The 72,089-nt window shown below is 40.7% G+C and overlaps 1 protein-coding gene across 1 annotated transcript; it reads left to right on the forward strand.

The window, feature by feature from the left end:
* Positions 1-22,908: 22,908 nt before the first annotated feature.
* Positions 22,909-42,072, forward strand: SLC30A8 (solute carrier family 30 member 8). The gene is made up of 8 exons (XM_069006044.1): positions 22,909-22,988; positions 29,989-30,197; positions 34,061-34,207; positions 37,821-37,974; positions 38,493-38,682; positions 39,080-39,185; positions 40,759-40,893; positions 41,927-42,072. Exons 1-8 carry the CDS (start codon positions 22,909-22,911, stop codon positions 42,070-42,072), a joined length of 1,167 nt encoding a protein of 388 aa, XP_068862145.1.
* The last annotated feature ends 30,017 nt before the right edge of the window (positions 42,073-72,089 follow it).

Consider the following 72,089-nt stretch of genomic DNA (forward strand, 5'->3'; position numbering starts at 1 on the left):
TTGTTTTAGAGAAAGCATAGCAAAGAAAAAAAAAAAAAAGAGAAAGAGAAAGAGAGAGAAAAAAAAAAGCACCTTTCCATTAATTCTCCCACATTTTCTGCTCTCCTTCTTCCCTCTCTGAAGCAGGATTGATCCTCCCCTGCCCAGGATGCATAATGAGCTCAATGCTCCTGCATCTCCACTCAGCAAGTTCTTCCTGAAAAGACACAGCAGGTCAGTGTCCTTGTGCTGTTAATCCATTGAACTAACAACTGAAACATGGGAGGATTTTTAGCCAATTATAAATGAGCAAGTTCTTAATGATTAAAGTTACTCAAGCATGACTTTGTATTCCTTGCCTCAACCCTACTCCCTTTTAAATAGTGTCATCATCATATAAAGAAAAACCCTGATATTGAAATGTTCTTGTACTTACATACTTTGACAGAAAGTTAGCAAAAAATCTAATGATTACTGACTCTGTTATGTAGAAGTTGAATTGTTTTTAGAGCAACTTGGTACCTGATAAATGAACCTCACCTGAAATGAATCCAGTGCCTTGCCTTGTTATTTTCCAGCATGCTGTTACAAAGAAAGAGAAAATGAAATTCTTATCCTCAGAGGTGGATAAGCACAGCAAGGTCAAGAAGTTTACATTGCATTTCTCACCTAAAAAATATTATTGCTGTTCACTGAACTGCTCTAGACACCTTCTTACAGCAACTGGGTCAGCCCTGAGTGGGGGGTTGTTCCCCTCTGATGTTGGCATCCAAGTGTGATGTGACCTGAGTGATGCTCTCCTAACCCCTGAACATGGTACACTGACCAGAAGGACACACCATCAGTGGACTACTGTTTTACTATCGTCCTTTAGGCATTTCATGGATTTTTCAGTTCTCACAAAGCTTGAGCAGCTTCACAGCCATTTTAGCTATCATTTAAGCTCACGGTCTTATTTCATGGTGAATTAAATTTTAGGTTTTTCCAGCAGAAAGAAAGCAGCAATCGTATATGATTTCCTCACAGCTATTCCAGGCATGTAATAGCTGAAATGCACTTGAAAGAAGAGGTCTTGTTCAATGCCAGGAGTTTTAAGGTATCTTACCTAAGTTACAGGGTTAGTCTGTTTACTCCCCAGGTAATCAAGGGAAAGTGCATCCTGAGAGCAATTCGGAGCAGGAGCCTAAATTGGACTAAATTTTGGATGTCCATCCTTCTTATCCTTCTCTCCTACTGGTGGCTCAGTTTCCCAGACTAACTTTGACTTGAGATTCTTTCTGTCAACATTTACTTCTTACGTGTCACTAACTGCAGCTTTTTCTCACCACTGTCCATAACTATGGGCAGATGACAAGGCATATGATGTAAGAGAAAATTTTTTTGAGAGATCTGTGTTATTGTGAGTGAAAACATTATGAAAAGCAACCTAAGACAGATAAATCACTACAAACCAGCACCCCAGCTAAGGATACCCTCCTGTCATTGCTCAAGAGAGAGTGTGAGCACAAGTAGCACAGATTTTCTTATTTCTGGTTTCTAGCTGATGGGTCTGCAAGGATTTTCATTAAATCTTCCCACATCCTAAAGGAAATCTTGATGTTTCATTTGTGTTGCAGAAATAAAATTCAACACCAAGCATAAATATTTTATGCTGGATTTTACCTGTGGCGCATCGAAGTCCAGCCAAGCCAAGAAAAACAAAGCAGAACTGCAGGGAAGCATCTGCCATTTCCTCCTTTTCCTGATGTGTCCCATAAGCAAATCTGATAAGTAACTTCTGCAAAATGTTGTTTGAAATATGACATTTTAATGAAAAGCCATAGAAAGTGGTAGAAGTAATTCCTAATGCACAGATCTCTTTTGTTCTATTATGCATTGATGAGGGAATTTGCATGATCATTAGGGGATGACTGAAGTCTGGAATCTTTTTAATGAATATTACATTCCCATCTATTAATGGGAGGAATGACAGTGAATTTTTCTTTTAGAAAATTTCTGCCATCTGTGTAACTTTTACCTAGAGCACTACTAGGAACCAAGTCGAAGAAGGCATCTAAATAGTGCAAAGCAAGGAACTTCAGCAAAGTAAGACCTAACCAGCTTTCCATGTTGCTGGTCCCTTCTCTCTCTGGAATTTTGCTTTTTCTTTTCTTTATTGTCTTTCTTTCTCTTTTTTCTTTTTCATTTTGCAAATTGACCTATGTTCCATGAAGTTCAACTGACCTCTCCTCATGCTCTTTTTGTATGAAGTTTTGAAATATCACGAGACATACAAGCTTCTTTTATTATATTCAGTGAAATATATTTGACAGAAAAGTTGGCATTGATAAGTAGATATAAAAAAAATCCAGTAAGTTTTGCACTAGTTTTCTACTTCTTAGACTCTACATTTTTCCATTATCTACAGTTTAATTCAAGGAAAGTCAGATTGACTACTTGCCTAGTTTTCAAGAGTATGGATATTTATTCAACCAGAATTTCATGTATATGAAAAAAACACAGGGTTTTTTTCTTAACTGAATATATATTTTAAAGAGATAAAAAGACTTGATTGAGGGGTCTGAGCAACAAGTACTTAATCACGTAGTTAATCAGCTAGCATGTACTAACTAGAACTGTTTAGAAAATGTTTCCCTCCCCTTTAATTATTTTGAATCCTGAAATCAGTGTAATTGATTCTCAGAATGCTTCAAAAAACAACTCCAAACACAGGACATGTGATTTGCTAAAACTCATCATAATCAAATCTGATTAATCTCCATACTTCATTATTGTCTCTCCCTTTTCGTTGAGAAGCCATATACATCATGAGACCTTTTTGTAACAGACCACCATGAGAAATGCAATCATCATGCCAACAGGGCAACATTCGAGTAAAAGCTGAACCGCAAAGGCATCAAACAGCATATTTGTACTGAAAAGAGATAGAAAACATCCACATTTCCACAGAGAAAACTTTTTGTTTGGAAAGTCGGTTATCTGGAAAACAAATGGAATTGCTCTATTTTCAATTATTTTAGCTGGCAGTTTAATTAATTCTTCAATTTATTTTCAAACTTCAGCCCCCAGCCATTTGATATTGTTGTTAAGGAATGACCTGCTATTTCTGTTAAAATCATGCTGTTATCTGGTATCTTTCTCTTATAGACGCTTTTAACCACTCTGCAATATTCTTTGGCTTTCAAAAGCTAAGTAAGTTCACCTCCTTTGGTTTTCTCTCTTCAGGTCACAAATCCTTCCTTCATATTCCCTCTGAATTCTTTTTAACCTTCAGAATTCCTTATGGACTGTGTTCTATGAAAGTTTTTAAAAACTTGTCTTTCCCTTTCAAGCACACTCCTAACACTCTTTCTTCTAATGTCATTGTGGAGGTTCAAGAAGACAGGAATACATCTGACTACTTACTTAAAATGTCTCACCACCCCCTCATGTACCAGAAGTAACTCTGCTCCTAAGGTCTGATATCAAAACCACACCAAGCCTGTCTGTCCCTTGGACCTCTGAAAATATCTGAAGTTTCAAATCCTTGCTATTGAAAGGAGATCTAAGCAGGACCATGAAGCAGGTTCACCAGGTCCCCATCAGTAAGTACAATGGAAGGTGGACAGTGCTCATCAGACAACAAAAGAGCTCCACAGTGTGGGTGCATGAAGCTCACGTCAGTCATGCCATGGCCAAGAGACCTGTGAAGATTGCCTGAAAATGTGCTGCATACTCCCACAAAACATGTTTCTCATCTCTTTGGCTACTTTCCATCTTCTTGAGATGGAAGAGAAGGCAGTGAGCTTTGTGTGACCTTGCTTTTCGTGTTTCATGGAGCAATCATGACTCCTACTGGAGATTTGCTACTTACCAAACCCGGAGTGCTTTCAGCACAAATTGTGTAAATGCACATATTGGCTCACCATACATTAAGAAGAAACATGCTTGTGTGGGAGACTCTCGGAAGAGAGGTCACTCCTTCTGGGAATTTGTTCATACATGGAGACAGATGACTGCTGAGATTCTGGTTTCAATGCTCCTACCACAAAACCTCCTGGGAAGAAGAGGTACCTTTCCTTCAGCTGTTCTTTGTGCCCTTGTTGTGGGAGAGCTGGTTACCTTGACCTCCTCATTCAGGCCGTGGTTGCTCTTGGGAAACAAATGAATCAGCGAGTTAAGTAAAGGAAGTCGTTTCTGTTTTCTCCTTTCTTTTGCTGCTGAAGAAAGCTGAAGCCACCAGTATGATTTCTGACTTGAGGCAAGACAACCTCAACAACCCATGCCTGGAGAGCTGGTCAACTGCAACTGCACAGTTCTGGTGGAGGAAAGATCCTGGGTGAAGTCTGTAACCACAGCCAGGCTGAAACTTGGGCTCCACTGTCTTTGGGGATGTACCAAGATTTAAAACAGAGCTCAGGAGAAGAAATCAGTGTAAAGATGAAAAGATACTTAAAGCAGTAAGAACGGTTTGACAATTCAACAGATTCATTGCATTTCCTTGTCTGTCTGAGCCATGACCCAGCAGAGGCTAAGTACTGAATTGTACTGCCAAAATGTTTATTAATCAGAGTAATTGTCTATCTTGCCACTTCTAGGAATCCAAGACATGCCTTTCTTCTATTTCCATGGTAGTATTTTATGGAAACCAGTAAGGATAGAATAATTTAGGCTGAAGTACCTGAATCATAAGTAGCCATCAAAATCAATGAACTAATTTTCAGAGATGCTAATCATCTCTCAGTTCCTATGGAAAAAAAAGACGCCCATGGTTGTTTGTAATTTGAATAGACATTTTCTATTTTTATTCATTTTGCTCCAGTAAACCTTTATTCACTAAGAATATGTGGGTTGCTAGCTGTTAATTATTATGCTAACAGTATTCTGCTAAATGTGGTCTAAAAACCAGTTTTCCCAGTTACTGATTCATCTAATTTGAAAAAAAAAAGTATTAAGACTGTTTAAAATAACTGTGACATTGATATTTTATCTAATGCTCAGTTTAACAGAAGCAGTCAGTATCCTCTCTTTGTGTGAGCAGGTGAAACTGTATATTGCCACTCTAATTCTCCTGTTCTGTGACTGGATTTCTGTAGCCTCTTAACCTTAACAGCAGTGCTTTCCATGTGGAAAGATTTAGTATCCATAAAGGTCCTCCCCACAATGTGGTGCTACAGGACGAGTCCCTACCTCCCTCCGAGGAACATGTGATTCTTAAAGACTTCTTCAGTGATTAAAGGTAACTCAGATTCAAAAATCCTTTGCAGTGCAGGCATTTAGCTCAAGACTGAGACATCTAAATTAAGATGTCTAAATGTAAGATCTTGATTTAGGTGCCTAGCGCTTTTCAAGATGCCCTTGTGAATTTGTTGAGATGCTCATTTGACCTTCAGCTGCAATTCTAGAAGCAGATGGGTTTCCTGCAGGTCATGGCTGTATCTGCCAGCTGTGTGGACGTCCTAGGTCATCTGAAATGGCACCCAGCACCTATGTTTACTAATTGGATAGAACCCTAAATACTATTAGATTGAGGAACATAGAGAGAGTCAGTAGAGATATTCAGCTCTCACGAGGCTGGCAGCTGGATCTGCCTAATCTCCCCTGAGGGTACTGACTACTGCAGTGGTTTAGGCACCGAGCTCACATATAGACATTTACTTGCAAACACCTGATTTTAGGTGTCTTCATCCCAAGCAAGACCAGCCCATGACGTATCTGTTATAACAAAGCATGAATTCAGAAATGGAAGGCAGAACATGTTGAAAGGAGGAAACTGCAGTGTTTATGCCTTTGTGAGGGCTCAACAACTGATACAAATATCAGTGGGCACCAGTCCCCCTCCAAATGTTTCAGTGGATGCCATGTCTAGAACAAAGGGGACTACAAAAGGGCAACCTTCTCTTTTTACCTTCCACTGTTTGAGGTTAAACAGTGCCTCTTCTATGGAAGACTTATATCAGCAATCAGCTGTAGGCCAAATACAAGGACAGTTTTTTAATAATTATCCTGTTCTTTTATTAACACAATTGGCTTAAGCACCAACCACTGCATTAAAAATAATCTGAACTTGATTGTGCCCTTCTGTTTTAGTCAGGAGTATCTGCCATATGCTTGACAGAAAGGGACAATATTCAATGGTAGAATTTTTGAAATGCTTCCAAAATTAACCTTCCTGTTTCTTACACTATTAAAAACAATTCTCTCCTGCTACTCAATGCAATTTACAGGAGGTGCTTGGAAGAAAACAACCTTGAATTTTCTTATGACACTAACTTCAATCATGATAAATCTCAAGGTGAGAGTAAACAGGAAGATATAAGCCTCTTTTACAGCCATGTTTCTGAATAACATTATAGTCAGAGATGTTCTTTATAGTCTCTGCTGAAAAAAATGCACTGAATTTTATTGTCATCATCTCTCTGACATGCCACTACTGTCCTTGTTTAAATCAGCATTAAAATGTTAAATATAACTTGAAGAAAAAGCCTGTTATATGAGTTTGCATTTAATGAAATACAAAAGTAAAAAATAATTACCCAGAAATTAAAAATGAAACTTGGATTTCCTAAAATAAAAATTCTGCATTAAACGTATGTTGTGTGGGATGCGGAATTGCAGAAATTAATACAAATATGTGTAGAATGGAATAGTTTACAAAATTGACAAAAGTGCTAATTGTGCATGCCAAAACCCCACTTTCTGTCTTAACTACTCAGTGAGTTTAACTTTTTTAGTATCTACTTTTAGCACTGTTCTTTAGAAGCAGAGATAACTATTTAGAAACAGTTTTACAAGACAGTGTCATACCAATAACATGAAATATTACTTAATAGCTCCTTCCTAAGTATTAAAATGATGCAAACAGAAAATATATTCTTCCTTTTAAGAGCAGAAAATTGTGTTCTATCTGATTTGTCATCTTCTCATTTATTGAGATAATTATTAGAGGTTATTCTGTGGTTTGGAACAAAAATCCAGAAGTTCCCTGGTACATGTGTCCAGCCAAGCATTAATTAGTCTGAGTGCCTCAGATTCTTGCTTTACTTTCTGTATTCACTCTTCCTAAGATAGCCTAAGTGAGATTTTCTGTGATGATGTGCTGGACCCTCCAGAAGTCTGATTGAAGCTTTCCAAGGCACTATCCTGCAGTCAGGAGCTCTCACGCAGATTGTTGCACCAGCAGCAAGACTGTGGGCAAGTAGTGAGAAGCTCTGGAAATTTCTGTAGAGCTGCCACTGAGGAACTCACTTTTGTGAAAGGTAACAGCCTTCTAGAAATCCCAAGTTAGGGACCTGAATAGGAATGGCTTTAGGTACCACAGACCCAGTCCTTGCCTTATCTGATGGAAAATTCTGTGATGTTTGTTGATGGAGTTTTGCAATACAACTGGAGCCATGTGTGGCCATGAAAGTGCTTGTCCCATTTATAATGCTGCCAGTAATACTGAATCCCAGCAGTGAACATCACAGGCATAGGGTAGCGTATATTTTTTGTGAAACATTTTTGTAGCACATTCAGTAGTGACATGCTTACTCATTATGAACAACAACACACTTAGGGAATGGACCTGTAATTCTAAGTATTTTGACCTCCACTGTCTCCATAAATATTCAGTAAATCTGTACTGAAGTAGAATCAAGAAAACTATGCCAGACCTTAGCTCTCACCAAGAAATCTTTCTCCTGATACTGCATTAAAGAGCCATATATAAATACCTCTAGGGCAGTAAGAGATGGAAAGCAACTGCTTACATCAATAAGTCATTAGCAGCAATTAGGACAGAGCAAAATTGGCATCTGGCTATTCCAGATGATGATAGAAGAGATGTATAATTGTAAAAACCATGAAAATGTAAAAGAGGTATTGGAAATCCATACTCAGTGAACTAACGCAGGCAGCCTGAGCACAAGCTGCAAGTCACTAGAATTTGACAAGCCTTTTTGAGCGACACTGTTCTGAAAGCAGAGAAAAGGCATATGAAGTGTGAAATAGTCTGTAACTTAAGAGTTGATAGACTGCCTGGTCATTTCCCAAGTTCCCTTATGAGGTCTAAATAATCAGCAGCAAAGTGAGTGCAAACACAGCCTGTTTTCTCTTGCACTGGAGTTACTGCACTCTTGTGAGCAGCATTTTGTTAGTAAGAGTAAAATTTGGTGTACAATGAGAAAGTAAGGCACAGACGAAACGCCACTTGACTAAGTACAGCAAAGCAAGTGACAGAGTGGTGTTGATACAGGTCACAGGTGCAAGCAGGTGGGAGCTTCAGGAGATGGGACAGGTACCCAGCATACTTCAGTTCAAATAAACAATGCCATTCGCTACACTGCATTTGGGTACCCTCCTACGAGGAATCATTTGCAATAATTCAGGCTGATTTAGACACCCAGCCATGAGTGTGTGGATTTCCTGCATGTATCCCTTGTGCATAAGGTGGCCAAAATCCTCCTTAAATCTGGAAATTTGGTTGCTATTCATGGAGTATTTATTTCCCCTTTGCTAGCTGTGGAAAACAACATGGCTTTTTCCAGCTGTATAAATATCAACGCGGGTATTTTTGCACTTAAAAAAATCTAGCAGCTTTACATGTGCAGAAAATTTGCTATGTTTTTATATCTGGCATTCAAAATACTCTGAAAATCCACAGAGGTGACTGCTAATGAATATGGCTTTAAGAAGTCTAACATTTCAGTCTCTTTGTTTGTTTAGTACCTAGTCTTTCTGCTGTGACTACCCCTGATGGGTTGCAAGGCACATGCCTGTGCAGCTGGAGGTGCCTTCAGGTGCTTTCCTGCAGGTCATTAACCCTTTTTCTGCCCACCCCTATTGGAACTACCAGCATCTATAAGTCACATATGGCAACGATAGCGCTACACACAGAGATTTTTTATTTATAACATCATGTGAGGCATAAAGCACTGTCAGTTCAATGTACAGATCAAACAATGGTGTGACAAAAGAGGAATGTGCTTCAGCTCAAGCAGCCTATGCCCCTATGGTCTAATTTGAAGGCCACTGAAATAGCTGGAATGAGATAGTCATTTCCTACGGGCTTTGGAGCTCTCTTTTGGTTGTTTCTGTGAAGTCCTGAGTGTGAAGCAGAGTGGTATTTGTGGGGTTCTTTGTGTTTATGATTATAAATATAATCCTTCATTCAGATGCTGTGATGCTGAAAGCTGTAGAAATCCCCTAGGCTCATATAAAGAGTAAGGCTGTTTGGTAAAAAGGAGATTCTTTTCCCCTTAAAATACTGCAAAAAATGTGTTATTTCCATTTATTTAAAAGCAGCTTTCCAGCAGCCAATGGATGTTGATGGAGTATCCACTGAAGTATAGCAATTTCCTGATTCCAAATTGGTTTTTCTCCTGCAATGCTATCAGGTTGTTTTTATCTCAAAATATTTTCCTGAGAAGACCAGTGACATTTTTTGGCTTTTACAGCTAGAGAAACTCAAATCCTCAGAATTTCATCCCCATGAGCTATCCCTGGCCCTAACATATTTCAGTTCAAAAATTCTTAGTCATGCACCCTTGTGTCACTGCACTTCCCAGTGGATGAATATGAAATGAACTCCTTTAGGAATTAGCTCTTCTGAAGAGCTGTCACTGATGTTTCTGGAGACGTGATGTCACCAGCAGGTCAAAGGAGGGGATTCTCCTCTCCGCTCTGCTCTCGTGAGACCTGGCCTGGAGTGCTGCATCCAGCTCTGTGGTCCCCAACATAGGAAGGACATTGACCTGTTGAAGTGAGTGCAGGTGAGGGCCATGAAGATGATCAGGGGAATGGACCACCTCTCCTATGAGGACAGGCTGAGAGAACTGGGATTGTTCAGCCTGGAGAAGAGAAGGCTCTGGGAAGGTCTTATAGCATCTCCCAGTACCTAAAGGGTGCCAACAGGAGACATGTAGTGACAGGACAAGGGGAAATGGCTTCAAACAGAAAGAGGCAGGTTTAGATCAGGTATCAAGGAAGAAATTCTGTACTGTGAGGGTGGTGAGACACTGGCACAGGTTGTCCAGAGATGTTGTGGATGCTCCATCCCTGGCAGTGTTCAAGGCCAGGTTGAGATGTGGCTCTGAGCAACCTGGTCTGGTGGAAGGGGGGTTGGAACTAAATGATCTTCAAGTCTCCGTCCAACCCCAATTCTATAATTTATTTGATATCTGGCCTCAAACTATTAATATACTCACACGGTAGTAGAGGGGACTTGTATTCTGGTTTGTAAATGAAAAGTAAATTCCAGGAAAATTATACCCACTATTTAGCTTGCTGTCTAACTAGGAAAAAAAGAATGAAGAAATTAGCTGACTTATTTTATGTTCAAAGCAGAGCACTTGACCTTTGCTTATCTGAATTTTTCTAAGTGTGGATCTCTTTCCTTTTTTCAAAGCTTCCACTCTGTGTCTAGCTAAGAACTGGAGAATATGTTGATCACAGATCCAGAAACCTAGAATTACCTCCTCATAGTAGACATTTCTTTGTTTTCTTACATAATACCAAATTTCTTCTCTCCCTCATCTTGAAATATCTTTCCTCCTATTTTTTCCCCATCCAGATCTCCAAACTAGAGTGTGGCCTTTTATTTTGAAACTACTAATCATGATGTGGAACCATTTCATATGCAGGTAATTAAATTCATTTAACTTAGTTGCACAGATAATGCTAAGAGAAGTATCAAAGCTCTCACAGGGCTGGTAGAGTTGCAGAGCGGGAGTTGCAATGTTTTGAACTGAATTTTGTACCATCATTGTACTACCTACACTACATATGTAGGAGAAGTCATGGGGAAAGAACCTTCAAAGATGTAGTAAAGTGTACAGCTCCCCAGTTTGAGAAATGTGTACAAGCATTAAATATAAGTAGGGCTTTGTGCTTGTTGCTGACAGACATCATTGTTGGGCCAGGAAGTATGGTTTGCATACAGGAGATGAAAGCTCTTATCTACCAACCCCGAAACAGTAATTTGAACTAAACATCTCTATTACTTCCTGATGCAGGCAAGCCATTATTAATTTGATATCTCATCAGGCTTATGTGCTTCTAAATTTGTCCATCAAGTGAGGATTTTAACAAAGAGCTTCAGTTTTACAATGACAAGTAGTGAAAGCATAGAGAATGTGTTCTTCAGGGGAAAAGTAAAAGCACTGCCATGGGAATTAATGAGGTGATAATTGGTGCAGGGGATGCTTGGCAGACACAGGGCTCCACTCGAATTCAGTGTGTACTCTTTGCTCTATGACTATGTGTGGGGCAGAAGCCACAGAACTTTAGTCAAACATGTTTGAAATTCAAGTTGTCCTACAGATGTAAGTGTGGTGTAGCTGGGGATCAGGGATTGGCCTGGGTTTGCAACACTTCACCCTTAATTCCTGGTCCCAGATCTCTCTCAGCCAGCTGCTGCATGCATGAAACAAGGGATTGTTCCAAGAGAAGACCCTGCCTTGTAAGGAAGGGATTGCCTGAATTCCCAGCCCCTGCACAGCAGAGATGTTGGGCAAGAGCTGCAGGAGCCATCCAGAAGTGTCAGACTGGCCTGGTGATTCTTCATGGCAGCTTCTGCTGTGCCTGGATGGACTGACAGGCAATATTTATGTGTTAGATGTGTTGGTTAACCTGGCCGGGAACCCAGCCATCCAAATGACTCACCCAGGCAGTTTCTGTTACAGAACTGACCAGACTGTGCACAGGGAAGACACTTGTAAATAGTGGAAGTTGTGCAGATGCAGAAATGGGCACATAGCTCAGCGTTTGGTACACCTTCAAGATACAAATTTTGTGCATTATTTAATACTCTCAGTAGAAACAGACCATACATGTCCTGGAGTGGTCATGCAGGACCACTGCCCAAATGGATCATAAAGCATGAGCAGGAGTTTGAGGAGCCTCACCAAGTCCAGCTGAAGATGCTGCTGAAAGGACCCTCACAACAGAGACTCCCATCACCACCTGGACAGTAACCAACCATGCTGTTTGAGGGACTGGAGCACTACCCCATGGGAACAACCTCTCAAATCTATTTCGTTTCAACAAATACTCTGTGAGTGTCCATGCAACAGTGGCGCAATGCTCCTGGGGCACTGAGACAACTTGCATACAGCAGACCCCAACACACTCAACACAAAGAAAGAGAAACATGATTTCACCTCTATTTGAGCACCTGTCCTTTCTCATAGAAAGCAAAGATAGCCTCCATCTTACTCCTGATACTCCTGTTTTGGACTTCAGCTCTTGTGCTAGTGCATATTTCATTGTTTTACTGGAAGTGGGATCTGTAGCAAATATTTTCTGCCATCTTAGAGATATTATATGGTGATTAAACAGTCTCCTGACAGGGAGAATTGAATCAAATCTTATCATGGATAATTAAACATGGATCCTTCATATCTCAGGAGTCTATCTTTGTAACTTTGAGTAAGATCTCTTGCAATCTCCGCTGCCATCTTGCATGAGACTCCTCTTACTTACTAATGAGAGTCTGCTTAAGAGCTAGGAGCTCATGGCTCCACTTATAGGGTGCATTTTGAAGGAGAAATTCATATCTGTCTTAAACATTTCTCAAAACTTTTGGTGATGGAAGGTTTGTGCCCTTGGTTACTTGTTCCATTGATAAACTATTCCTCTAACTAGAGAGTTTCTTGCTCAGCTTTCTCTTTTGCTGCGAATTGTCCTAATCTGCTGCTTGTCCTTCTTGTTCTCTGCACACCCTCTGCAATATCACCTTTCTTCTGCCTTTGTACCAGTCTGCTAAGCTAAGTCAAGCCTATTATATGTCAGTCATGCTCTACAGAAAAGATTTTCAAAGTGCCACTTTTCTTAACATCAAGCAGAAGGTCTTTATCTCTGTAGATATGTAACATCTAAACCAGGACATGGCACTTCTTGTCAAGCTTCAGAAGTGCTGATGAGAGGAGAACTGCTGTCCATTTTCCAGGTTTGAAGGTGCCTTTCTGGCAACAGTATGACATCAGTCATTTAGATACGACTCCCTGTAGCCATCCTTTCTGCTTTGTTTCTGCCCAGTTATTTTTCCTTTTTTTAATTCTTTCCAAGTGTAGCACTTTTTGCTGTTGTCTATGCCACGCTCCATCTTCCCGACTTTAGATCACTTCTCCAATATAGTGTTTTAAATTCTAACCATCTCAAATGCTTTCAGTTCCCCTTTGTTCATTATTTTCACATTTGAGGACATCCATGCTTTTCTGTTATCCAGGTCATTAATGGGGGTAGGGCACAGTATACCCAATTGTGTAGGATACAGCCTGTGTGAGTTATTGAAAATTGAGTACAATCTTACATCAATTACTGCATTCACATTTATTGTGTTTGATTCCACTAAATTCATACTCATTTCAAGAACTTCATTAAAAAAAACACAGCTATACAGGCTAGACAGTAAAAAACAAAGTGTGGTTGTGAGGAACCGGATAGCCAAAGTACCCATTTAGTCAGATTTTCAGCAATAAAACATTAATCAAGCTTTTTCTAGAAATCTCACCAAATCCGTGGCAAAACCTCAAATTTCAGCAGTGCAAAATCTATCAGAAAATAGGGCTGACCTCTTCACACTTTACTAACAACACTTTATGCCTGAAAAGCTATTACTTGCTATCACTGCTACAGTTATATTTTGAACTCTCCAGAATGTTTTTTACTTTTCATCTATTTTCATAAGATGTACTACAAATGAGCATCTTTCTACCCATCAGTGTAACAGAAAGAACTGTTATCCATATATTTCTGTGAATAATTCAGGAAAACTTGGCTCAGTAAAATCTGGGACTCTGGCTACTCTTAAAGTTATTGCTGGCTCAGGTTACTAAATTTTTTAACTCCTTGATAAGTCATTTGAAACATAAGCTTTCCAGACTGTTTCAGTTTATTACTCTCTTTAAGTGAGCAGATCTAAATTAGAATCTCCTCAGATCAATAGCTCATTTTTATCACAGGACATTTGAACTGTACCATATAGATCAGATAAATCATCTTTCACTGCACTTGAAAGTTTTGAGCTGCAGATCTGTGGTGTAGAACTGCTGTAGATTGGGTGCTAGGAAAATGATATATTACAATTGTTTCTCCCTACCTATGGCTCTTCCTGAATAAGTACCATGTTCCAGCACAGTGATTATTTTAATTGCAGATGTTTCCTCAAATTGCATGATATATTTCTCTCTCTTAAAGCAGGTTGTTTACTTTTACATTACAACCAATATTTCCTCACTGGGTGCTGCTCAGATTATTTACACAATGAAAAACACTAAGTAATGTATTTGACTCCATGAGATCCAGACCTAAAGGAAAGTGGAAGTTGTAACCACAGCTGTGTCCTGGGCAGTGTACAAATCACAGGATGATGGAAAATTCATGCTGGAAGGGACCTCAGGAGCTCTCTACCCTATCCTCCTGCTCATATCCAGACTGAATTTATCTTTCTTTTTCTTTCATTTTATACTCATTATCTCTCATCCTCCCACCAGGCACTCAGCTGTGAAAAGTCTGGCTCCATCTCCTTGATGACCAACTTGTGGGCACCGGGAGCTACTTTTGGGAACACCCCAAGTTGTCTCTTCCCCAGGATGAACCAGTGCTGTTCCCTCAGCCTGTCCTCACATCCTCACAGGATGAGTGCTGCTATCCTGAGCATCTCGGTGGGCCTCAGCTGAACTCCCTTCTGTTCATTGATACCTTCCTTGTGACACTTTGACTTCCAAAGATGATCGTTCTTTGATTTTGATATTGCTGCCCTTTATGTATTAAGCCATTATATGTTGTCTGCTGATCAAGAACTGCCACAGCAAAAGTCATTACAGGGCTTTTGGAGGCAGATGACATGACATTGCATAGAAACACTTGAACTTTTTTTCTGAAATACTTTTTTTTCTAAAGCAAAACAATCCTTTTCATAGCAATTTTTCATTTGTTTTCTTTTACTTCTTTCAACAGAAAAAGTTCTTGAATGCATAGGAGATATTTTTTTCCTTCATTTTGCCTAATTCATGATATATAAAAATAAATAAAGGTTTCTTAGTCTAAAGTATAATTCTTTTGAAACAAATCAACTTCTTTGCAGACCCTGTAGATAAGGTGAAGAGCCCTGTGAGTTTCAGGGCAGAAGGAAGCCTGATATAAAGAGGGATCCTGCAGAGCCACACAAGCAGGAACATGTGCTCACCACCCAGCACGTTACTGGTGTGGAACTTCAGCCACCAAATCTCCACAATTAATCCATTCTCAAGGCCTTGACCTGAGTCTTTCCTTGTGGCAAATGTGAAGGGCAAAGTCTCAGAAAAATAACAGACACAAACTAATATTCCCCCATGATCTTGTGCACAGGTGTTAAAAATCAAGTCCTGAGGTGTTTTTCCAGGACATCATCTATTACCCTGGTCAAAACATGGTTCCAAGAAAGCATTTATACTCCTGTTAGAAAATAAGGATAAAGTCCAAAGTTTTCACTGTGCTATCATTGCTTCTGTTGGACTTGCAGCCGTACATTACAGCACCACCATAGCGACCACAGGTAGGCTTCCACATCTGTGAGTTCCACGCTAAATCAACTGCAAACTGTGTACACATGCACTTTAATTCATTAAGTTCATTGTGATCTGTCCTTCACCGCCATTATTCAGTATTTTCATTATTGCTATGAACAGAGGCATAGAGGATGTGTTTATTAATTTTTCAGATGACCCCAGTCTGGAAAGGGTTACCTGAAGGACGAAAAATAGGATTGGAATTCAGAATACTTTTGACAAATTGAATAAATTGTGAAAACAAACAAAAAAAAAAAAATAAAAGAAGATGCAAATAGATCCAGTGAAAAGTACTTATACACAGGTAGTGGGAATTGCCTACTCAAATATGCAATAGCCAAAGTGGGGTAAGCACCAGCATAAGAGGAGAAGATCTGGCTGGGGGGAGAGGGCACTTATTAAATCACAAGATGAAACAAGGTAAGTAACATTATACTGTTTTCAGAGAAGTATCCCCGGCCATGAGATATATAAGTAAGATTTTGTCTACGTGACACGTGGTGGAAATCTTTCTTCTTTCAGCACTGGCATGGCCCCAGCTGGAACATGTGCCCAGCTGTTGATGCTCAGAAGCAATGCAGCCTCTGGTGAGTGTCCAGGGGAGAATGGTCCAAAAGAACAGCCTGAAGGAACTGGAACTGTTTGCTAAAGGAAAAGAGAGAGGCACGACTGCGGGTCGTACCACATAAAGGGTAGCTGTAGAGAGGGAAGGAATTAATTCTCCATTATGAAATAATGGCTTAAATTACAGTGAGGTTTAAGTTAGGCATTTGGAAAAGCTTTCTAATAACAAAAGTAATTAAGCACAGAAATAGACTGCATGAGGAATATCCATCATTGGAGGCTTAAAGAGGAGGCTGTGTAAGCTGTATAGGAATAGGCAGCCCTGCCATGGGGCTGAAAAGGGGGAAGAGCTGTTCTGATTTGGGTGCTAGCATGAGGAGAAGATTTTCCAAATGCAAATCTCATGGCTGTAACACACTGCTGTCTGTATAGTGCTAGCACAAGATGACCTGGAACAATTACTTAATTTATTGATGTGCGCAAACCCCAACAGAAGGCCTGTTTTTACAGATGGCACCTCAAAATGTTAAAATACATGGAACAGGGCATAAAAAAAATTCCTCTGATTCAGTTCTTGGTATGAGGTCAGCCCAGATACTCTGCAGGAATTGGGGTCCAGCTGATGCTGCAATGTTCTAGTATTGATATGCCAGACAAAGCCTAGCAGGTGAGTACTACCAACCTTTGTAATAATCAGCATGCTCTTACTTAGATGCCTTCCTAACAGATTTTGCTTAGATCAAATTTTTATTGGTGTCTGAAAACCCCAGACAGTGGGGGACAGTGAAGAGAGGCTGGTGAAGAAGTTTGTTTCTGGTAGGAACACAAACTTCTATTTTACCGAATCAGCTCATATGTTGGTATCCTACAGATATCTATAAAAGCCAAATACTTTTAAAGAGAAAACTAGATCCAAATTTATCCACAGAGTTTTAATATTAGAAAAAAGCAAGAGCCAGAGTCTTTAAATATCATATTAAATGCAAACTTATCCGTATTCACCAGCTTGATGCTACCCCTAGTATCATCAGGTAGCTCAGGGACTTGATTACAGTCATCATGACAATGCTATAATAAAAGATTATGAATAGCTTGTTGCTGACTTGGGAGCAATCTGGAAATCTCATATCATAAAACCAGCATTCAGTCTCTTTAACTTTATTATATTAAAAAAGTTATAAAAACTCTCTGCGTAATTTTTACCGTGCTCCATACACAAGAGAGCCATTATTTAACTCTTCATTTAATTTCCAGATGCTTCATATGCACCATATAAAAGGCATCCAGAGAATCCGGGCAGGAAACAGACTTATGGTAGGCAGCTCAAAGGTATGCATGTGTGGAAAATCCCATTAAAATTATAGCTTATCTAGTGTGCTTTGCTTCCCAAAACTAGAAGAGTTTCAACTACTTCCTCAGGTTTAGCTTCAGGCTGCAAGGTTGATGTCCTTTCAACTTGTCTGGGCATCCAGGTGGGCACTACCTGGGGGTCACATATATGCTGCACCTCTGAGATGCCGGATCCTCTGAGATGCCCATGTGTTTTTTGCCTTGCAACACAGCCAGTTGTCCCATTTGGTTCCCTTACATCATGGTACATTGCTGCAGGCCATAATGCAGTGCAAGAGTGGCAGTCTTTGAAGTCCCAGCCCTGGACTTTTCAGTTTTTCTATACTGGACTTCTCAGTTTTTCTTTAGCAGAAAAGAGAGAGAAAATATGTGACTGCAAAGAAAATCTTACCCAGTAGCAATTTCCAGGAGACAGAGCAATGAGGGCTGCCTCCCACCAGGAATTTTCAGGCATGCCATCCCTGTGCTATGGAAGAGGTGTGGCTGAGGAGCCCTCACACTGCAGCTGGGCTGCCCTGGCCCTGGTGCCTGAGTGCATTGTACATATTCAGAAACTAGGAAGGGAGTAAGCAAAAAACCATCTCGCTTCTTCAAAGTTTCAGTGTTCTTGAACATTTGAATTGTGAGCCCTGGTTTCCTCCCTCACAGTGATACACATTATTGCAAAGAAAATTTTAGAAGTCATGGAAGAAAGAAGAAGTGCTTAAACAATGACCAGTATGGCCCAGGCAAGAAGGATGTGAGCACTGTTTCAACACCCACTGCAATTCGACAGGCTTGAGAAATCCTGGTTGCTGGGAAACAAAACACAAATTGTTCCTGCAAATGCTTTTACCAGGTCACTCTGTCCTTTTCCTAATTCAAACTTCAATTATAGAGATGATAAAATGAAAAATAAATATATATACAGTAGCTGAGAAAAACCAATTAGTTTTGCACCAGGTGAGAAATAATGTAGAACTCCTTGTGTTTTTAACAAACTGGCTCTCAGTATAAATTGTAATGTATCTTCATGACCCAAATATACTTAGGAAGAGCATGACAATGAAATGTATGTAGGAAGTGTAATGAAGGAACTAATGCAGTAAAGTTACTATATTTTATTAGTAGAAGAAAACAATTAAAATTATATCCAGGTAGTAACTTAGAAGCCAAATGTCATAGCTGTCTCTTTTGCTGCCAAAATATGTGTACTCTCTTCCTAACAGTCTCTTCCCCAAGGAAAAATAAATGTATCTAAGAAATACTTGTTAGCAATGCAATTACAGGCTTAATTCCCCAACCAACTTCAGACATCATAAAACCAAAAGCAAGCAGAAGCCAATTGCAATGGAAAAGAGACAGAAAACCACTAAGTGCTCAGAGAAAGATGATATCTTTTTATAACAAAAGCTGACACAGTCTTTGACAATAACATTTGAGATGACATTAGCATTAGTTTTTCAAATGCATTGTCTTTTTCTTTTAAGCTACAGCCTAGAATGAAAAACTTCTTCTAAGTTTAGACTGTGCTACTCCTGGACAGGACTTTTGGGACACTCAGACACCAAAGTAGCTTGCCAGACTCTCAGAAAAGCAAAGTAGCTTTGTATCAAAATAACATTTCTTGGCACTGTTTACTTGTGAAGGTCTGGTCCCTCCAAGGAACTTAATGACAACTGGGTTATTTGTACATTGTGGGTTCAACCATGAGACCTGAGACACTGGGAAGCTAATTGAGAGCACCTCTGAAATGTTGGGACTAAAAAAATGAGATCAAGATAAAAGTTTGAATAAATAAAATAAAAAGCACAAACAAATGCTAAACCTTGCTCTTTTTTTGCCCCCCACCATACTGATTAGACCCGTATTCATATCGCAGCTTGGAGAAAGAAAACCTTCAAGAGGCCTTGCATGGTCCATGGAAGTTTGTAGCTGTGCAAGGCTCATGTTTGTGGTGTCCTTCAGGATTCCCATGCTAGGATCTAGATTCATCCCTATCTCCTCATCGATTTACCAGTGTGCTCCCTGCCCAGCCTGCCACCCTGGGCTCTCTCCCCATCCGCGGCAAGGCCTTGAGGTCCTCCAGAGATACCTGTCTTGGGAGGGGCTGTCTCATACCCTTGGCTTCACCAGGCAAAACTTTGGACACTGTGGAAAGTCTGCTCACTTGAGGAGTAGATGTCCTGACCTGAGGCTCCAGGCTTTGTAGAAGGATTTCTACTTAATTTGGTAGCAGCATATACTTTTACTGTTGGAAGTAAAGGTGTACACCCCAGATTAGTACCATGTTCCTTCTAGATCCCCACTCCCAATGCAAGCTTGAATTTCTTTGACAAGGGCCTCAAAAGTCTTTTTCTCCCCAATGACATTGTGCAATTTAAAATACCCATCTAAAACATTGCAGGTGACTGTCAGTTACTGTCAAAAGTCTCCATTCTTTTGAAAAATTGGCAGCAAACCCAAGATAAAAATATTGATGTTTAAAAATTTAGTATTTTAAAATATTGAACATTAACATCCTTTTAATGATTTTTAAATTGGATCAGGGTAGATATTTTCCTTTTGACACTCACTTATAAAGGGTGTTTGCATTGATAGGTTCACAAGAAGAGGCAAGTGAGTTTTCTTTCAATTTGTCTTGCCTCCAGCCTTGGATCCCAAAATTGCAGATGGCTGGAAGGCACTGGAACTTCACTGGGTGAAAGAGCATATTCTCACTACAAATGTAAAACCTGTAATAACCAAGTCCCAGAAATCACAAATGCCTGGATCCCTAGGTTGCAGGTGATGCAGTGCAGAGCTACTAAAGCTGATGCCAGAGAAAGGTAGAGAGAAGAACTTTGCAGATGATCTTTAAGATGTCTCATGGCTCATGAAAATGATCTACTTCAGTGGCATTTTCAATTAATAGATGCACTGATTTTTCCTCTGTACATTTAAGCTATCAGTATCTACTCCCATAATGACAGGATGAGAGGGATTGGATTTTTTTCATATTTAAAGTGTAGCTGATTAAAGTTGAAATGGGATAAAGGATATGCTTTTTTACTAATGGAGATTTTGGATAATAATGACAAGGAGCTTTCAATTGCAAAAGCCAGTGTGATGCCTCACATGTCTGGATTGGAGGCAAATCTTGAGAAGTGTCCTTGACTAGGGTCATTAAAACTGGCATGATTGGATTTGTGGCATTTTTAATGTAGGCTCAGAAACAAACTGCATTATTATTGAAAGCCTGAGATGAATTTATTGAGATGGTATGAATAATTTTTCTGAAACAGAAATTCCACAGACAGCTGCTGTCTCTCTCTTAATGAGTTTCAGAGTCTGTATAAAGAGGAAACCCACATCTTTGTGGAAAGCTCAGAAGAGATTTCTTTCTATCCTGCCTCACAGCCTGTCTCCTGAGAAGCACAACCATCAGCACTGACAATAATAAACACAAAACAGAAGTCTAGATTAAATGCTGTGAATGATCTATGGCTTCGCTTTGCTGGTATGCACCTGAGGCTCAAGACCCTTTTGCAAAACGATGGAAACTCATCTATCTCACTAACACAAGTTACTTGCCTACAGTGATTTCAAAGAGAAACTGGCTTTATCTGTAATCTTCTAAGGTGGATTTTAAACCTTCCCTGAATTGAAGGTGCTTAGACCTGATACTTTGGCTTAGCACCCTAGAAAAGCTGAGATCCACTGTAAATCAGGTTCCAGGTCAGGCTTATTTTTCTGACATCATGAGTCTGCAACAGGATGTTGCTATTTGGTGATTTCTAAAGGAAAGATTTGTCGAGATGCTCACAGATACACTGCAATAATGGTGACATTTATGGGATGGGGAGCCAGCAGAATCTCTCACTGGGAATGAATTATAAGCCTGTGTCAGGTTCCAGGGTGCACCACTGGAAAGGCCACCTTCATTTTCCTCCGTTACTCCCTCCTGGCAGCAGAATAAAGCTGCTTCTCAATGGCATTTCTGGGGTGACAAGAAATGTGGTACTTCTGTTTTGTAAGATTTCTGCAAATGCCCTGGGTTCATACTATGCATCCTTGGACCTGAGTCTATTCGCAAAGCAGCCTTGCCAGACAACCACATTGTCAGGTCCAGTAAGTGGCATCAACTTTAAAAAACATTAAAGAGCAACCTTTTATAGTTCAGAAGAAGACAGGAAGCTCCCAGAATGAGTCATAAAGTTGATTGCTTCCACCTAATAAGGGTGTATAGGTGGCTATAAGAACCAGGGAAAAGGCTCTCAAGAAAAGGGCATTAGAGAGGCAAAGGTGACAGCACATCCTAGAAAAAAACATGCATTTCTGCTGTGGCTGTTCAGAAAAGTGCCTGAGACACAGTCAGCTCCTTGGCTCACAGGTTCCAGAGAAATGTTTGCACAGCTGACATGTGGGAGGCAACATGTGGATCTCTGATGGCATAAGCTCAATTATTTGCATTTATGTGTACAAATGTGCTACCTTTCCCCATGAATTTCAGACAGAGTATGTGTTCTGTGAGCTGAGGGAAGGAAGGGGTGATCCCATTTCATCGTATTCATATTAGAGCACCCATGGTAAAAAAGACTGCAGAACTAAGAGCAGCCCACAACATTTGCTCACTGCCTTGTTCTAATCTCTCCCATGAAAGCAGTGCACAGGTAGGGTTCTCAATCACAGTTTGCTTCTGCCAATAATATGGTAAAACAGACAGCACTGGTGCAATGCTTCCCATTAGTGCTGAAGCAAATGTCTGAGGTCAGGCTGTGAGAGGAGTGAGGCTGGAGGACTTCTCCTCCCCTCCAGGGACTGCAGCTGTCAATAGAACTAACAATCTGAATAAAGCAGAAATAACAACCTGCAGTCCTTCCTGCTGAAATGAAGATTTCAATAACCTGTGCTGCAAATGGCAATAATAAGCAGCCTCTTCTGTTTCGAACCATTAGGATAGAACATGCCAGGGTTAGAAATCAGTCCTTACTTAGAGTGATTGCTTAGATAAAAAGGATTGTGCAAAGCTGGAGTGAGGGAGGTTGACTTTCCTCCCAATCCAAGCAAGCAGAAAGGCAAACAGGGGACTGACTGTTTCCAGGCAAATCAGCCTGTTTTAATCGCCCTCCTTCTCTTTTTCAGTGCATTCACTCGAGCTCCTTTGTGCACATCGGTGTGTGCTCTCCTGTGCTGGACCCTGGGCCCGTGACTGGGACAGCACGCACTCCCCGTGTGACCAAAGAGCAGATTCAGCACCAAACATGGGTGGGCAAAAAGAAAAACTGGGAGGGAGGCCCGAAACCTCCAATCTGACACGCTCAGGGAGTTACTGGTTGGCATGGAGTGATGCCACTGGCACTAGGAAAGCAGCTTTCTTTCACAGTTTCTCTCAGGTTTATTGGGAAGATTATTAAAACATTTTAATTTAAAAATATTTGGCAGAGACTTCTGCATAAGTCAAGAGGACATTTCTGCCCATATTGCTTCAGACAGAGAAAAGAGAGTTTAAAGGGAAAAAACAAGCAAAACCCCATCGACTTTCCTCATGGCTGCTAAAAAGAGTCTTGAAAGAGCTTGTCTTGTGAGCGAGAGGGACACCAAGAAGTACTCCTTGGCCTTAGACAGGTAACACAACTCTTTGTTTCCTTCACTGCCATTTCTGTGTCAGAGCAATATGAGATCACTGATCTGCCAACCAGCTGCAGGAGTTGAAGTCTGAAGAGTTTCACCGTGCATACATTTTACTACTTTCAAAATGTTTTGTTCAGTTTTTTCCTTCCCAAACTTTCTTATTAGATATTTGAAACCTTTACTAGACAGCAGTGTGATGTGTCTGTGTCTGTGATGGATTGAACCAATCTACTGTTGAAGCAAGTGTCTCCTGCTATGTATTTTATAATCTTAGTAGATTTATTGTAGGATGCAAAACCTCATCGATTATGCTGCAATTTTAGGCTGAATTATAATTGTGCGATTGACACCATGTTTGACTCAAGGCTCCTTCATGCTTGAATGTCTAAATTATCCACTTGGTTTGAAAGAAAGATGATGCTTTATTCTTGTGGATAATCTATTGGACTTAGAGTTAATGTACCTCTTGTGTGCCAGAGGTCCTGTGAGTAAAAGCTTGCTAGAGTGGGGAAAGATCCTCTGAAAATATATGATATACTGTAGATTGGGTTAAAAAATGACTATAAATGTCTATCATGAAATAGTTTTGCAGTTTAACTTATTTTCATTCTTCGTCTTGACTCAGACTAGCAAGTATTTTTAAAAGAAAATAGCTGCTCAGTTACAGCTTAGCACCTCTTGACATTTCCATTATCTCATTGGTTTTCAGGTTATTTATTGCTTGGCTCTCTTAAAACATGTGGGACAGAAACTTGTTGTAAACACTGTCAGTTCAAATAGAAATCTGTCTCTTCATGTTCTTATACTGGGGTCAGTGCCATCGTATTTTAGTCAATTGAACGTCTGGGTTATTATTTAAGTATTATTACATGGCTCCATAAATATAGATGGCACTGTCCAAAATGACTTCTGTGGTAATATTTATATTTCAAAACGATCCCATATGATTCTGCCGTTCATTTTAGTTTTTGAAGACACTCAGTGCTTTTTGAAAGTTTGCAGTTTTGTGGGCACAGCTTCAGTACTTGAGGTCCTTTGGCCCCTTGCAGCCTCTGGACACAAAGGACAGCTCAGGGCAAACCCATTTTATGGTCCCCTGAGACAGGGAGAGTTGTTAGGCTGCCTTGTGAGGAAGCAATTTTTTCCCTGGATCACCAGTAATGGGGAATATCCCTGGTAAGATGAGAGGTAAGAAGCACACCAGGGGCAAGTATCCCTGGCAGTTGATCCTCCCATCTGAGAGCTGACTCATGTTCTGAAGGAGTCAAATTTTTTCTGATAATTATTTCTTAATTTAGGATTGAAATTAGTTGGGGTGAATTGCTGAAGCAATTGTGATTGTTGGGCTGATGCTGCAGCTACATGCAATAGCCCCTGAGCTGGAGGGCTCTGCAGTGGTGGTCCTGAGGTGGCTGAGTGATGGAGGTGGTAACACAGCTCTCCAAAATGAAGACGACTTGTCATCTAGCCATGTGACTTTTGTGCTGCATCTCCATTTTGCTTTTTCTGCCAGATGAAATTTGATTAACTGCACAATCTAATCACTCTATTCCAGAAATAACCAAAAATGGGGGCTGAGAGACAGAGTCTCCCTCCTGTTGGAAAGAGCTGGTAGCACAGGGGAAGCCCTCGCCCTGCTCCCCATTGCACCCAGCAGCTTGGGGTGCCAGCCCGGTGACCCAGGGTGCCAGCCCGGTGACCCAGGGTGCCAGCCCATGAGCCACAGCCAGCCCATCAGGGGATGCAGCCTTCTGGGCCTGGGGTCACAGAGCTGCTGCCTGCACAGCTACAGGTGTACTAAGCCAATAGTAGTAATAGGTTTATCTGTTGTAGATGTGGTCTCACAAATCTGTCTGTCCCAGGTGCAGGACTTTAGATTTGTTCTTGTGAAATTACAGATGGCTCCTGTTGAGCTCTTCCTCCAGACTCCTTATGGCAGCCTTGCCCTCCAATCCATCAGCTGCACCTCCAGGTTGGCATCATCTGCCAATGTAATCAGGGTGCATTGCACCTCCCCTCCAGAGGAAGGCATTACACAGCATGGGTCTCAGGAGAGGACACCACTTCCCGCCAGACTTGAGGAAGGCTATGAACCATTATGGCTGCAGGATCTGAAGCTGAGCACTCAGATCCTCCTGCTTCATGCAAAAGTGTTGTCTGTAAGTCATTTACCATCTATCTTTAAATTAGGTCTAAACTAGGTGTCTAAGATAGTTTTGTATGGTCTTTTCATAGTCAGTGGTGGTATTAAGAGAGAATTAAGTTCTTCTAATGATTAATCATTTGTATTCTATTTTGTCTCTGAGACAAGAGACAAGGCAGGGAAAAAACCCAATGGTGGCCAATGCTGAAAGCAGGAAAGTCATGTGGAAATGTTGGGGTTTGTCTTCATGCAAAAGTTTTTAACAGAGGGCATTAACATGACCTGTAGATATTCCTATCTATAGGCCTTAGACTCATAATTGGTTCCTGTGTGCCAGGCTCATACCAGCAGGTAAAAAGCTTGAAGTGAACCTGGGAGATTATTTCTTCAGGTGAAGAGTGATTTTCTATAGCAAGAACATAAGGAATATTTTCTTTTTCTCCCTTCCTGCAGGCAATATGAAAACTCTTATGAGATCAAAGAGTCGTCATCAAATAAAGGCTTTCCATCACTCCTTATCCTTTACAGAATCAATGCTCAGGAGGGTTATAGGTGTTTCTTGTGATTTCTGGACTGTTTTAGCTGAGGGCCCTGTGGTTATGTCTCCTTTGTACTGGCTTGCCAGCTGGTCCTAGTAGCACACAGTACTTTAGCAGACTCAGCAAACCTGATCCCATCGTCTTTGCCCTCCTGCAGGGGACATAAGGACCCTGCAGAAAGGACTGGGTCTGCCCAGTACTGGCCATATGCCGTCTCCAGTACGCCCACTTCAGCTTTGGCCACTTCCTCTGAGAAAGAAAATTAGAACCAAGGTAGTAAGTGATATGAAGTAGAAATTAAATAACTAGGGCATCAGCTCAGAAAATTGATGGTTCAGAGGTATAACAATGATACACAAAATCATGAATGATGTGAGGCAGGTAAACAGGGAATAGTCATTCATTATTTCTAACAGTATAAGAACTAATTAAAATAGCAGGCAGACATCTTCAGAGTGACAAAAGACACGTTGTTTTTACACACATCATAATTAAATTGTGGGACTCAATACTTTCAAGTCAGCTGGGTTTGTGGAATAAAGATGTGTAAAAGGGGGTTGAACAGGAGCTCTGGTTCAGAACTGGGGAGCAGTAACTCTCTGGGAATGTTCCTCTTTAGTACTTTGACATTATGTATTCCTTCATGCTTATGACAGAATTTGGATACTTGGCTCCATGCACCTCTGGTCTGTCTCCAGGCAGCTATTGTTATAGTGTTACGGAGAAGGAAAATTATTGACAATACTTTTACGCATATAGGGCCAGGCCCTCAAAATGAGGCCAAATAAAACAACTAAGGCATGAATTCCTATCTACTGGAAATCTAAATGTATTCAAATATATAGATATTTGCCTTTATTTTGTGCTCACAGTAAGGAAAATGAGAAACTGGACAGACAGGCGGTTAACAGGGTCTTAAATACCTTGGAAATATTCAAGATTGGTACATCAATTGAAATCGGAATGGTGCCAGCATAAGGGATGTGACTATGGCTTTGATGAATTTTTCTCTGAAGGCAGTTTCATTATCCTTTCAGGCACCAGAAAATTACTATTTTCCCTCATGAAGGAGATGATCTCCTGTGGAAAGTGCAGTGATTCCACATTTTCCTCTTTTGACTGGGGAACTCATAATGGTCTAGGAGGATAGCAATTATTCCCATAAGCCTGCAGATCAAGGCACCCAGCAGATCAAGTGAAAATAAACAGAAAGGAAGTTGTAATAAAAAGCTATTGCTAATGATTTGTGTGGAATCTGCAATATGTATTAATATTTTCTGCTTCCCCCTTCTGGGCATGACTCAGTTGGAGCCCTTAAGTGACATTCCCCTGACTATCTTTTTTACAAAGGAAAGAGAATTCAAACTGGAGAAAAGATTATGTTTTAATCTGTGACTTTGCAATATGCTGGCACAGAGATCTGATGCTCAAAGGCTGTATCTTGCTCTAAAACACTATGAAGGGATTTCTGGTCTAACACATCTGATCTTTGCACCTTAAGCTTTTGATTCACAGTTTTATAAAACTGCCTCTTAGATTCTTAGATTCTTTTAATTAGTGGCAGGCAGCTTTTGAAAGAGAAAAATAATGGTTACGTACAGGAGCTGGCAGGAGTTTTCCCAACTCATCAGGCCAGATGCTGTTCTGCAAGTTCAAAGGGAGCAGTGAATGCTTCCCACCTCTGGCAACTGGGGCACTTTTATTTAGGTACCCTTTAGACATAAAAATGTGACATTTGTGGGTTTATGCTGTCTCTGTTTGCTTTTGCATCTGTCCAGCAAGATCTGAGGGGCAGTGCTTTCCTGCCCCTCAGTGATGCCCCGAGGCTTTGTTAGTTGACAGAGAGACTGGAAGACAAAAAACAAAAGAGAGTGAAATCACAGAGTGACCTATTTTGCTAACAGCAAGGAAAGGACTTGGTGGCTCAGAATCTGCAGCAGTAATTTTGGCACTCCTGCCTGAGAGGCTGGTGAGCTGATCATGACTCATGTCATTAAGATGATTTTAATGTTCAATGCCAGCTGATGAAAATTGAGGTAAGGGGAAATTAATTTTACATGCAAACTATATAAAAGCATTGGAAGTTAACTCCAGAGAGAGATCATGAGAAAGAAAATCTTGCCTGCCTGGATCTCCAGGGGAGAGTGAGAGAACTACAGCATTTTATTCAGCCATCTGGAAGGAATTAATTTGTGGTACCTTCTGTGTCTAATTCATCAGGAAAATATTGTACAAAAATGACACAGTGCACATTAAGAACCTGATAAATGTAAAACTAAAGGACTGGAGAAGGACTGGCTGGTGGAGACCCCAGCTGCCAGATGGGCAGCCCATTCCCCAGACAGTCCAGCTCCCATTTATTTGTTGCTGTGAGGAAAATAAAGGAAAATGCTGACAAAATGACTAAGAAGACTCACTGTCTCCAAACATCATGCATTAAATCTGACCAGTTGGTCTTTCACACAAGCTCCTCACGTACAGGGGGAATCAGTCATCTCTGCTGAGCAAACAGAGACCACATGCTAACCTGGCTGGGAAAGAGGCTGACTCAGGGGAACACCGCACCCTTGGAACATCTCAATAATATTTACAGAACCAAATCCACATTGATTATCTACAGTTGCAGGGCTTGGCTGCCAAGGTGGGTCCTCTTTCTCCAATACCTCTGTGGTGTTGATGAACATAAAAGGCCAAGGCATTCACAGCTCTGCAGGTGCCTTTGCTTCTTGCCCATCAGTGTGGGGCATCTGGCAGGACTTCAGACATGCTGAGCAGCTGCAGCCCCCTCACGCTGCCCAAAAAAAGCAGCTGGAAAAAGCTTGTGATTTCAGTACAGTTTTTTTCTTGACATTGACTACTGCAGGTTGGCAGCCACCAGCTGATTTCTTTCCAGTGAGATTTTAGGCATCTTGACACTTCTATAAACAGTGCAGAAACACTACAGAAAGTCACCAGGACTCTTGTTACTTCCTGGAGCACAGGTTTCCTTCACTCAGCTGAAGAAACAATTCTTCCTGGTCCCAGAGAAAAGTCTGAAGTCAAAAGGGGGAAAAGCCACTGGGGCAGCTAAGCTCAGCCCCACATCCTGCCCCCAGGCTGATTTCAGACTTGCAAAAAAAGCGGTGGAGTTTGCTGTGTTCCTGGGTAGCCCCTGCACACACAGACCTCAAATAGCTGCAACATGTGGTTATATGGATGTTGTGTATGTGCATCTTGGCAGAATTCATCTTCTGGTGCCACAGTCTCAGTACAATGTGATTGCATCAGGAGTAGCTCTGGCAACAAGTGTTGTATTGGGAGACACAGAATGGTTTCAAGTTGAGTCTCCTGGGAGGAGGTTTAGAGGGGGGTATTTTTGCCATTTGGACTCCTTTTCTATTGAGAGATAATGAGAAGGGAACATCCTTGCTCACCAAACCACCTTGGAGGATTCTCTGAGTTGCTCTACTGAGAGCACCAGATGTCGTGGTCATCCAGGAGCTTCCACAGTTGCAGTGCAATGTGCTTGGCCCGGGAGTTCTCTACCCCCACCCTGTATTTCCTGTGCAGGAACCCTGAGAGGGACAACACTGAGGTTTTGTGGCAGAGCAGACTTGGCTGAGAAATCCCCTTGTGATGGAGCAATGCTCAAAGAGCCACTTCTGCTGGACTTCTCACCGTTCCACAAAATTAGTGGTGCAAAGGATTCAACATACTATGGAGAATTGATTTCTTTGATTTTTTAAATACCTTTGAGATTTTTTGGCTAGTATTGTCTATGCTCAGGCTCTGCTGGAATACTGGTAGATTTTGTACATATGTGGAAATTTGAGATAAAATAGTTCTGTGTGCAAAGAGATGAGAGAAATATCTTTAGCCGATTTTATTTAAGAAAAAGAAGTTTGGGGTGGTTTTTTGACTAGTCTTCCCGACAAAGCTGTTTGAAATAAAATCCTGATTTTTTTTAGTAGAATTTTCTCCATGTTATGCTGAATTTGGTAGCTATTTGCATGAGGTACAACTTTTTCAAAGTCATGTGGTGTGCATGAGACACACAGATTAAGAAAGCAACCCTGTGCTTCATAAACTGCTAAATGATGTAGGAGCGCCCAAAGAGCTGGGAAACACGGCCAGAGCACTCATTTCATGTGCAGCTCCGTCCCACAGAGCCTTGCTTGTGCGAACAAGCCTCTTCTATGACCTGCTCTGCTGTTCCCAATGCTGCTTTTATCCTTTGAAAGCATTAATTACATAGTTTCTGGTGCTGTAGGGCTAGACGCCTGAATAACCACGGTTTTTCTTTTCTAACCTTCTGTTTCTTTCTATCCCAAAGGATGAGCTGGCTTCAGAAGAATTCAAATGAAGAGAGGCAGCAGCAGGAAGCAGAAGTCGCAGTAGCTAATCCAGCGTATCACTGTCACAGCTACTCACAGGCCTATGAGAACAGAAAGAGGGAGCAGCATCAAGCCAGGAGGAAGCTCTGTGTAGCATCAGTAATTTGCACCTTCTTCATGATTGCTGAGATAACAGGGGAGTATGTGTGTTCAAAAAGAGCCCAGTTAGGTGCCCAGCACAGCCACATTCTTCCCTTCACTCAGACTACAGGGACCATGGTGACAGGAGTGAACCCACCTGGCATTAAATAACTCTCCTTTGTCCCTTAAAAGAATCGGGAGGGGGAAAGGGTTTAAGTGAAATTATAAAAATATTTTCATATATTCATTCAAGGATTGCATCTGGGTAGGAATACAAAGATCAGTTAATGATCTGAATTGTTCTTCCAGGTCTTAAGCTTGACTAGAAGTGACCAGCATGTCTTAGCATCATGTCACAAAAGGTTTCTAATAAATTGGGTTACATTCTTTTTAAAAGATTAAAAGATTTTACATATTTATCCAGGCGAATGAGACCTCAGCACTGATGGAGGCTGCTAGCAGCAGGATCTGAAAATAAATGCAAGAGTCTTTACAAAATCCAGGGAAATCCAGGGCCAGATTCGCCATCTGTTTTTCTACAGTTAAGTCAATGTATTTGTATCAGGGCACATTTATCTTTTAAATTGACCTGCTGGTGTGTCTCTGGATCAATGGAAGATTATTCCCCTACCTAATTAGCTTTCACTTCTGGACCCACCCTACAATATCCAGTATAGGTATTTGGCTTGCTCATAGAGCATCAGCTTTCATTTTGTCTCACTGATATGCTCTCTCCATGGATTCTGTGATATTTATATCCACCTGATAGTTCCTGGCTCTTTAATTTGCCCTTCTCTGCAGTGAGCTGAGGTAAGGGAAGACATGAGGAATCCCACAGTCTTTTGCCATATGTGTTCCAGCCGATGTAACAAAAATCAGCCAGGAAGGCCTCTGAAACCCATATTTTCCCAGCTCAGACATCTCTGGAGCCCCATGAAAATGAAACAGAAAGGCTTTGTCTTCCCCACAGGTGAGAAGTGGAGGAACTGACAGAGTTGCTACATTTCTGCATTCTCCCCTGGCTGCCAAACCCAGCAGGGACTTCTCCAACTCCTCCCTCCCACGTACTCCCTCTGCACGAAGCCCCGTTGTTTGTAGGTGACGTGCATTTTCCCCATGAAAACTGGTGCATGCTGCTAATCCCCATGCAGTAATTTCCAGTGCCAGAGTAATGCATTATTAACAAAACCATATAATCTGTAGGCTTACGTTTGGTGAATGCAGCTAAGCTGGAGGATAATTGGAAGGACAGATGATATGTTAACTAAATGTTTCGTTTTGCTTAATGAATCATGCAGCTTTTTTGCAGTGACAGCTTAAGTAACAGGCTTGAAGATCGCTTTGCTTCAGACCATTAAACTTTGACAAACCAGTTATTAACTGCAGTTACAGACAGCTCTCTGTGGAGATTTTTGTAATTATGAACCATACATTTAATTTTTTTAATCATTAGGCAAGACTGCTGTGCCTGATGATTGACCACTGAGTGACTGACAATTTCTACTGCTTGTGGTCTATAAAGCTATAAGCATCCATTGTAGGGAACGGTAAGTCTTAAAGGCCACTTGTTGGGAGTATTGATAAAAAGCTGTAAAAGCCTGTAACTATTACACACGTTTTGCTCCTGAAGATAAAGAATGTCTTCCCATCCCCTCCTTGCCCTCTAAGGGCAAACAGCTTCCGTGGGCATTATTATGCTAAACAGAAGAAACAAAGCTGCATCACTCTCAGAGAGGCTGAGAAGTTGTGCTTCTTTGAATGCCTAGATCTTTCCTGATATTTTTTCTCAAACCATCTGTGCTGGCCATTACTGGTTTCCCAAACAGGGCACTGCTGGTTGAGCCTGATACACCACCAACTCCCTTTGAAAGACAATTATCTTCTGTTCTTCTAAGGCAGATCCATCACAATTTGCATAGACTTGGAGATATCAGTCAGACCAATACCATCCTGTGTGGAGCCCAGATATGAAAGTGCTTTCCAATGGTTTTTGGTGGTTAAGGACCAAATGTGGATTTCAAAGTACTTCACTTCCACTTGGGCAGTAGAAAGACAAACCCTGCATGTGGCCTCATGTCAGAGCAGAATATAAAAACTTGATCAGTGAGACAAGTTGCTAAGTTAAGGAGACTGAGATCTCTGAAACTCACCCGAGGCATTAGTTATGCCATCAATACATAAAATAAAAATTTGCAAACATTTTTCAAAGACAGCAGGCTAGAAGCAAACTTTTGAGATGCTGTCCCACAGAACATGGCAATAGAGTATATAAAAGGGTTTTGCCCACAGCTTGTGATCAACATATTTGTTGGCTGAAAGATACCCGATGCCTGTCTTGTTAACGTCTGGGCACTGCCAGGCAAGCCTTCTTCCCCCTGCTATGCACAACTGCCTCCCTCTAGAGATACAGCTACTCTGCAAACAGTGAAAGTCTAAGAGATGTGCCATGACCAAAAAGTATCTGTGCATTTATACTTGAGCATGTGCTGGGGAATACTTATTCTGATGAATTTTTCATTTTACTGCAAGGAATGAGATGCCCCCAAATTCCACAGACATGCTTTCTCTCTTTTGGGAAGTAACTTTGGGCAAAATTCTGTGCTGAAAAAACTTATATTGTTAGGTATTCTAATCTAAAATATGCATAGAGGAGGAAATTAAATAGACAGTCCATCCTGCTGGCACGAAAATGCTCCAACTATAAGGAAACAAGAGATATATCTACATGTCCTTTTGGCAGTGGTATGCTGCCAAAGATTTGAATGAGGCATTTTATTGTTGCAGTATCCGCACTGTAACAAATATACATCGTGTTGCAGTATCTGCACTGTAACATTTTATGATGTTTTACAGGCTTCATTGATTCTCATATGGGTTGTGGTCAGGAGAAATTAGTGAGCTGAAATTAATTAAATGACTGAAGAATGAAAATGTATTGCCAAATGCAGAAACTAGGTGTTTTGGCTCTATTATTTCACATTTCTGATGAAAAGACTACCCTGTTGTAATGAGTTGGAAGGACAGTGTCCTGCCTGGGATCCTTGTCTTCTCCTGCAGCCACCAGCAGCTGGGGCAGTTTAAAGCAAACTTTTAGTTTATTTGGATTTGCCTTTAGCCCTGAGACATGGTTAGAAGAATTTGGCAAAATAATGATATTTAGCTTATTGAGTAAAAGAAACAAAGAATTAAAATAACCCAAAATGTTTTGAATTTGGTAGGTTTTTTTCTTCAGAATCCACATAAATCTAAACCCCCACAGAGTAAAATTATATTCAGCCACATTTTTTGAGCTCTGGCAGGAAAATTAAGTTGTGCATTACGGATTCAAAATGGTAGATTTGTGCTGAGAACAGAACATTTTTCTCTATGCCCTCACTAAAATGATTGATTGCTTATCACAGTTCTCCTACTGGGACCTTTCCATGTATTCCTGTTTTAGTGTTGCCTGTGACAAATAGAGTCAGGCAGCAGGAAGGACATTCATATTTTCCTGTAACAAATAGGAAATGAGTCCCATAAGCTAGGTCTCTGAACTGGTGTACATACATAAAAATATCCGTGTTCTGTGAAAAGATAGTGGGAGGATACTGGAAATGTGATTCCTAATATGGCTTTTCACAAAAAAAATCAGATATTAAAATAGTCAACAGTTCAATAGTAATATAACTACAGAACTAATGTATCACAACTCTTATTGTTCTTAGGTCTCTCTCTAACAAAGAAATCTGGCTTATGTATTTCCATTAGTTCATACCTTTCACTGCTTGAATGAGGTACAAAATGAAATTATCTTTGAAGATGTTTGGGTCTTGTGTATGATGACTGAAAATTGAGTGTTCCCTTTGATTCTCAGCAAAACAGGTCTTGAGTTTGATGTGGTTGGCTCAACCTTCTGACCAGAGCCATGATCTGGACGCGTGTTTCACACAGGTGGGCAGATCGCCGGGAGCCTGGCGGTGGTCACCGATGCAGCACACATCCTGGTGGACCTGACAAGCTTCATGATCAGCCTCTTCTCGCTGTGGCTCACCTCCAAACCTCCTACCAAACAGCTAACTTTTGGGTGGCATCGAGCAGGTAGGGAACATGTCACAGTATGAACATGTGGAATGGGAAAGGGAAGTTATCACAGCCAGGGGCTGGAGAACATGTTGATGTCCAACACAGGTCTGCAGGCATTGAGAGACAGTGCACTAATGCTCCCACAGGTCTCAAGACACAAAACCAAGAAAGACAGTGATTTTCAAAGAAGAGTCGTCTTAGTTAAAAGCATGTCTTTCAGTTCATTATTTACCATAGTTTTGGGCTGGTGCTAACTTTGGTTGAAATAACAGTAATTTCTTTCAGTGACTTGAGTGTGTGGAGGACTGAGCTCTCGATCTGTTATGAAACACAAGTTTCTATAAAAGCAACAATAACTATAAAAATGAGGGTTTGCTCCATTTCTAAAGCAAATGATTAAATTATTTTTAAAAGTCAGCAATGTTACGTTCATAGAAAAGTGAGATCCTTTAACATTTACCCTTTTCTAGGTTCTCTTCTTTCATATCTCTTTATCACTGTTGGTTTTTATCAGATGCAAACACAGGCAGGTTTCTTAAGTACTCTGTCCTCAACCTAAAACAATGATTTTACAGATGATACCTAATACCAAAAGCCTGACAATCAAACACAAGTGTTTTTATAAAAACAAGACACTAGCAAAATATTAACCATGAGAATCATTTTCTGGGAGTACGAATCTGTTCAAGATTTAGACACATAAATATCAATGCCCCCATGTACATGAGCACCTTTAAACATGGGGTCCAGGTCTCTGATACATTCAACAGAAACCTTGACTCCATTCAGCCTCCTAAACATGGAAGTCCAGTGTCACATCTCTAGGATGTTTGAAGCTTATGCATGGTAATGGCAGCTGTTGCACAAGACCCATAGCAGACTGCACAGGGTGCCAAGCACAAGACCAGGGCATGTCAAATGTGACCAGACACTCACAGTTAAGAAACCAGTATTTTTTCCCAGTCAGTCAATGGAGCAGGGAACTGTGTCAATCACCATTAATTTGATGTCCATTGTCCACAGGGCAAGCTTAGACACTTAGCTAATGCCTACAGGAAGACAATTTAGTTGTCTCTGTCTGAAAGTGAATCTCATGCTGGATGTCTCAGGGCTCAGTTTTGTTGCTTATATGTAAATGATTTGTGATGTTTGAAATCCAGTTGCCACTCTGGAACTCTATGGGTCAATTATACACCTTGTGTCAAGCCATACATGGAGGTGTCAGTGTATCTCAAATGACTCTAGACACCTGTGCACCTGAACCAAGGACTCAGAAGAGAAATGCTTCAAGGATGTTCAGGAGGACGGTCCAGAAAGAGCTTCTGACTCAGATGTCTGTAGGCCAAGGTTTGTTGAAGCTGCAGAAAGTACTGGGGAAGACATATGCCATACTCATCCTGTCTTTCTGTAGCTCCCTGAGTGTATTCTACCAGCTCTGCTGGAAACAGGCTGCTGGGTGAGTGGGAGGTTCAGTATGGCTCAAGCATGGCTGGCATTGTGTTGACAACACACAGCTGAATTTTGCAGCCTTAGTAAACTACTACTTAACATCAGTTGAGTCACCATTACTTTTTATGTTTATGACCTCTTAGCCTGGGGGGAAAAAAGTGAGACACCTCTCTTGCTAATGTTGGCAGGTTCAGCCACTTCATGTAACTTCATCCTCTGTCGGAACTAGATTATTTTTATTTTGTCATTGCAATGCAGAACTTCAAAACCAATCCTTTATTGCCTTTTTATCCTGGTAGCAAAGAGAGCCTTGCATCAAATGTTGGAAGCTATTTAATTGCATTCCATGATTGGTATCCTGTTTCTTGCTTAGTTTCCTGGCTATATTTTCAGTTTAATATGCAGGTGTGTACCTTAATAGAGTAGCCGAGGGCAGTCAGGTGGCAAAGTCACTATTCACTGACTACCAAGGTCTTGCAGGTGCAGCCCTCCATGTCACTGGAAGCTGTTTCTTCACTGCTTCCCTCAGACTGATAGATATTGTCACGAAAAGACTCTGTATGGCAGTGCTCAGGTTCAGCAGAAGCCATCTGAATGCCTCCTGCCCTCCATGCCAATAAGACTGAATAAGACTGATAGTGTAAGCCAAACTATTTCCAAGTACAAAAACTCTCTTGCGCCTTAATTTCCCTCAGCTGTGACTCAGAGATTCCCACACAATCCTACACTATTGTTTGCTGTGCTCTGTTAGTGTTAGTAGTTCTGAAAAAAAGTAACTGAGAACATCTCAAGTGAAGTATTTAGTGCTGCTGAACTGGTCTGTAAGCTTAACTAAACTTCTGCTAAGATACTCCATTGAAAACTAATATGTAAAGATGACTGCTAATATGTTCTATTGTGGAAGATATACATAAATCCACACAGGTGGGTACCTGTGTTCACAAGAGCTCTTGGCTGCTTTCATGTCAATGATAGCACAGCCATCAACACCTTCAGCTGGGCCAAGTTTGCAGGGTTTCAGCCTATAACTTGCAGAAAAAAATTGTATTATTTATGTTTACTTCTATCTACTTTTAAGCAAAACTAGATTCCCCTGTTGGTGCACTTTCATTTATTATTTGCCAGTTTTAGGCAAAACAGCTACTTGATAAGCATTTCCAGCCTGCAGAAGGAGTGATCCTCATAAAATTATGTTAAAAATCATAAGCTGTTTTAATGGATTGTCAGTGGAGGTCTGTGCAAATGCTTTCTGGTTGTCTACTGCCTTTCACTTTGCTGTGAGCTTGCATTTTCTTTGGTATTGTCTCGATTGTGCTCATTTACCCATTCAAGTCACATGGCAATTACTAGTCCCACATCCTATTAAAAGCATGCTGCACGTTCATATGCACTTCCCTGGACCTCTCCTATAACAGTGCAATAAAAGGTGGCCTTGGGGACTGGATTTATTTGAGCCCAACTCAAACCCAATAGAGACAAAATTAAATTTTGCTACCCCAGGGAAAAAATAACTTCTTTTGTTCTCATCACAGCTAGTGGCACAAAAATGATTTTGTGGCAGTGGCAGGATGAGTTCCAGGATAAGTTTTGCTGACAGGACCTCGCTGGAGGCTGACTGTCTTTCTGAAGTGTGAGGTGGTGAGAGGTGTGCAGAAACAGGGCAGGCTAATGGAGGGGGATTATGGCCGACAACGGGTTTGGGTGAGCTGTGCCTCTCTCCTTCCTTCAGACCTCTGCTCCTGTTGATGCCTGAAACCTAAGGCATCACTGTGATGAAGATAACCTTGTTGGGGGAGGAGGGCTGGTCTTTGTGGGTTTCACACCACACTGTCAGGGCCAGGCAAACTCCTTTTGCTCCTCCCAGAACTCCCCAAATGATCTTTTACATCTCTCCAGTTTCTTAGAATGTTGCATGAACTCAGCAATGGAAAGGGCCCAACAGTAGGAGCAGGTAGAACAGGGTTAGGCCACCACATGCATAAGGCTACCCTGGATAGCCACTGGATTTGCTATGAACAGAAAGGAGATGCCCATTCTTTGTGAGCATCAAGTCTGCCAGCATACAAGAAGCAGCTCTCCTGGCTATAAAGCTCACAAACCTGGAACCGTTATCATCAACCTCTTAAAATTTCTTGCATTCCTATTATGACTGTCAAAATCAGATTGTTTTAATTCCTAGAAATTCTGGGAGCCTTGATGTCTATGATAATTGTTTGGATGGTGACGGGTGTGCTGACATATTTGGCTTGCATGAGGCTGCTACACCTGGATTACGATATTGATGCTACAGTGATGCTCATTACCTCTGCTTGTGCCGTGCTCGCCAACATCCTGTAAGTTATTTTGTTCTCCTCTCATATGACATTTGAACCTTGAACCTGCTGCTGTAATTCAATAAAAAAACTACCAAGAGATAATGGCCTCAAAAATATTAAGTGTTTATAAGTTCCATGAGGGTATGGAAAATGGTCAAAATGAGAGGTCCTGCTTCTCACTGAAAGTTGCAGCTGCTCTCCTCCTTTCTGTTAGCTGCCACACTGGGAAGGCAAATTATGAGTGTACAAACCCCAGGAAAAGATTATTCTCCATCTCACTTTTTATTAGATGTCAGAATATTCAAGAACTCTATAAAAAATGAGGCCTCATTAATTACCCCATTCACAGTCTTTCTTGATTATGCAAACCACTGAAAACCTAGGAATTATCTGCTCAGCCACTCTGCATCTCTACTTAGTGTGTCAGATTTTACTGTTCAGCATTCAGAAGTGATAGGGATGATGATGTGTATGACCTCACTGCTTTCAAGGATGCAATATATCCACTGATATTTGCAACTTTACCTGTCTTGCAGACTAAGCCTGATCCTGCACCAGACTGGCCACAGGCACAGCCATGGGGCACAAGCCAGGGAATGTGTGTCAGCCCCCCTGGAAAAGCCAGCTCCGAGCAATGCCAGCCTGCGGGCAGCCTTTGTGCATGCCATTGGAGATCTATTCCAGAGTATTAGTGTGCTAATTAGTGCACTTATAATCTTCTTTAAGGTTGGTTTTATTAGTTCATGTGCCTTCCCTGCAATCAAGGATAAGTGCTATTTTCACAGCGTTGTGACACTAGGTACTATGTAAATATTTCCTCTGTCTTAATCATACACATTGTAATTGTGTCAAAGAGAATTATTCTTTTTCTTGGGAACTGAAATAACTGTTGAGAGTGTAACCCTTGCTTCTTCATGTTTCAACTGGATGCTTTGGTGTCTCTCTCTTTCTTCATCTGTAGCACCTTCATTCCCTGTACTGAGGCTCTCTAACTGGCAAAGGAGGCCAGCACTCATTCTGTACTAGATGAATGGAATATATTATTCTTTAATGTTAACTAATTAAAAATGACAATAACCACAAATAATTAAATTAACAAAGTGGTGTGTTCATCTTTTTCTAGCCACAGTACAGAATAGCTGACCCAATCTGCACATTTGTGTTTTCCATCTTTGTTTTGGCAACTACCGTCCCGATTTTAAGGGATATCTTGACTGTCTTAATGGAAGGTAAGACCTGATTCCAGAATCAATACACTTACATTATGATTTTTTTCTGTTTCTTTCTCCATAATGATTATATATGCTGAAAAAAAGTATAATAGCACATTTCTGAATCAGTTTCTGATATTCTCACGACTCTGATCGTACTTTAAACCTACTTTCAATTTTAATCAAAATTGTTTTCTACCATTACATTAGGTTTACACATATGACAGTTTCTGTAAAAATCAGTGTACTGGTGTTTTGCTAATGAGCTCTGAGTTTCTTTTGTTTGTCATGTGTGTAGCATTTCTTTCTATCACCCCTTTGGCATATGAGATGCCTACTCACATTGTTCATTGTGTATTTCCTTTACCCGTGTGAAATACATGTCTTTGCCAAGAAAAAGTGCTTTGACTGTGCCTTGAACTGTGTCTGTGAAATAGGCTGAGTGCAAGAAACAGAAGTTTACAGGATTTTCAGTTGCACCAGTCCAGAAAAATAAGCTATTGGAGCTTTCCAGTTGTGTTCAAGTGCATGGGAATAGACAATTCTCAGCACAGCAGCAGCAAGAAGAGCCAGGCTTAGCAATATTTAATCCTGTCAGATGTGGGCCTGAATATTTGTTTTGCAAGGCCAAATGACTTGAACAGTCACAGATGCATGTTTTTGCCTTCCTCACATTGAATAATATAATGCAAACTCTTTCTCAGCTATGAAGACATGAGGATTAAAGGGGAAAGTAGCTCTAACAGTGCAGGTTTTGAATGGCTACTCAGTGTGACTGCCTGAGTGGCTACTTCTTCTGTCTTTCACTTGCACCTACTGCTGTTTCAAGAAATAAAATATCCAATATTGTTACAATAGTCTCATTCTAGGGTTTTTTTGCCTTCAGTGATTGTGAGATAGAGATACTTCCATGTAGAAGTATACCTAGACAAGAGTGTAGCAACTAACTTATTTTGGTTGCCAAAATATCAGATCTCTTGATTACTGGAAAAAAAATCCAACTACCAGGAAGGGGGAGCAACCCTTGACACTCAGGAGTTTCTTTGTCAAAGCAGTGACTCCCAGCTTCTGTAAACAGTGCTGACATGCCAAAGTCATCAGTGCTCTGTTCCCCTCTGCAACAAGCCCACTGTCCTCCTGAGCAGCTCTCTGGGGATTTTCCTAAGTAGCATATTCTGCCCAGAATTTTCTGAAAAGGAATTGGAAGCTGGAGCTGCTGTTTCAGTTTACTGATCCAAGTGGATTATGATGAATATAGCTGTTCACATAGGCATAGAGATGCACTTATGAAAGATGTTGGTTAAAGGCCAGGACATGATCTGGCTAAATAGCTCACTACCATATGTAAACTGGACACCCAGATTGTTCCCTAAAACATGCTTGAGTCTCAACCTTCCATGGAGAAGCTTAAAACAAGGGATAGGATTCAATAGCACAGTGAACTCTGAAATAGATGGGCTTTCCAAAGCATCGAATACTTTTATACAAATGATACATCTAAGTGAATAAAGGTTCATGATTCATTTTCCTCTATGGATCATCATTCTTATCCCTTAAAAATATTGTTTTCCCATCAACTTCTCCTTTTCAGGAACATCAAAAGGATTTGCTTATGATGCCGTAAAAGCAAGAATTTTAGCGGTTGAGAAAGTGGAGTCCGTTCACAACCTTCATCTTTGGTCTCTGACAATGAATCAAACTGCTCTCTCTGCTCACATTGCCACAGGTTAGTAAATTTCTATAAGCAGGGAGTAACTATCCAGCTGCTGTCTAGTAAAGGTCAGTCTTTCTTGATTCAGATTAAACTGACTATATATCTGTTACTTGTCAAAAAAATTGTCATCATTTTGTTGGGAAAATAAAACCAACAATAATAACAAATAAAGCTCTCAGATCCTCCTCCCAGAAACCTTGTCTAAACAGCAGGGACCTCTCTTTAGCCCAAAACTTGAAAGATGCAGAGGCTGTGGGGCAAGGAAATAAATGGCAAGCTATTTTTAATAAATTTAAAGAATTAGACTCAAACTGGATTTTTCTCACAATTTTGTCAAACTTGAAAACTGTTGATCTCTACAAGAAAAACTTGCAGGGCAAATCTGCATTCCTGATGTATCTCCAGCAGTAAAACAATCTTTTAAAATAGATGGAGTTTAGAAGTAGCTCCAGTTCATCTTTTAAAATATTATTTTAAATTGTTGTTCTTATCCCAGTTGACAAACTGTCCACTACCCAGGTCAACTTTCTTACTTGTCTGTCTGCTTTTTATGTGTTAAGAAAAAAAAATGCCACCTGTGTTTGACCAAGGACAGGGCTAGAGGTGAAGTCCTCCATGGAGTCCCCATTTTCCAAAAACAGAGAGTCTATCAGCCACCCAAATCACTTGGCACTGCTGCTACTCCCTGACTGGATGAACTAATCTTTATTAAGTATTTCTGCTTTCCTCCAGTCTTCAGCCAAACTGAATTTCTATGGTGATTACTTTTAACTTAACTCTTGCCAAAATTGCATATTCCAACCACATTTAAATGAACAAATTTTGCTGACATGGAGGTTCCTGAAAGGAGGATAAAAAGGACAAGAAACACTTTTCAAACAAACTTCCTATTCCAAGTTTCTGTCTATCCTAGACATATACAATATCTATATCAGATATCAATGTCTATATTAGATATCAATGTCTATATTAGAAGTGTACAATACTTCTTTAAAGTATTATCAAAATGTATGTGTTTTGATTATTTTCTGCTTGCTATCTGTAGCAGACACAACAGACAGCCAGAAGATTTTGAGAGATATTACCCAAGTCTTGTTTGAGCACCACAGCTTCCACTCCATCACCATTCAGATTGAATCAGGACAGGATCAGAAACCAGACTGTGTCTTCTGCCAAGAGCCCAGGGATTAAAGGGAGCGGTGTGCTATGCCAAATAAATTTATCCCCTCTTACAGGTCAATGGAGACTATATGTTCTGGTTGAATGTAATTGATTAACAACAAATGGTAATTAACTGAAATAACAAGCCCTGCCATTGCAAGCAGAGCATGGGCCTTTCTTTGTTGGTATCATTTACCATGAGAGAACATGTATGAGATCCAGCCATCAACCAGATTGCCTGTCCCTCAGCAGTTTCTTTCAATTACAAGAGGAATATCTAAATTATTCTTGACTAGACCAGAAGATTGGCAGTAAAGCAACATTTAGAGTGCCTGTCTGTAATTACAGGTAACAAAAACCAATCAACCTTCAAATTACCAACAGACAAATTATCACAGGTATAATGAAATGTGAGTTTGGTGTTATTAAAGCTCAACACTCACTCAGGATGAAAGAGAAAATTTAAATTAACACAAGAGTTGAAGAAATCTGGGAAGGAAAGTGATGGTGGCATGTGCTTTCCCTGCCTTTTGGCAGACACTCTTCTTCCTGCCTATTAAGGGAAGTATCAGATATGTACCGTACTCTTCTGCATGGATCACAAGAGAATTCATTCTGTTCATATTTGGCAAATAGCTCTTTGTTTTAGCTAACCCTATTTATTTTTCAGCCAGCCTTCAGGCAAACTCTTTCTTGCCAGGCATGGGCAGTATTCTGTACTATTAAGACAACCCATAACTCGAATAGTGCTGCACCATGATGAGTTACGAGAGAAGATTTGAGGTGGATTTCTGTGTGTCCATATCACAAGGTACCACTGAGTCATGGCAATAAAACAGTCCAGGTGCTCTTAGAAAATGAAAAAATAATCAGGGCAAGGAAAGACTGGGACCCATTGTGAACATCCTGTCTGGTGTCGTACCTCAGAGTTCATGCCTGTGGGGTGTTACCTAGTGACACTACTTCCCTGAAGTTATATCAGGTAATTGGAAAAAGCCTTTGGCATATCACACAGCCATTCACTTTAAAGGGAAGTGACATGCTTCTCCTTCAGGTAACTAATTCCCATGTTTCCTAACAAGATCTGAGTCATGGTTTCCCCGAGTGTTCCCACAAAACCACTCCAAACCACATGCTTCTTGCTCACTCCCACATTCCCCCTCCACTTCCCCTGTGGTGGACTGGAGAGGAGAAGCAGAGGCACAAAAGGTAAAGATTATAGGTTGGGATAAGAACAATTTACTGGAAACAGCAATGAAATAAGAGAATGAACAGGAACAGCAGCAGTACCAATGACAGAGTGTACAAGAGACGAACGATTCACATGCGAGTGCTCACCCGTGGCAGTACCCCACTGTGCTGCCACACTACATGACCCCAAAGGGACCCTTTCCCCAACCCTGGGAAATGACATGAGGTGGTATAGAATAACCTCCAGGTCCTGGCCATGCCTCCTCCTGGCTACTGCAAAAATTAACTCTGTCCTGGCCAGAACTAGGACAATGTGTTAAATCTTCCTCTTTTACAAACCTGGCAATGCTTACAGCAGAACTGAGAACAAAGAGTCAGGTCTTGCTGCAATCCCTCTATTTTTGTCCAACCAACTGAATTAAACTCTCGCCTGTTAGCAAAAGCAGGGGTTGCACTTCAAAATGCATGCTCCATTGCTCCAAAGAACTTCAATTCCGCCCCTGGCTGTAACAGTGCTTACCATGCAGAACTAGGCGCAATGTTTTCCCACTTCACAATTCTCTCTCCAACAGCTTTGGGGCTCACTTTACTAACAGGTTTGTTAGAACAAAATAAATTATATGATACCAAGTGGTACTGAGTTTCCAGAAACAGTAATGGAAGGACCATTGTGTTATTAAGGTATAAATAGGCCTTGCTTTTTAGGGAATTCAGTTTTATTAGCAATAGGTTCACATTAGTTTTCTCCTTTATCATTCTAAGGAGATTAGAATTTTTTATTGGGGCTTTTGACTACAGATAATACATAATTATGTGATGATGGATTGATGTATTAAGCTGGCATTTGTTACCTGGTAGGGGGAACAAGAAATTATTCTGCTTAGTGGAAGATCTTAGTCAGGTAAACCTCCCACTGAAATCAGATGAGGTATTAAAACAAAACACCCGCTAGGAATTTCATGAGTATCTCATTATTTACCAGCTTGAAAGAGCTGAGGCCATAGCAGTGATATTCAGTACAGCGATAAAGACAATTCTTGCCCTTCACAGCTGAAACTCCAGAAGATAAGACACAAATAAATCAAAGCACAGTAAGAAATTCTAAATGAAGAAGTTAACTTGTATTTCAGCCAGTTTCTCTGCCGGTATAATTTAGCCTAGTTGCCTCCTACCAAAGGCAACTCAGCTGTGCTTGTCAGGCAACCTGAGTATTCTTTTCATTACTTAGAGAGGACAAGTTCATAGTGTGGCCATTATATGAAAGAAAATGTCTTTCCAAGTGTTTGGAACAAAATGAGGACGCAGACCTGAATATAATAGGGAATTCTGAAGAGTTTTATGGTCAAGGACAATGTAAAAGATAGTGCGTGGGTGACAGAAACATCCATATAGGACACAAATTCAGTTCTGACATTAAGGTTAAGGTAGGGAAAAAGACCAGAATTTTAAGAGCAAGAGTAGATTTTGGAAAGAATTTAAACAGGCGATATGGTCTACTAAGAAAGTTATGTTCAGTAGTAGAGCTGTGAAAAAGCTGGATGGAAGCAGCAGAAGAGGGACTGGAAAAAAGAAGATTCAGAAGTCAGCACCAGGACTGCTAAGGCTATCATGCAAATTAATTGAAAGTGGGAAAGTGTTTCATTATGTTTGGAAATTATCATTATTTGATAACTAGTTATCATTAGTTGTCATTATTATTTGAAAAGACGAGCAGTGAAATATAAAAATGTGAGGAGAGAAGGAGTTAATCCAAAATAATGATCGGCAATGAAAAGGAGAGAGGGGCAAGTTGTAAAAAAGTTTTAAGAAGGAGTTGAGGCAGCAGTTTCCATCCACAGTAATGTAACCTGGGTGAGTAGTAAAGGTCAGGGCAGGATCAGGGAGGCAGAGGAGAAGTCTGGGTTTGTTAGCAGCAGCAAATGTATTTCAAGCAAAAAGAATTTAACCACATATCTTTAGCGAAAGATAGAGACCTAAGGCAATTTACCCTTAACGTGACAGATTGAAGATTAATTTAGAGAAAACATTTACTTGTAGTTATAAATATTGCTATAAGGAGCTATGCATATGAATGTAAAATGTATGTTTGTTCTTCATTCCTGTCTAAGTCTGATCCTCAGGGATATTATCTTGGTACAAGGTTGTCTTCAGAGTACTGTCTGACTGGGGAGGATTTCTGCAGAAATGCTACTGCGATATGCAGAGGTCAGAGACAATTTCTAGACTTGTCTGCTTTTATTAACTTTACATCCTTTTGATTGTCAGAAGAATAACTACAATAAAACTGACCAAAAATTGCTATCTTTAAATTAGTCTTGGAACCACTGTGAAATGGAAAAGTATTTCTCATGTAAGTGGTCTGTTTTCCATGCCTGATTGTTTTTTGATAGAGTTCAGTTCATGTGGGCAAGTACAGACTTTACTGGATAGCCCATACTGAAATTCTGTGAACATGTATGTACTCATTTTCCTCTAAATTTTGAAGTAGATATTATGCAGCTTGTAAATTATGTATTTCTCTAGTCCCCTAAAAGCAGTGTCTCTTTTTCACTTTCCACAAGGATGAGGAGTTTGTAGAAACTCAAGACTTTTTGGAGTAGAAATCATGAAATAGGCAAATGCAAAGCTAAACTTTCCTCATTCAGCAAATTAATTGACAAAGAGCCTAAGTGCCAATAGTGTGCTGAGATGACCACCAAGCACTGACAGAAGTATTTATAATTATTCCAGCTGGGAACAGTTAAGACACAAATCTGTTATTAACACCAATAGAATAGTCTCTTACTGTAACTAAAGTCATAGACATAGTTCTGTGATCTCCTGAGATGCTATTAGGAGAACTGCATATGAAATCAAGGATTATATTTCCCACTTAGTGTGAGAAATCACAAAAGTAATTCATCATCTCCAGAGGAAGGCAAAGAGATATCCCTGCCCATGGCAGCCAATGGTGGGCTAAGGAACAAGAACTGTGCAGGTCTGCAATATGTCTCTTTCCATTGTCAAGAGGTTATATCAATTTTGTCTTGGAGCGTTTTCTCCTCTGCTTTAAAAGTTAGCATGCCCCAACACACATTCCCCAGTACCTTCACCCCAGCCACAGCAGATGTGTTCTCCTTCCTTTTTCATTCTTTTTTGGCTGTTGTTCCCTTCTTCTTTGCTCTTCTATTTTTCCCCATTTGTCTTTTTTCATCAATGCCTCTATTGCCCACCTATTCAAATTTCAATGCCAACATATACTTAGTGCATATCATTTCTGCTTGCAGCTCTTCCCATTCCTCTTCAACCTGTGGTTAGATAAAAGCTACTCAGAAAGAAACTGCGTTTTGCTCCGTGTTTGTTGAAAATGTGGCATAATGACCCATGTTTTTTCATAACAGGAACTTAATAAAAACAAAGACCAACAGCCATTCCAGACATCACATATTAACTCATGTCCAGCACTGCTATATATTTACTTTGTACTACAGTTATTTAGAACTTTCATAGCCAGAAAATTATCAGAACTGTCTCCAGCTTAAGGTACTCTTTCATGTTCTTGAGCTTTCTGATAATCTCTTTCAGCTAAGAAAAATAAAATCCTTTCTCACTTGAGTACACACAGTTTAAGCAAGAAAGAAATTACAGACTTCCAGTTGTTTAACTGCCTCCTTTGACTTCTCTCTGCTTGGACTTTGTGTCAGACAGTCAGTGTCTAGCAAAAGTGCACTGCAGCAAAGGAAGTTTTGGATAGCAGCCCGGTGAGAGCAGTGTCTGGAACGGAAGCACAACAGAGGGTTTTTAACATGGTTACTGGTGCACATTCAGAATTTTCCATCCCAGGTGTTATGTCGATGAGAGACATGTCTGCTTTTCACTACAGTCTCAGGGTTTGACTTTCGATTTTTGAAAAAAGGATGGAAAGAAGTGAATGAACGGAAGCTAGAAGGGATGTATTGTGAAATGTTCCTGGTGGCAGCAGAGACATTTTACCCTACAGCTTGCAGTCTAACAGCAGGGCTCTGTAGCTTTGCCTCCCAAACTGCACCGCCACATGCTCTGCCAGCTGTGCTGTCTCTCCTAACACACAGCACAGAAGCTGCCATGGCATACAATGAAAGGTGTCCTGCTGGGACACATGCCATGTGACTCCTTGCATGCTATAGCTACGAGCTTCTCACCTACAGGGGCTCCTCATGAATTGCAAGGGCAGAACCATCATCCAGGCTTTGGTGAAGCACTGACTTCTTTTTTCCTACTGTGTCATTATATTCTGTACTAATTTTTTTCTTGGAGACTGAAGCTTACTGGAACAGTTCATGTACCTTCTGTCTAAATAAGAAAGAGCAGGAATTCATTAATCATGGCACAACCTGCTAATCCACAAAGAGGCACAAGGCACTCTGGGCTAGCTCCCGGTCTAGGCAGTAGTTCTGATATCAAAATGCTTGGAAACAGTGTGCTTCCCAGCAGCAACCTGCAACCTGGGTCTTTAACTTTTGGCTCCTGCCCTGCTTTCTCATTTGCTGACAGGCAAGCGTTAGCAGTGCTTTGAAAGACATGCTGTGCTTTGAAGGATGTGGTGCACTTTGAAGGAGCAGCATAAACTGCTGATGAGCTTATAAGGACATTGCATCCAGCCCTTCTCTACCATACAGATGGTTTTTGCAAAAGCAGATCCTTTGTAGGATGGAAAAAAAAGTTATAAGGGTATAAATGGGAAACCCCATGGGCTGCAATGCTATCACAGTACCAAGCACCTGGGAAATGGCTGGGAATGAGCTGCAGAGATGTACTCTGCCTGCAAAGGGACACATTGTCCCTCAATATGCATGAGCAGCAGCAACAATTCCACAGGAGTACCGACTGGAGAAGAGTGTGAATGTGAAATGAAATTTAACAACTGCCTCTGCCCTTTCAACTACACTTAGAGAATTAAATGCAGAACCAGGGAGCATAAAAAATGTTCTCTTAAGAAGAATAGTTTCGAGTTTCTCTGAGTACTTTCTGCACTGTGAGTGTTTTCAAGAATTGATCAGGCACACTCATTTCTATGGTGTATTAGCAGAAAATAGCTGGTCATCCATTAGTCCCCTGCTGAGTTTCAATTGCAAAGATATGACTGAAAGCTGGTATTAACTGTGACAGAGAGGCTTAAGAGCCATATAGACTTCAATATTGTACAAAAGACGTGAGTCAATAAGGCTTTTCAATAGTAGTTTAATGTCATTAATTTGTATTCTCCTAGCGTGCAGAGTGTGTAGCAGGCGCAGCTCAGGTTTTTGTGGTCAGAGATGGGCTCTGCTCTACCAGGGCTGGAGAGACCAGGGACAGGGCAGGGAACATGATGAGGGAAATCTGAGTGATTTTTGTGAGGTCATATCCAGGGTCTGTGGTGGAAGCTGTTATACAAACCAGCTTTCTCTGAGCATGCTGCCCAGGAACAGACACATAACAGATACATAAGTCAGCACTTACCTGTATGGACTGGGTTGCATTAGACAGCTACATACTTTAATATTATGGGAAAGAAGAAAGGAAAGTCAGAGAGGACTTAACATCCTTAACAAAAAAAGGGATACCAAACACAAGACACAAGGAGGAAAAAAACCAACAAACCAAAAGCTTCTTTTAAAGGTGCCAAGGAAGGTGTATTGGAACACATCACATCATATTACTTTGTATTTTATTTTTTAGCAATGTGTTCACCTAAGCAGGCTGACTTTGAGGACAACCAAGGATGTGCCTTTTTGCCCTGGGAGAGTCTGCAGATTTACAGGAGGAGAGATTTGCTCTCCATGAGCCCTATGTTACATCCCATCCATAATGTCCAAGAAAGGGAATGAGCCTGAATAGTGACAACACAGTCAAGGATACAGACAGCAATGAGCACAGTACTTTTCTTCCTGCAAAAAATATAAAAACCATTTTATATTTATCATGGATATGTCCCATCCTTTCTCTACCAAAAAAAGCATTGAAGACCTACCCAGCCAGGCACATCACTGAGCCTGGGTTGAAAGCATGAGTCACTTTTTTTACTAGAAAAATTAAGTTTTATTTTTATGATCCACTAAATGGTGAGAGGAGACACCCTGTCATGGAACAATAAATTCAGGCTTAAATCCTGGGGCTGGAAAAAAAGATTTTATCTTTCCTTGTGTAATTCTTCAGACAAATTTAAGTTTCCAGAGAGTATTTTAAGCCTCAGCTAACACAGTGTTATTCCATTTGGTAGTTGCCTGCAGAATACTATATTTTGTTTCACCTTTTCACTTCTGTAATTCCAATTCTTTCATAAGAAATAAATGCCTATTAATCAGGCTTGGGTTATTGTAATGAAGGTAATGTCCTACTTTGGTTTAAAAACCTACATGAAAAAACCCCTGCGTGAAAAGGAAATATTGCCACCATTTTAGGGCAAGGACATGGAAGAAATTAGTCCTGCTTTGCAGGCACTGTCTATGCAAACCTGACACATGGGCAGGTCTCACTTTTCTAGCATTACTACATCCCTGAGGAGCTCATCTGTAGCTGCTCAGTAGTGGAGGGTCCTCTGAGTGTCTTAAGCATGAACTTCAAATCCCCAGGAGTGTTGTGTTTCCCTGTTGGTAGGTTATCTATTTCGGAAGTCCCAAGGCTGAGACAGCTTTCATTCTTCCTGGCCACCCACTCCTTCTGTGGTGACCCAGCTTGGACACCACTTGTGCATCAGCCATGGGAAGAATATTTTGGTGTCTTGGAAAGCCACTGCTGGGACCTGGTAAAGATTTATTCTTAAGCAGCTGTCATTTATGGCCAACCCCAGGGATCAAATACATTCTGTATAGACACTGCACCACACCTTGTTTACAGCTTTCCCTTCTCTGAAACACTGACCTGGGTTAAGTGAGCAATGAAACACTAAAAAAAAAAAAAAGAAAAAAAAAAAGAAAAAAAAGTGGATTATTAACTACTAAAAACCAGCAAAGCAATAGGAACCTTCTTGGATTATTTTTCAATGTATGTAACAAAACATTATTGAGAGGAAAGAATATAATCAATGCAGAGTAGCATTATAGCTAGCTGTGCAGCAATTTAATGCGAGAAATGGATTAAGGTGACAGGAAAAGTCAATGCAGTCTTAAATTAAAGGCGAGGAAAGTCAATGAAAAGTCAAAGCTGGTTAGGAGTCCATCAGGTAAGAGAGGCTAAAGCTCTGGTAAGTACAAAGTGCCTCAGAAACCTTACCTTATCACTGTAGCTCTGTGTTTTTCGTGTTTGTTCAACAGAGTAACTGGGTGTTTGTTTGTTCTCAGTTTGAACCATTAAACGATTTGAATTCATTGAGCTATTTCAAAGAAGATTTGCAAAAGTGAAGAAGTCTGGGTTTTTATCTTCTTTGTTTAAGGAATAAAAATGTATTATATTCACAAACCAAACTCACTGGAGAATAAACAGGATTATAATGTTTCTAGTACCAAAGGAGACAGCTTTGGTTAAATAAGGTATGGATAATTTTTACTTGCAGTTTTAGCTCAAATTGTAGCTTTGTTTTGTTATATGAAAACAAATTATAAGGAAAAAAATTTGCATTCCAGCAACACCTCTGCCTTTAATTCTCTGGGGTTTAGAAACCCTTTGATAAACTGAGAAATCCCAACCTAGTATTTATCTTATTTCTTAAACAAAAACCCACCCCCTCCCCCAAACAAACACCACCCCACACCCCCCTGAAAAAAAGGCTGTGTCTCTAAATTTTGTTGTAATACTAAAAATCATGGATATTCAACAATGGTTGCTGTCAAAAGGCTCTGCTCGTAAGTCCTTGATTTCTCATACTCCTACTGGAATATAAAGCTGACCAGAAAAACCTCAAAATATCATGGCTCATGTGTTATGATTTATATGCTAATATCTTGCTTAGCTGTTGAGATTTCAATATTTTTTAAGGCTTTGACCAGTTCACAGCAGGAACTAGCACTGCTAGTAACATGGAGAAAACATACTGATGAGGAGCATTGGATTCTAGGTCTTTGGTTGCTCAAAGTCGTGTTTTTGTAGCTTCATTTTTGATGATGCTGAAGTTTCAAGTTATGTGTCAAGCTACCTGCTAGTGTTCAGTCAGAAGCAGCCTGGAAAATCTTGTCTTGCAATTGCCATTACCTGAGATGTCAGGCAGAGCTTTCTCTTGCCTTTAGCGTCTCCCAGGTGTGCAACAGAACTTGAAGGAACTTCCATCACTTGCACCCACTGATGCCAGAAGACAGGCTGTTGTTTCAGTGCAGTCTTTGCTCCATTGACGCTTAACACTTGCCCCACTTACTAGCTATAGTAGTCACCAATTATTTGTTCTCTACTTTAAAAAAGCTGCTTTACCTAGACATAATCTGTAGCATAAATGCATGTGAATCTGGCCTTTAAACCAGGACCAACAGGTTATATTTCAAAACACAGCACTTTGTGACATGAAATAACAGTAAATCCACACTGAAGTATGCACCATGTCTTTCCCCCCTTTGCAGGTGACCAAACTTTCTGACAAGTAACAGAGATTGAAATCTCTGCCATCACAGAATACAGATAATGAAACAAAGCAGTTAGCATATTGGGGCTAGAAATTTGGGGGCTGCCAGTGTTCAACTCCAGTTTGCAAACAATTCCTTTGTAGTACTTTGAAAACAAACCAGTGGGAGGCACCAAGTCAGAATAACAATTTAATAGGGAAATTGAAAAAAAAAAAAAAAGGCAGAAAACACTGGTTCAAACTGACAGAGTCAGGATACAACCTGACACCCTGTTAGTCAGGGTGGCAGTAGCAGTCCAATAAGATGGTGGCTGCAGTCCTCCTGAAGTGGTGGATGTGGTTCTGTTGAAGCAGTGATCCTGTAGAAAGGGGCTGCTCTTCCTCAGAAGGTCCAGTGGTGGCTATGTAGCTCCTGTCCTCTGGGAATCCAGTGGAAAGGTTGTTTCTGGTGTTCAGAATCTCAGATTATATCCAGGATGGAATTCTTGGTTCCTTCCTCTGGGTGGAGCATCTCACAATAGGGTAATGAGTATGAGGCCAGGCATTGATGGGCTCATTAACAGAGGATGGTCAGGAGGGAGTTATCTCTGAGTCATGTGGCAGGGCATTGATGGGCCATTAACAGAAAGATAGTCTGGGGGGAGGAGGCAAGGAAAATACTGCCCCACCTGGTTTCAACAGCTCATGAGGATGGTAGTAGAATACAGTGCAACCCAGGACATCCTTGTACCACAAAAGCAGGAGATAAAAAGAGTTATAACAGATGTAAAACTGTAGTCTTGTCAACTTTGCTGACTCCTCTGACTGGTGGGGTTGAAAGTGCAAAGGCTTTTAGGTTGAAAGGCTTTTATTCCAACAGCTAAACAGCACGATGCAGTCTAGCTCCCACAGAAACCTGGAGGGTCTGTTTGAGTAGTTCCCACAGAAACCTGGAGAAGAAGATTTGCAAAGAGAAGACTTCAAGTCTCAGTTTGCTTGCTATATGTTTTTCAATCATTCTGTTGATCATTAACAAGAGCACACACAAGAAAGGCAATGGGCAACCACAGGTCATAAGCACTGATTTATTTACTCACTTTTCTTGTAGTGGAATATGGAAGAGGTTCGAAGTCCATGTCAGTGGTCATGTTGCTCTCTAACAGAAAAATGTATCTTGCTATTTAGAAGTAAATATCTGCAGAAAGTCAGAAGTAGCAACAACCACCAGACTGGATTGATTCTGGTTATATAGAAGTATCTATTTAAAGTTACTATCCAAACCTTCTTCTTTTTACAGTGAAATCAAATCCAGACTTTTCTCTAAGTTTAGTCAGTTCATCAGCAGACTTATGGGGAATTTGGGCTTAGGAGACCACCCCAACTGACCTGTTTCTGCATCTGAAAACACCATGAAATACAGCATGGCAGCCTCAATTACAATGCTCTCCTACATAGACCTGACATTTGGATGGGAAGTGTGTTTCACTCAGTCATACATGGCCCATTCACAGCTAACACAAGTGGCCTCTTGATGTTCAGGGCACCTTTGGGCTGGGGATGGCTGTGGGCAATAAATTTCATGGCAGATACATGACATTAAGCCTGTCCTTGGCTTAAGTTTTCTGACTGCTCCAAAGGCAGAAAGAGTAGACAGGGACTTGAGAGCATTTTCAGTGAGCTTCAGACTCACTGCTGCTTCATAGCCTCTTGCATGGGCATTTGTTTTTGCCATTTCCAGCCTAGACAGCAGAACTTGGGGAACAGGGGAAAGTTTCAATGTGTCTCTGTGGCAATGGTATCACTGACACCAAGCTGCAACATCAGTGAGGGCTTTTGTCTTGCTCTCGCTAGTCTTTCAAAAAGTGCACATTAACTCTTCTCGTGAGGGTGTCCAGAAGATTTGGCTTTGAGAAAAGTAAGTAGGGCTAGAAAGCTGATTGCTGAAGTATTTAGAAATTTTAGTTGCTTAAGGGAAGAAACAGAAACTAATGAGGAAGGACATTCCAATCTTAATGCGATGTTGCTGCACCAAACACAGGTTTGCAGAGATTTTAAAGTTCATGGGGTGTGGAAGAGTCATGCTTATACTTCTGCTAATATCGTTCATATTTAACCTTGCCCTCATAATCAACCTAAATTAAATGAGTTTTCAGTCCACAAATCCATCACATACATATGCTGTTCTAATCTTACTCACACACCAAGGGAATTTGTTTCTCTAGCTAAATCCCTAACACAACATTATATAGATAACTTGACAGCTTATGTAACAAGCACAGTTTGGGTTGGTGAATGTGTATAGGGAATGTGGAGAAAAGGAAAAAAGAGAAGTAGGTTCATAAAGGACAGAAAAGTGTGCTGCGAATTATTCTACTATATAAATATTTCCTTGAGCTGCAAGCATGCCAGTGTGGAGTGAGATGAAGGACCAAGATTAATCTGAAAAACAGAGTAATGCTTAGTTCTTAGGGAAAATCAAGGTGAAATGCTCTCAGGTCTAATCTACTTCCATTTACCTCATTTGACTTTCTTTCCTCAGACTTCAGAAGAAGTAGGCTTCATCATAGTAGAGTTTTATATCTTTTTATTTTATTATAGTTATACCATATGGCCCTAATCACTTACTCTTGTCCTCCTAAGAGTCTGAACCATCAGTTGCAGCTGAAACATATAACATTTTACAAGATTTCCAAAGACCTTGTCCTTCCACTGGAATAAAAACCCTTAAGTGGCATAGTATGCAAAACGAACAAAGCTTTTATGCTCCAAATGTGAATTTAGCTGTCACCCATGGTGCTGTCATTCAGTCCCTTCTTTCTGCCTGAAGGTGGTCTGGTTATTGCTCAGGACTGTGAAGACCCAAGCAGGTCATGCTACTACCCACTGTAACAGAAGCTGGGAGCAAGGTGTACCACCTTCCCATTGGGTTTTCACTCTGCCGTCACTTCAGAAAGAGAGAATCTCCAAGTATGGAAGTCAAAAGCCTTTGAATCAGCCAGTGAAAACACCCTGTTTTCCTGACTCATAAACTCCCAGAATAATAAATCTAGTTGGAGGGGACTTGTGGAGGTCACCCCATTCAACATACAGTTCAATGCAGGCCTAATTAGAGTAGGCTGCTCATCTCCAGCTGAGTTTTAGATCTCTCTAAGGATAGATATTCCACTCCTCTCATGGCCACTTATTCCAGTATTTGATCACTGTCATGATAAAAGTTTTCCTTCTATCAAAGAGGAATTTCCCAAATTTTATATTGAGTCTGTTGCCCTCTGATCCTGTCTCTGCACACAGCTCTGAGAAGAGTCTGTGTCTTCTCTGCACCCTCCCATTAGCAGTTTCAGGTAGCAGTAAGATCTCCCTGAACTATCTCTTCTCCAGGCTGAAAAAAATCCAGTCCTCTGCCTTTTCTCCTAGTCATTTGCTTGAGCCCCTGACCATGTTGGTGTCCTGTTAACTGACTTGCTCCAGTCTGTAAATGCCTTTCTTGTACTGGGGAGTCAGAAATCATAATCACAAACAAGACTTTGATCAAAGGAATCAGCCGTAAAAGAATAACGAAATCTCAGTAGGAACTTTGGGAACCTGTATCAAAACTTTCCTTAGTCTTATATCAGGACATGCCTATCTTAGCACTAAGATCTTAACAGGTTAAGATGAGTCAGTCTGGAGTACAGAGTTACAAGAGTTACAAGAAGCACCAACCTTACCCATGAATTCTCATTGGAAGCTGAAATTGAGGCCTTCATATAAAGTTTAATATAAAGATGAATGCAATCTACATCAATTCACTGAAGTTGTTTCTCTAATCCTCTTACGTGCATCAGCCCTTCTCCCTCAGGGGACATAACACACACAAAGTGCTTCATTATCTTTATTCTTCCAAGCTTAACTGAAGCAAACTCTTCACAGATGAAGGCAGAGCCTTTTCCAGTCACAAATTTACTGAAAAGACTAGAGAAGACCTGGTGAAGTTGAGAAGGTTTTTGTAAGGCAAAGGCTGATTTTGAAGGGTACTTGTTCAGAAGAAGCTGTTTTGACTTTTCTCACTATTACTGTTAGCAATTTCATCAACATGCAGCTTACATGCAAGTAGCAAGGTCACTGTTTTATGTTACAGCTTCAGAATCATAGAATTGGTTGGAAAGGACTTTTAAGATCCTTGGGTCCAACCCTTAGCCTGTCACTGCCTGGTCCACCTCTAAACCTTGTTCCTAAGTGCTACATCTGCACATCTTTTATATACCATTATCTTTTTAGATTATTATTATATATTTATATATTATTTATATACCATTATCTTTTATATACCATTATCTTTTAAATACCTCCAGGGATGGTAATTGTTCCAATGCTTGATAAGCCTTTCCATGAAGAAATTTTTCCTAATATCCAATCTAAACCTTTCCAGGTGCAGCTTAAGGTAATTTCCTCCTTTCCTGTCCGTTGTTACCTGGCAGAAGAGCCTGACCCTGCTGGCTACAGCCTCCTTTCCAGGAGTTGTAGAGAGTGATAAGGAGGCTCCCCAGAGCCTCCTTTTTTCCAGGCTAAACACCCCCAGCTCCCTCAGCTGCTCCTCATCAAACTTGTACTCCAGACCCTTCACCACCTCCGTTGCCCTTCTCTGGACACGCTCCAGCCCCTCAATGGCCTTCTTGTAGTAAAGGGTCTAAAACTGAACCAAGGATTTGAGGTGTGGCCTCATCAGTGCTGAATACAGGGAAGAAACCACTGCCCTAGTCCTGCTGGCCACACTCTTTCTGATACAAGCCAGGACACGACCAGTCTTCTTGGCCACCTGGGCACACACTGTCTCATGCTCAGTCACTGTCGACCAGCACCCCCAGGTCCTTTTCCAAGGGCACCTTCCCGGCCACTGTTCCCCAGCCTGTAGGACTGCATGGGGTTGTTGGGGTACAAGTTCAGGACCCAGCACTAGGCCTTGTTGAACCTCATGCCATTGGCCTTGTCCCATTGATCCAGCCTGTCCCTTTGTAGACCTTCCCACTCTCTGGCAGATTTCAACACTCCACCAAACTTGGTGTTAGCTGCAAACTTTCTGAAGTGGCACTTCATGCCCTTGCTCATATCATTGATAAAGGTATGGAACAGAACTGGTCCCGGTACTGAGCCCTGGGAACATTCAGGACACAGCTGCCAACTGAATTTAACTCCATTCCCCACCACAGTCTGGGGCCAGCCATCCAGCCAGTTTTTTACCCAGAAAACTGTTCACCTGTCCAAGCCATGAGCAGCCAGTTTCTCCAAGATAATGTTGTGGGAAATGGTATCAAAGGCTTTACTGAAGTCCAGGTAAACACATCCACAGCTTTTCCCTGATTCACCAGGAGAGTCACCTTGTTATAGAAGGAGATCAGGCTAGACAAACAGGACCTGCCTTTCCAAACCCATGCTGACTGGGCCTGATCCTCTGGTTGTCCTACATGTGTTGTGTGATGGCACCCAAGACAATTTGCTCCACAACCTTTCCCAGCGTCAAGATCAGACAGCCTGTAGTTCCCTGGATCCTCCTTCTAACCCTTTTTGTCGATGGGTGTCGCATTTGCTAATTTCCAGTCAACTGTGACCTCCCCAGTTAGCCAGGACTGATGATAAATGATGGAGAGGGCTTTGCAAGCTCTTCTGCCACTTCCTTCAGTACCCTCAGGTGAATCCCATCCAGCCCCATGAACCTGTGTGTGTCTAAGTGGTGCAGCAGGTCACTGGCCATTTCACCTTGCATTATGGCATCTTCTGTCTTCCAGCTCAGGGGTCTGCTCACCTGGAGAACAACTGGTCTTAATGTTAAAGAAGGCATTAAATAACTAATGAAGCAAAGAAGGCATTAAATAACTCAGCCTTTTACTCATCCTTTGTCACCATGTTTCCCCTCACATAATAAAGGATAGAGATGATCCTTAGCCCTCCTTTTATTGCTTTTGAAACCCAAAAGAATGCAGGGATCACCTCTTTGAAAGTCTTGGCACAAGCTGGAGCTGACCAAACATCTGGTTCACCCTTGGTAAACTGTGCTTGTTAGTTCATATTTGGTTTTCACAACTGTTTCTTTTACACTGCATTCTGTAAATCTGGAGAGTTTCAACATGCCCTTTGTCCCCTTTGATGTAAAAAACCCTGTCTACAAAAATATTTTTTTTCTTTAATTTTCAAGAGCACTTTTAAAAACTTCCCCTGAGCCACTCTATACCACAGAAGCGCCCCAGGACAGCTGTAAGGTCTCTGTTTCCCTTTATGGAAAAAAAAAAAGGGATTTTTATTCTAATTAAAAAATTTAAGCCACCAGTAACAAACAGTTATCAATTATGGTTCCCATTTCAGGATGAAGTATTATTGACATGACCAAAAAGAATTGTACCCATTTCTTGCCCAAAATTTCTTTTTTTAATCTTCATTTTTATTTTAAGATAGTTTGTTTCTCCAATAGAAAAGATAGTTTCATCTGAGATAAAGCAGTCAGAACTGGTTCCAATTTTTCATTTTTTAATAATTTGCCAGCTATATTCCATAATTCCAGTGCTGCTCTCTGCACTGATCCCACATCTATTGGGAATTTTCTGTGTACTTGTATTCAAAGGCAGGCTGATGGATTCAGTATGACTTTTGCTATTTTGGAGCTTTTCTTTTTCCTAGCATTAAGAGAAATCCCTTCAGTTCAGAGTGTACAGATTTTAACTGCTAATACCTCAGGTAGCATGAGGGCTGACTCCATGAGTAACCAGAGTGGCTTGGCATCTGTGATGGAGAGAAAACATAAATTACTTTGTTCGCAGGATCAGAGTAGCATGTTTCCTTTGCCTTGGATGCTTTCTGTGATTTTAAAAGCAGAACACTTAACAAAATTTATTTACTTTATCACTGCATCTAAAGATCACTGATATGCAATGGCATGTGGAAAATCTATGGTTTTGCTGGGGCAAAATCATGTAGTTGTCATGTGGTGGGGGTTTGTGACCTTGGCACCATGGAGAAATTTTGCTGATCTTACCCAAATGCCTTTTGGAACATGTCCATTGGAGAAGGAAAAAGAAGCAATCTATAGGAGCCATTTATCAAGTATGGAAAAAGAAAAGGAGAGAAGGTCACAGGTATGACCTTCTTTGGTCTCTTCCACAGCCTGTGATGTAGTGGCACTAAACAACTCCTGTGCCAGATGCATAAGATCATGAAGATGACTGTGTAAAGGGGAAACAGATCAGCCCACAATGGCCATAGCAGAGAACCACAGCATATGCTCACCAGTGGTTGATATATAACACACAACAATTATAAAAAGGCTTTCTGATAATCTTTTCAATGGCAAAACTTTGGGCATTTGGAATGCTCAGGAAGATGACTCAGTCTTCAATGATAACAAAGCATAACTGTGTCATGTTTGCTGACTACCTTGGCTAACTGCTGTGCAGATAAGCAGATACCCATGCCCTGGCATGCTGTTGGCCAGGCTGAATTATGTAAGTCATTACCAATGTATAATTTACATTGAAGAAAAAACAACAAATCCAGGGTCTTGTTTTCTTTACAACTATGCCTTTTACACTGATGACATGAAGTCCTACTTGTGACTATGTGGCAATGCTGAGAACCCAGAAAGTCTTCAGCTTCTGAAATGGAATAGAATCTGCCTTAATGTTTGGGAAAGAAGAGACTCCACACCACAGGCAGGTTGAACAAAGGTCTTCAAGTCTGCTGGGCTACAGACTGAGCATTTTGTGAACAGTCTCAGGCCAATCACCATCTATGACTGTGTAAAAATTACAAGAGCAAGAAATTCACTTTCAAACAAAATATGGGCAAAATACAATTTAATCAACTCTGTCTTAGCTGAAGGCAGAGGTAGGAACCTGAGCTGAATAATGGTGTGAGTGCCACATGAACACTGACATATTCATTCTCACTTTTAAGGAGTTATTATGCCTACTTCAGAATACAGAGAAATGAGAGGCAGGGAGAACAAGTGATTTGCCCACAGTCACAGTTAAAGTCTATAGTATGGATAGAAAATAAATCCTGATCTATAGAAATCTGTATTTGAATTGCAAAATGACCCTTTCTTCATTTTATGGATAGGTGTTTAGAGGACTTAGCAATGTGAAAACAGTTTAATAACCCTGGCAAACATGCCACAAATCCATAGCTGTTGTATATAAATATCTCTCAGATATCATTGCACATCCCAATCTGTCCTCCATTCCTTTTGCTGACTCAGTAAGGTGTCACATAAAATTAGACTGAGAAGATAACACATTAAGCATTTATTGACCTCAATAAGTTACAGTCAAATATGCCCAGCGTCTTAGTGAACAGAAATAAAAGGTCATTTAAAATACTCATACAGTAACTGTGATGTGATACAAAATATTAGTTATTTATTATAACAGAATAAGTATTAAAGTCTTTAACTCTTAAAATAACAAATTACAAGGGTCAAGATCCAAGATTATCCTATTTGTCTGATCTACTTGTAAGACATTCCAAAGAACTGGCATGTGCCTTGTTATCACTATAAAAATCCTTCCCTAAAGTCACTTACTTCTAATAAAAATTATTTCAGCTCTAACCTAGCAATATCAAACAGAGAGTAGTCACTGCTTTGTCCTTTCCATGGCAAGGGTATCAAACAGAAGATTAAATTAGCTCTATAAACCAAAGTGGGTTTTTTTTAAAAGAAAAACCTTTCTTCACTTTGGTTCCCCAGGAAGTCTCCCCTGCCCTCTTTGCACACATTAGCAGAGAAAAAAAGTATCAAATTCTGCAGGTGAAATCTTTATTTTCCTCAAGGTGATGGCAAAATATCAATCAATTTAAGGCTGTAGTTTCACTGCTGGCACTTAGCAAGAAGAAGGAGAAAAGCCCATAACGAAGATCTCTGCCTTGAAAGTCCCAGTCTCTGACATCTGCATTTGAATGGCCATCTACTGAAGATACACATTTTTGCCAGATGCTTTGTATGACTGAGAGCAAGAAACACCTTTTGCTAGAGACAAGGAAACTCCTGTTAGTCCTTAGATGTCTTTGCATTGATGTAGCAAAAACTTTGGGGCTAGGATTGGTGTGGCACTAACTTGCAAAACCTGGAAAAGAGAAAGCCTGTAGGGTAAAGTAGGAAAATTCCTCTTCAGCCCCTGAGCTTGAATGAGGAGGCAGATTAATTTTTCTTTTACAAATGCTCATTTCAGTTCAGAGGAGATATGGCCTAAAGGGCATGCTGATGACATTCAGTTTTATATTTCTACCTCAGAAAGCTTAATGAATATGTTTGAATGCCTCAGGAAACTTCTTGTTAAGGAGCTGGATGAGAATGAGGTCACACAAAGGTAACTCAGAATTTGAGGAAGCATAAAAAGGACAGGAAAAAACCAAAATTGTTTTATGTTGTCACAATTGCAGTCAGTCGACTATCTTCCTAGTGCTGAGAATTCAGTTTGTGATCCTTGGAGCCACAGGTTTCAGTGAATATTAGGGACCTGGTTGCCTTTTCAAGAGCCTGGCAGGTCCAAAACATATTCTTGCTTGGAGTGTCTCACCACATGCCACAAAGTTTCCCTGAGAAGGGCACCTTGAGGACATCAGTAGAGAAGCTGTCTTGGTGTCCTTTAAATTATCTCTTGGCAACCCTTGCCCTGCCTGTTTGTTAACATTTGCTGTAATATCATCAAACTCAGCATCTCTTTTTGACCGGATGCCCCAGCTAAACCCTTTCAGAGTTCCACGTCCCTCAGCTCTACAGAAAGGAGGTGAGTGATGAACACTTTGTCACTCCGGCTGACAGTGGAGATGTCAGAACAAATTAAAGATATCTTCACAGCAAGCGTGTTGTTTAAACTTTAATAAACCTTTTGTCTCTGCCGTGCCCTTTGACTGACCCGTGCACAGCAGGCAGGGACAGGAGCTCAGCCAGTGTTGCTGTCAGCGCAGAGCTGGACCTTGGGGCTCAGCTGAAACTCCTGCTGCAGCACATCCTCAGGGCTCTGCAAGGGCCACAGCCATGCTGAGCCAGCATCCAATAAGAATAAAGCAAATAAATGTATAAATAAGAGATTAATAGATGAATGTGAAGTGAGTTGAAATGCTTTCCTTCCCTTCAGCGCACCACTGCATTTCACTTCAGAGAAACTGGTTTGGGGTTAGAAAAACATCACTGAAAATAGACACTGGCCCTTACCTGGCAAATAATGAGGGTGGAAAAAAGTATTCCTCTGTTGGGGCAGCCTTCTGCTCTAGATGACATGCAATGTCTTTATTACTGGATTACTAGATATCAAATTAAGTCTAAACTCCAAAGCCTATGGTAGTGTTTGCAGGAAATAAAATATCTTCCTTTGCAAGATAACTTCTGTAGACACAGAGAAACCTTTAGATTGCAAAAATTCCTCAGCAAAAAACACTTGGCAAGAAAATCTCACTGATAAAAGAAAATATTCTTCTTCAAACTATTCTAAAAATCCTGTGACCAGTTGAAAAGAAATGCAGCCAGCTGGGAAGAGGGAGAGGTCCATAGGGAAATGAGAACATGAATCTGACAGAATCCTTGCATGGTCCCAGTCCAATTTGCTTTGAAATTGCACTTTAAATTATTTCTGCAGAGCCAAAGTCAGATTACTGCCACTTTTTAGCATACCTGGTGCTGACAACTGTCAGCATCTCATTGATTTTTGCAATAGTTTATGATTTATCTCTGGAAATGGGTGACTCAGTGCCAATCTCAGGCAATTTTTTTGGAAGAAAAAAAGGCAGCCACAAGGTCCAACCCTAATGGTCATCAGAAAATTTGAGAGTGTAACATAAATGCCTTTTTACTACAGGCCCCGAAATCAGACGGTAAATATAGTAAATCTAACCTTTCATTCAGTCATGTGAGCTCAATCTCAATATTTGTAGCTTCAGCATGACTTTGGGGATAGACAATAATAAAGTCTCCTTGTCTTCTTTGACAAAAGGTGTAGCCCTTCTGTCCTTTTGGTTCTTCTCAGGGCAATTCCTCTTCCAAGCTGTCAGTGTATCCTTGGCCCATGGGGCATCTAATGCAAAAGCTATATTAAAGAGAATCGACCAATTGCATAAGAGATACCCATTTTCCTTCTTCTGAACTGATTTCTTCTCTCTTCTTGCAGTTTCCTTCTTCTGGTAGTCAGGCAGTGCTGCTTACACACAATGCCAGACCAGGATGAGTGGTCATTCTGCTGTGGTGGGGAAGGTTGTCCTCATCTCATTAATTCTGTCCCTGCTCCTACCCTTTTTACCTGTACAGATCTTTGCTCCAGGGCAGTGTAACACTTCCCTTTTGGGAGTGTTTTGCATGCCTTTAAATCTTCCTCACAAAACAACTGATGATTTAGCTAATATTGGACACACCAGATTAAAATGAGGACTGGAAGAGACTGACATTTATGTTTACTGCAAACTGACAGCTATGATTCTGGATATTCATGTTTAAATTTATTGCTGCCTTTTTTTTTTTTTTTTTTTTTTGTCAGTTTCACAAATTTGAATGACACATATTTACCAAAATTGGAATTTACCTGGCCAGGTAATGGCAGAATTAGTCTTACTGAGAGGAATAGATAAATTTCTGACAGGCATGGGTGCCATGGGCACAGGCAGACCATGTACTGGCAGGTCAGGAATCAAACATCTTCAGGAATAAAAGCCTGCTCATTTTTTTCCAGTAATGAATTGCAGTTTTCCCTCTATTTCTGGTGCACTTTCTTCCATGGAGATATTGAATGTAATTTTCCTTTCTGATAGTTGCATCAAATTGTATTCATTAGCACTTTGTACAACTCAGTGTCTTTCAACATTTGAATTGAATCTCCTTTCCAAAATACTTTTTCTCCAGTTCTGGAGACTATTTCATCTTTCTGCTGTGTCAAATACTGTCTACAAGATTGTATAGAAGCTGCTTATTAGTTTCCTTAACACTTTCTATTATTGGAGGGCTTGCCTTTCCATTTGCAGGTATACCTGGAAAACTATAAGCTGAGCAGATATTTGCTCTACTTGTGATGATGCAGGCCAACTGCAAGGAGAGTGACTGTCTCCTGATTACTTATAATTTTTTGATAACAGAATGTAGAAAGCAAAGCCTTATCCCAGTATAACTTTTATTTTTATCATCTCTGAGCACATGTTCAAGCTTCCTCACTTTTTACACGCATTAGCTGATTCCTCTGAAGAAAGAAAAATGGTAAATTTCCTTGTTGGTGTGTGTGCATCATGCTGACTGCATCAGGAAAACCTCTGCTCCAGTGGAGAATATTCAAATCCTTTGTGGCAACATCATTCCCCGAACATCAAAACAGGAACATTTTGTTGCCTGAGAAATCTTGGATTACATCAATGAAAAATACAACAAATATGCAATATGGGAAGATGCTCTTCAAACAGATCTTTTGCAAGATCCTGTGTTCTAGGAAGTTTTATTCCCATGCTGTGGGACTGACCAATTAATCAATTTAATAGTAGAAGGCTCTGAGTACCAAAAAAAAGCTGTTTAAGATAAGACTTTCAAAAGCACAAATATGCATTGAGGTAAATTAAAAAAGGAACACATTTTATACCAAAATAAAACTTTATAAAATTTCTCTGTGGTTTGTTTTTGTGGCTTGAGTTTTTTTGTTTAATTTTAAATAAAAGAATGTAATGAAAGACATAAGTGTACTAATTGTGAGTCATTAAAATGGAAACCTTCAGAGTCTGCTTGCCAAGCTGTACAGACATGGTAGAGAGATGGTGTTCATATCATTCCTTCACTGAGGAATTCCCAGCAATGCAAGAGAAGGACACACAGCCACTTCCAAAGCTAAACCATGCCAGGGGATATAGCATGGTTACCTCTGTGTCAGGTCTGTTCATGCCTTGAATCTGACTTGCTTTATCCTGCTTTATGAATATAATTTAATACTTTTATACATACAGGTGTGTGTGTATGTGGGGGGGTTACATGTGAAAAGATGAAAGCAAACATATTGTTTAAACATGCTATTTAAAACTGCTTTGATGCAAAACAAGGAAAATTGAGGAGAGTTAGCATTCAAAGCACCACTTCACTGGTATTTACTGAGAAATCAGACCTAATACAGACAGCACAATGCATTCCTGCTAACTGTGGTTTTATTTGCTTACCAGCGCAAATAAAATCGTGTTCACTTCTTCCAAAAGATATTCCTGGATAAACGGTTGTGTCACAGCAGCAACATGAGCACAGGAGAGAACTCAGAATGACCAAAACCACAAATCAAAGCAGACAGTAATAAAATAAACAAACAAACAAACAAACAAACAAAAGTAAACCCAGGAAAGACAGGAGGTGTTTTTCATCTGTGTGCTTATTATCGGCAAAGAATAGCCTGTCTCATTGGCACTTGAGCTGCTAGAAATCCCTACTGCAGTGGGAAGGTTATTCCTCACACAGGATGTCAAACTGACAGTGTGGTCTTGGTGCAAGGGCTCTGGCAATCATCAAAGCAACTATGATGGATGGACTGTTGACTACAGATGACAGCAAGAAAATAACAAGAAGATATGGCAGAAAGCAACAATTGAGGGTTATAATGACAGAAGCTGCAAAGATGCCTCATTCCCATACATCATGAATAAATAGGAATGAGGCTGGTAGTTCCATGGAACGTGTTAATATTGAGTGCTTATGCAGTGTCTTAAACCTACGCACACCAACTTTGTGTAAATATATGCCAGCATAAATCAGATGAAGTTTGGAGTTCTGGATTAAAGGGTTTCGAGTGTGGATTTCATTTCCTGACAAAAAAACAGGCTTTGAGGGAAAGCAGATGTTTTCCATGAATGTTTCTCTTGCACTAGAAAGCTATTTTTCTAAAAAAAAAGGAGAGACATCAGAAAGAATCTGCTCAGGACTCTTGCAAAAATAGACCAAGGGAAAATATTATCTTGCAGACGCATTTTCTGTAGTGCACACGGAACAGCTTGTGTAAACACACACATTTGCATAGAGGAGAAATGCAACAGAAGGAAATTATACTGACATTCAAGTTCAATTATTTTTCTTTTTCCAAGATTTCCAACTATAACACATGTATTAATACTTATAACACCAGAATGAGAACACCTCTGGAGGTATTGTATCTGCATTATAATAACGGAGCTTTATTGGAGCTGTCGTACAATATTTTCAGAACTTTGAGTGAAGAGGAAGGTGAAGCCAGACAAATTTTCCTTACACCAGCACATTAGGTTTTTCCTCCACTGCATTGCAGTATAACAACTGCTTTACTTGGCAGAATGGCATTTCATTACCCAGACATATGGGAATTGATTTAAAAAATGGCTGAAGAATTAAACCATCCAATTAATAGCAATAGTTGAGCATTAATTCCCATTGACTGGCAACCCTGGATGTACAGACAGACTGGGGAATGAGAGGCTGGAGCAGTGCCATGGAAAGGCACCTGGGGGTCCTGATCAATGGTGAGTTGAACATGGGTCAGCAGTGCCCTGGCAGCCAGGAGGGCCAACCCTGTCCTGGGGGGCATCAGGCACAGCATCACCAGCTGGGCAAGAGAGGGGCATTGTCCCTCTCTGCTCTGCACTGGGGTGGCCTCACATCGAGTCCTGGGTACAGTTTTGGGTGCCACAACATAAGAAAGGCATAAAGCTATTAGAGAGTGTCGGAGGGTAATGAGGATGGTGAAGGGCCTTGAGGGGAAGCCGTATGAGGAGCAGCTGAGGTCACTTGGTCTGTTCAGCCTGGAGAAGAGGAGACTGGAAAGAGGAGACCTCATTGCAGACCACAAGCTCATCATGAGGGGAAGAGGAGGGGCAGGCACTGATCTCTTCTCTATGGTGACCAGTGACAGGACCCGAGGAAATGGCTTGAAGTTGTGTCAGGGGAGGTTTATGTTGGGTATTAAAAAAAAGTTCTTCATCCAGAGGGTGTTTGGGCACTGGAACAGGCTCCCCAGGGAAGGCATCACAGGACCAAACCTGACAGAGCTAAAGAAGCATTTGGACAACACTCCCAGGTGCGCGATGTGACTCTTGGGGATGGTGCTGTGCAGGGCCAGGATGATCCTTGAGGGTCCCTTCCAAATCAGCATATTCTGTGATTATGTGAAATTTTTCTAAGTAGTAGAAGTATGAACTGAATATAAATCCATGAAGACCCTAAACTCATCATATGAAGAAGTTTCTGACCTACTCTTTTTGAGTGCTAACTCAGTATTTAGGCATTTTGTTCTACCTCTCAATAGGACATGACATTTCTTTTCATGATGCAACATTCCTGCTGTAACTTCAGAAACAGTACAGGTCCCTGACAAGCAGATTGAAGAGTTTCCACTCTTCTGTGTACAGCTTTGAGCAGGAGGGTTCCATCTCAGGGAACTCTTAAAGGGAGCTGGCAGACCGGTATTTCAGGTGTTTTGAAGGGTAGAGAAGAGGAAATTATTTCCCTAGCTACAAGTGAATTTTCTCCCTCTTTTCAAATGTATTGATGGGGCTGGGAAGGGGAAAGTAATGTTGAAAAAGAAAATAGATCTTTTTTAGGAATTGTAGGAAAGGGGTTGGACAAATATATTAACAGCAGAAAAATAATTTTCTGCACATCTGCCATGAATTTGCATAATGCTATCTTAACTACTGTTCAAATCAAAGCCAGTTCAAGTAAACAGAAAAGTCCCTGATTGAACTAATTACAAATTTCAGAGATGAGAAAGGCTAGCTAAGTAGGAAGTATTCACAGGTTTACTTTGCAAGCGCACTGTAGCGAACACCATAGTGCAGTGAAAAATATTCTGTTCATGCACAGTTGTGTTATAATTGCCAAAATGGTTCAGTATCATTTCAGTTATTAAGGCAGTAATGAACCTTTAAATGCAAGCTGAGTCCCAATGATGTTATAGATTTACTTGCAGGTTAAGGAGTGAAAACCTTTTGTATGTTTGCTTTTCCCAGAATAGAAATGTTAAGATTTTAAGTAAGAATTAATATAATTTGACTTTAAAAATAAGGCATCTAGTCTAAGATAACCTCCTCAGTGCCATATAAAATCAGTGGAAACAGATAGAAATTCCAGAGGCAATTCATAAGTAAATGAAACTCTAAGAACAGGTAGAAGCAAACAGACCACCTAATCCTCTACTGTGTCACCAGAACTGCTCAGCATAAGATGCCAAGTGGAAAGTACACAAACAGCTCCCCACAACACTCCCCTACAGCCAGTGGGCTGGGGGGGGGGGGGGAGTCTCCAAGGCCAGGAGCATCATCTCATCCCTCCCCTCCAATGACAACAGCCCAAGAGACAGGGTACGGCTCAGCCTCCTCCAGTGCTTCTCTCTCACCACTGGCCATGGGATGAGCATGGCTGCCTGAAAGCATCATTTGTAAATGATGCAGGTAGTTGTGATGATGTTTGCCCATGCCTGGCACCTCCTCACCAGGCAGTGTCTACACAGCTGAGGAGCTGCTTTACAAAATCAGGGCAGCTGCTCATTCTACTGAGGCAATAGAGCTGCACCACAGGAACTTCCACTGCGTGGCCTGCAGGATGGTCACCATACCCACCATCCATCCTGCATCCAAAACAAGAAACTGTCCCAAAAGGCCATTAATCCCTGAACTCAGCACAGCAGGTGCTCGAGCTGTTTAATGCCTAGCTAGCACAAGAAGTTGCTGAGCAGAGCTCTGCTGCAGCTGCAGATCTGCTACCCAGTATGTGATCACTGAATTGTCATATTATTTAGAAGTCCTTGACCAACAAGATGTATCTTTAATTTCAGCATGATTAAAGTGCTATTTTTCTCTTGTACCTCTTGTACAAATGAACTTGGTCTGCAGAAACAACGTCTATCATGTTATATATCTGTATGCATGTAGAAAAATCTTACCAGATGTCTGGGAATCAATAGGAAGGTGCTGGATTCCACTGGAAGTATCCAGACACCTGAGTCTTCTTGTGGGATCTCAGTCTTCTATTCACAGATGGCTGTTGTGAACTGACTTAAGAGATAACTTTATAATTAATTCTGCTTTATTCTGATAGAAAGCTGAAGTCTTTTAGCAAATAATATGGGATAAATAACAAGCAGACCAGTTGTTTTGTTATTATAATTAAAAATTGCATCAGCCTTCAAATTGCAGTTATTTTTAAAGGTATTTCTTAATATGGCTCTCTGCTGTATGAATCACGACCTGATCCTGGTATCTTGGCAACTGCATTAGTTACTTCATATCTAGCAGCTCACACTGCTTGAGAAGATTGCACTGATTTTCTCTCTATATCCAGTCTCATTTTCTAGCACCCTTCTGATTGCCACACATGTGGCGTCTGTTGCTCCCATCATTGAACCTAGCAATTGCAAGGACTTTATTCCTTGTTGCTGGTGCTCTGAGTTTTGGAGGAAAACTACCTTGAAACAAGGATTTTCTCTGTCAAGAAACACATCCATCTGTTTGAGGCACTGGGAGAAGAGGATGAATAAGTACAATAATGCTCCCAGTTTGTGATTCAGGAGGAGTGGAAGTTTAAAAAGACCAAATGAATGAAAGGAGGAAAAAGGAAAGAAAAGCTTCCCCCCCCCCCCCCCCCCCCAAATACCAGGCAAAGCATCACCTGTCTCCAAATCACTCTCAAAACACTTTTCATGCTATCACTGGGAGAAAGAATTATTTGTCAAGTACAGGTCTGAAAAATCTCAGATCCACTTGTTTCTCTTCTAAATGATGAAGGCTGTAGAATAGAGATTAACTGCCTGCAGCTAAGAATCAGGCTGGAAGGAAAAGAAGCAGGAAAAAATTAAGAAAAGCTTTATGTTTTATGAAACATGCAAGGTTAAACCTGCTATTAATTTTCATGTGCAAATGGCAGTTCTACAATTAGTATTCAATCAAATCTGAGGAATGGGCTCAAGGGTATTGACTTTGTGATCCTATCTACTAATTAGCTCATTCTATATATGAAATAGAAATACTTTCTTATTAAAATCAATGTTATATCTACTAATATTGGATTTGATCTAATGTTAGAGAAAATCTAATTATTACCTAAATAATAATAATGTAATCTCCTGGAACAAAGTTAGAAGGAAGATTAAATAGCGTCATATCCACTCTGGAGATAATATGACTAAAGCAGACATGGAGAAGGAAAAAAAGAAAAACCCTCTACCCACAATACACCTGGACACAGTGCAGTGAATGTCTTCCCCCTTCTCTGACACTAAATGCTAAGATATGTTTACTTTTTTACAGAACTGAGTCCACACTGCTGATGTCTATACTGACAAATGAGGCTGTGCCAAAGGTCCTGGGAATGATAACTCATTCATTTATAGTGGTAAACTCTTGAAACAAATCTCTGGCATGATTTTGCCCAAACCCAGTTAGCTCCCTTCTTAATATTTCCCAGGCAAAATGCAAAAGTTGGCACGGCCAAGCAGACTTCCCATGGGCAATCTGTACGTGGCTAACCTGTCCTGGGACTGACAAGTGCAGGTGACAGCATAGCAGTTAGCCTCAGTACTGGAGAAGAGTCCTGAACATATTTACTTTACCTGTGTGGTCACAGACTCCTCAGGGAAACGTGACATTCTCTAGAAATAACATGAATGATAACTTCCATTGATAGCATAAAGCAAGTTTAGGATCCTCTCACTCATTGCAGAAGCTACAGACACATGAGAGTCACAGAAAGGACCTACTTGTACTGGATCCAAACTAAATATCTTGTTGAAAGTGGATGCCCATTTCTAAATTGCTTTCTTTGTAATGCTGCTGGTTTACAGCAACACAGAAACTGCTGTCAAAGAGCAATTTGTTTTTTTTTTTTTCCCATCCAGAATTCTTGTTAGCTTTTGAGTCAGACAGTAAAGATGGTATTTTTCTGTTGTCAAATACAATCCATTCTAAGTCTAGACCTGAATTTATTTTGTGACATGAAGAAAAATTATTAATTTTCCCTTTATCTCCACTTCTGGAAATACATCTCTTCTTAAATTAAAGTGTCTAAAATTTGCTAGTGCCATTTGATTTATTCCTCTGGGAAGAGAAGAGGCATCCTGATACATTTTTAGATCTGACCACCACTGGAAGTGTTCAGTGCATAAGAAACACATGCAGAATGTATAGAGAAGAGTAATAGGAATGTTGTGACTGGTGTGAATGGGGAATGTATGGAAATGTCTGATCATGTTTTGAAGACACCCAGAGATCAGCAGCTCATCACAATCCTAGCATGCAGCAAAGAGCAACTTCACAGGTCACCCAGCTGGAAAAGGACTGCGAGTAAATCCTGACAACTCACAGAGTGGGCTGAAGGGGAGACACAGAGGACCATCAGGCCCAAAGAAGTACAGAAAGGCACATGCAGAGGACAGCACATGGTCCCCAAACCAGGAGACAAGGTGAAGACCTCTCCTACAAAGACAAGCTGAGGGAGCTGTGCTCAGCCCGGAGAAGAGAAGGCTTTGGGGAGACCTCATTGCAGCCTTACAGTACCTAAAGGGGGCTTATAAAAAGGAGAAGAGGGACTTTTTGTGTGGGCAGACAGCGACAGGACAAGGGGCAATGGTTTCAAACTGAAAGAGGGCAGGTTTAGGTTAGATGTTAGGGAGAAACTCTTTACAGTGAGGGTGCTGAAGCGCTGGAATAGGTTGCTGAGAGAAGTTGTCAGCGCCCCATCCCTGGAGTGCATCCCCCCTGGGTGGGACATTCAGAGTGATAGTGTTGGCTGAATACCTGCCTGCCCATGGGAAGTGGTGAACAAATTCCTTGTTTTGCTTTTGCTTTATCTATTAAATTGTCTTTGTCTCAACCTGTGAGTTTTTTCACTTTACCCTTCAGTTTCTCTCCCCCATCCCACTGTGAGGGGAGTGGGCAAGAGGCTGCATGGTATTTAATTGCCCTCTCATGACAGTGAGACAAAGACCATCAGTTATAAGAGCAAAGCTTATTATTAGCAATGCCAGCAACAACAACAAAATCCAATAAAATAAATAAGATGGAGATTAAAAGAGCAAGCTATTATTACAGAAAAAATAGAAGTAAAATACATCCCATTTTCATTCAGTTCTGTTATCTACTTTAGAACTTGTGTTTCCAATTCAACAAAGTAGAAAATAAATTCAGCACTATACAGGGAAACAAATATAGAAAAAAATATAATCAGAATTATAGTAAGAAACTGGGGAGGGGACTGGAGACTTCAAAAATGAGTCAAGAAAAAATCATATACTGAAGTGTGTGAACGTATGCTTACATACATTAACAGGCTGAGTGTGGGTGGTGGGTATGCCCACTGTAAACATGCCTGGATAAACAATATGCAAAGCAAAATAGGTTAAATCAGCACAAGACATCTTAGCAGACAGAATAGGCAGTTATTGTAAAAGGCTTGTATAGGAAT

The sequence above is a fragment of the Aphelocoma coerulescens genome, chromosome 2 (genome assembly GCF_041296385.1).
Source record: "Aphelocoma coerulescens isolate FSJ_1873_10779 chromosome 2, UR_Acoe_1.0, whole genome shotgun sequence".
Lineage (NCBI taxonomy): Eukaryota > Metazoa > Chordata > Aves > Passeriformes > Corvidae > Aphelocoma > Aphelocoma coerulescens.

Coding starts and splice junctions, on each gene's coding strand:
- SLC30A8 (XM_069006044.1), top strand. CDS start 22,909: ATGGCTGCTAAAAAGAGTCTTGAAAGAGCTTGTCTTGTGAGCGAGAGG. Junction 22,989..29,988: donor TACTCCTTGGCCTTAGACAG/GTAACACAACTC, acceptor TCTATCCCAAAG/GATGAGCTGGCTTCAGAAGA. Junction 34,208..37,820: donor TTTTGGGTGGCATCGAGCAG/GTAGGGAACATG, acceptor TTTAATTCCTAG/AAATTCTGGGAGCCTTGATG.